At 39.2% G+C, this 72,089-nt stretch overlaps 1 pseudogene; it reads left to right on the top strand.

Annotated features, from left to right (window-relative positions):
* Positions 1-28,860: 28,860 nt before the first annotated feature.
* LOC145793730 (UPF0481 protein At3g47200-like) lies at positions 28,861-44,530 on the top strand (annotated as a pseudogene).
* The last annotated feature ends 27,559 nt before the right edge of the window (positions 44,531-72,089 follow it).

The raw sequence follows: 72,089 nt of genomic DNA, 5'->3' as shown, positions 1-72,089 counted from the left end.
CACCGTGATGTTCCGATTTGGAGGTCCGCCATATGCTGCAGTGGAGGAGCAGGGGGGAGTGAATGTGCTCGGTGGTGTGGGAAACACGGAGGCAACACCGGCAAGGGCCGTCCAGGACGGAGGCAAGAAGAAGAGACCGGCAGCAGAGTAGAGAAGAAAAATCCCACTGTGCCGATTTGTGTTGGTTTGGTTTTGTTTTGTTTTTTTTTTTTTTTTTTTTTTTTTTTGGTGTAAAATGGTGATCGGGGTGAGTCCCGACATGAATAAAATAAGTTGGTGTGCAGTTCATCTTCTTCCTCTGTTTTTTTTTTTTTAATGAAAAAAAAAAAGAAATAAATAAAATAAAAGAAAGAAAATGGAGTGGTGTCTGCCATGCGCATGCGTGTGATGAGTGTTTGGGAATATAGTATAATAAAGAGATAAAGATAGATATAGAGAAAGGATAAAGAGGGTTTGAAAGTGGCAGAGAGAGAGAGAAAAGAGATATACATGGGCACAGCAATGTGTGTGTCGGTGAGTGGTCTGGAAAGTAAAAGAAAAAAAAAAATAAAGAAATGGAGTGGGCTATGCATTCGGCATGGTGGAGTAGTTTTTTTTTTTTTTTTTTTTTTGTAAAAGAAAAGAATCGAGAAAAAAAAATAAATAATAATAATAAAAAATAAATAAAGAAATAAATAAGGGGATGAAAAAGAAAAAAAATATATATATATATATATAGATATAATAAGAATAAAAATAATAAAAATAATGGGTCACGTGGGTTGCTTGGGGGTGGTGTTGTCGGTTTCATTTTAAAAGAGGGAGTAAAATAATAAAAAAAAAAGAAAAAGAAAGTTAAGTGGTTTTCAAAAGAGAGAGTAAAATAATAAAAAAAGGAAAAAGAAAGGTAAGTGGGAGGATGCTTGAATTGGGGTTTGATTTATCCTCAGATTCATGCTCCAAGGTGGTACACGTGGGTTGCTTGGTGTGTTGTAGAAGAATAAAATAAAATAAAAAAAATAGATAAAAGATAAAAGTGGTGGAAGGGTGAGTTCAGAAAAAAAAATAATAGCAGTGTACTCTCTCTCACCCTCCCACAGCAGCCATGAGAATGCCAGAGAACGGTGGTCTGCAACATAAGGGAAGTCGAGGGAGGCGAGGTGGAAGTCGTCGTCTTTTTTTTGTTTTTTTTTTATGATGCGGCCTTGCGCGGTGAGCATGTGGCCGGCGTCGGGTTTCTGAGTGTGGATGTCGCAGTCTTGGAATAACGCCGCCGCGTTGCCGAATATGAAATCTACAGTCCCTGCAATAAAGCAGTTGATGTAGAACTGGCGATTGGAGTGAACATAAAGGGTGTCTTGGTGTGAGTTGCTTGCTGCTATGGCTTCGATGGGTGGTGGGGACCGTCGGATCATGAATCACAGGTGATCTTAAGGTGATGAATGTATAGCAACATAGCGGGCCTTGTTAGTGAAACAATTCAAGGTATGTGTAAGGTATGTGTTGAAAAACTCCCGCGGGCAGCGAAGGCAAGGTTGCCGGCCGGCTGCCCGCCGGAAAGAAAAGAGTATAGGCCTAAATCTTATAGCTCTGATACCATGTAAGAATAGTTTGATAGAGAGAGGGATACAGAGAGAATGAATTATGTATATTGATTTATGTATTGAATGTTATATGAATAAAGAGGTACACTCTCCGTTATATAGGAGAGAAAATTACAAACATCATCATGCCAAAAGTGGATCCACTAACCGAAAGTAAAGGCACTAATCTAAAGCCTAAAGCACTAACATAAAATATATTAACATCCAAAATGTGCCATGCGAGAGCCACTTGGACATTTTGCTTCGGTCGATGTAAAAAAAAAAAAAGAAAAAATTTCGGATGAGCAAAAGACTTTCATTCAAATGGATAGTTAGACGTGCCAAGAAATGATTAAGCCACGTGTGAATTACACAGTTATCAAAACAATGAAATTAAGTACAATACTCTTACAGTACAAAAATGTGATCATATTTGAATATCACATTTGAGTAACTATATGATATGGCATGTTCCATAACAATTGTAATGTAGGATTAGTGTATAATAACTCTAGAATACACCCAAATTCTGAAGATTACTTTGTTTTTTCTTCTGCCTATTTATCAGTTGAACAACTTTGTGCACCCACTAAGCTTATAAAAGGAAGCATTGTTTTGAATCAAAGCAATTAGTTAAATGACTAAAGATGTCTGCTGAAGACATGTTTTATATCATGCAGTGTGATCTTGATTAAACTACATGAGAATTGAAGTGGATTGCAACAAACTAAAAATACTGCTAAAATTTTCTCTTGTTTCAATTCCATCTAGGTCAAGGCTATATAATTAAACATGGATCTGTGCATTCGCAAAGCGTTGTTATTCTGAGAGCACAAGGTAACAAAATATGTATGTAGGTTGTGTTTGAATTTTTGATTGAGTAAGAATTTGTATTCTTTCTTATTCATTTTGCTCCATAAAATTCCATTCCAAACAAAATTCTAATATTTCACTTCCTCTATGATATTTCTATTCCTTAATCATGTTGCTCCTTAAGCTCACTTATTTAAGCTCTCATAACAGCCATTTACATGTCTTAGTGTCTCTATTTATCTTTATGCTATATCATGGAAAGATTCAAGTGATGAGAAGATTGCTGAAGAGGAAGCAGTTTGTAAACTTTTTTTTAATGGATTCAATGATGGAAATGTACGCAAGACAGTCTGTAGATGCACAAAAAATGCCCTCATACATGAAGATTGTGCTGCTAAGTGGTCAACGGAGCATGGTAACAACAGTGATTTTTGTGAGGGAGAGATTCAGAACATACCTATTACTTTGCTATGAGGGCCGAGTTATACAGAAAAGGAAGCCGGACAGGAGTGCAAAAAATGGAGATGGTTTTCATCATTGAGAAGGTAATAATGGACTCCACAGATTATTGTCTTCGATCAAATTGGCAATAAAAATGATTTAAAAAATTGCAACAAAGTCAGTGATAGTTTATGCTGCTACATTTGATTAGGGCATTTGATGTTGTGAACTTTAGAACATCATAATTAGCAATTTCTACTTCATTATCCTTAGTTAGTCCTCATAGTTGAATTTTTTTTTTTATGCGTCGAGCCATGTCAACTGAAACAAATGTTCAAATTTTCATACCTCAACTAAATGACATATCAAGCCACCCAACTCATGCAAGTTAAATAATCAACAAATTTGGGTCCCTGCAACAATTCAACGAGAAGCACATATGAATGATTTTAATTGACAAGCTTACCTTCATCGTTTGTTGCTTTCTTTCTTTTTTCTCACTGGTAATTGCTTGTGGATTTTCTTTCTTTACATGGATCGTTTCACCAATTTTTGCTCTATGTTGTGATACATATTTTTACATGCTTGGCAGGACATTGCAATATCTCAAGTCTTTCAAGTGAGCGCCTGGTGGTGAACCATCCTATTAGAGAAATAGCAACTGGTGAAGGATGTAATCTGCTTTCTGGTTTTTATTGAGTTTTGTTTAGATTTGTCTTCTCTGTACCTTTGTTTAGATGTGTTTTATGTTCTTCTTCACGATTTCGTGATGTAGTATTGCTAGTAATATTACATTTAAATAATAAATAAATAAATAAATAAATAACTGAAAGAAACCAATATACAATTGTGTGTATGTGTGTGTGTAAAGAAAGAATTTAAAGAGGGTCTTGTTATATGCACTTGTGATTGGGTAAAATTAGAGCAACGAGTCAGCCACTTGGTGATTTTCCATTGTTGTTATTTTTTATTGTCTGTGTGCTACCTCTCTTTTTCTTGCCAACATCTTTGATCTGTTTAATTAGTTTACTTATAGTTCTTGTGATTAGAAATCTTAGATTAGACCACTCACTAATGTATACAAAATAAAATAAAAAGAAAAGGAGAAGGATGAGCAACCAATTGAATTGATCAAGAAGACACTGGAGTTGTACAATAAAAGAAACAGGAATATTGCATAAAACAATGAGAAATGAAAGAGGCAATCAAAGCAATGAAGTACTTTAGCCATACAACAAGAAAGAATTTCATAGGCATAAGATTGACGTTGTATTTGGGGGGATCTTGGGTGAGGGATTTTAGGAAGGGATTTTGGAAAGATAAATGAAAAATGTAGATGAAATATGAATAAAATATATTAATATTTTATTTAATTTTACACACTTTTTCTTTTTCTTTTTAAAATCTCTTCTTAAATCTCTTAACCAAACACAGCGTGAAGGAAACCACTACATCAAAGAACAACCAAATACAAATCTATCAAACCTTAACAAACAAGAGGAATGGATTTTTGCCCTTGAGTATGTGAGATAAAATCCACCTCCACCATAAATATGTACATTATATTAGCATTTTTTTTAATCTACATAAATGCGTGATTATATAAATAAATATATTTTATTTTATTTTTATAATGTATCAATAAATACAAACTTAAAATTCTAGCAGCAATTATCAACCGTTTTTATTTTGTGGATTAATTTTCAAGTGGTTTTGAGATAATGGATAGATTTTTAAGAAATGATGTAAGGTATAAGTAGGAATCCAAAATTTCACTTTTTATATAGAAAAACAAGGGTAGTGTTTGGTTAAACTTTAGAATTGTGATTCCAATAAAAACTGTACGATTTCTAAATTGTTTTTCTGTATATTTAATTGTGTATCAATTACATTAAGACTAGTTTATATAACCCTAACAACTAACCAAAAAGGAAGTACAAGAATGGGACCAAAAAAGAAAATACAGTCATCACAATATTGCCTAGTGTATACAAATATATTCTTACACCCCCACTCAAACTCAAGGTGTTTTAGCCGAAAACACAGAGAGATTGTCAAGAAGAAACCGAAAATGAGCAATGGTGTGAGTCTTGGTGAAGAAGTCAACAAGCTGTAGAGCCGAATGAACAAAAGGAAGCGAGATAGAGCCAGACTATAGGTGTTGACGGATGAAGTGACAATCAATCTTAATGTGCTTTGTTCGTTCATGGAAAATAGTGTTGTGGGCAATCTGAATAGCACTTTGGTTGTCACAGTAGAGAGAGGTCGGAGAGGACTGAGGAACGCCCAATTCAAAGAGGAGAAAACGAAGCCAGACAACCTCAGCAGTAGCATAAGTCATAACACGGTACTTAGTTTCGGTAGTAGAACGGGTAACAATGGTTTGTTTCTTGCTTTTCCAAGAAATCAAGGAATCACCAAGAAATATACATAAACCAGAAGTAGACTTATGATCAGTCACATCACCAGCCCAATCAGCATTCGCATAAAGCTACCAAATCCAAGGAAGAAGTAAAAGACAACAACAAGCCCCAAAAGATGGTACCCCGGAGATAGCGAAGAATGCGAACCAAAGTAGCCCAATGGGTAGAGCGAGGAGCAGAAACGAACTGACTAACTACATGAACAGCATAAGCAAGATTAGGACAAATGACAATCAAATAAACTAAACAACCCACTAGCTTGCGATAGACCGTGGGATCAGCCAGAGGGACATCATCAGTAGAGTTGAGCTTTACATTAAGCTCAATAGGTATATCAGAAACCTTAGTATCAGTAAGACCGGCACGGTGAATAACCTCATTAGCATAGTTGGCCTGAGACAGAAAATAGTCCTTTGGAGAAGAGACAATCTCAATACCAAGAAAATAGCGCAATGGACCCAGATCTTTCATTTCGAAGGTACGGAAGAGATGTTGCTTGACCTCAGAGATAGCAGAAGAGTCAGAGCCAGTGATGATTATATCACCCGCATAGAGTAGGAGAGCAACAAAACTAGCTGAGGTATATCTCAAAAACAAAGCAAAGTCGGAAGCAGAAGGATAAAACCCAAGCTCCGTAACGGCAGTCTGAAAGCGATTATACCAAGCATGATGAGACTGCTTCAAACCATACAGAGAATGCTGAAGATCACAAACCTGCCTAGAGAAGTGGATAAGACCAGGGAAAGGACGCATATAGACCTCCTCAGTGATATGACCGTTAAGAAAAGCATTCTTAACGTCCATCTGATAGAGAGGCCAATGTCGAGCAACAACAACAGAAATCAAGGTCCGAACAGTAGTCATCTTGGCAACAGGGGCAAATGTCTCCTCATAATCAATACCATACTCTTGTGAGAAACCCTTGTTAACCAAGCAAGCTTTGTAGCACTCAAGAGAACCATCAAAATGAGTCTTGACTTTATAGACCCATTTGCAACCAACCAAATTCTTACTAGCAAGCAAAGGAACCAACTCCCAAGTGTTAGTCTTCTTTAAGGCAAACAACTTACTCTCCATAGCTTGAACCCAATTAGGATCCTGACAGGCCCCCGTGTAAGATTGTGGTTTTGAAAAAGAATGAATAACAGACAAAAAGGTACGATAGGAAGTAGAAAAACATGTATTAGACCAACCTAACCTGTTTAGAGGACGACGCTCACGAGTAGGATATCGGTGTGGAGTAGGATCAAAGTCGTCAAAAGCAGAAGGAGCAACAACAAGAGTAGAGACAATTGGTGGTGGAGGAGCCGGGCGACGAGAATAGACCAACAACGGAGGGAAAAAAAGAAGCCGAATGAGAAGAAGGAGCCATAGGTGACGTAGACGGAGAAGGAGGAATGGGCTCAAGAGAAACAGTGGAGTTGTACTCATCAGACAGGACCTTAGAAGGAAAGGGGTCAATATGAACCAAATCCTCTTTGGAAACTAAAACAGTGAGAGGGAGAAGCTGAAAGTAAGATAAACATTCGAGAAAGGCAACATGACGGGAGACATAAAGGCGACGAGAGATAGGATCGTAACAGCGGTAGCCTTTCTAAGTAACATTGTAATCCAAAAAGACACAGAGGACAGACCGGACACTAAGTTTGGCCCTATCTTTGCAGGAAAGAAAGACAAAATAGGCAAACCCAAACACATGAAGACGAGAGTAGTTGGGAATTTGGAAGAACAAAGCCGCATAAGGAAATCAACCAGAAAGAAGGGGAGTAGGCATGCGGTTGAGAAGAAAAGCAGCAGTAAGAACTACCCCTCCAAAATGGAACTGGAACTGAAGTAGAAAAAAGAAAAGACCTAGCTATCTCAAGGAGATGACAGTGTTTACGCTGGACTCGACCATTTTGGGCAAGTGTATCTGTACAGGAAGTTTGGTGAATGGTACCCAAATTGGCCAAATACTCACAGAACTCATTTTTAAAATATTCCCCACCCAAGTCAGACCGTAACACTTTAATTATAGACCCAAACTGAGTAGTAATTATAGGCTGAAAGGTACGGTATATCTGATAAAAATCAGACTTATGAGTCATAAGATAAACCCAAGTGTAATGGGTGCAATCATTAACAAATAACACATAGTATACAGAATCTCCCTTGGTGAGAACAGGAAAAGGGCCCTAGACATCAATATGAACTAAAGAAAATGGTGTAGCAGACATAAAAGTACTGTTACGGAAATGTAAAGCTATCATTTTGGCAAGTTTACACCCCCGACACTCGGTAAGTTGACTAGGAGAAACTTTACCCAGTATACCTGACTGAGCTAAAGACCGTAAGCAGTCAACAGACAAATGCCCTAATCTGGAATGCCACAAATAGATAGAGAATCTAACTAAAAAGAAGAAGAGGTAGTCAAAGAGATAGTCATAGGCAGATGCAAGCTCTCCACCCGATAGAAATCTCCAACTCTATAACCAGTCCCAATATGCTGTTTGGACATTCGATCTTGTATCGAACAGATAGAAGAAGAAAAGGTGACATCAAAATCAGAGGCATCAAGTTGACTAATAGATAATAAACTGACAGATAACTGAAGAACATATAAGGCAGATGGAATAGAGACTGTAGACATAGCAAACGGTAGGTCAGACCCAACAGATATAACTGACATACCATACTTATTAGCAACATTAACAGTAATAGGAAAATGAGGGGGAGTACAATTTTGAAGTAAAGAAAGATGAGGAGTCATATGATGAGAGACATCAGAGTTAAAAAGCCAAATAGATGAAAATATACTTGAAAAAGACACAAGCAAACCTGAATCAAGAGAGGAGACAATGGAGGCAGATGGAGATGGCTGGGAGGTAGACAGTATATGCTGAAGCTGGCTAATCAGAGCACTCAAGAAAGCCAAGTCAGGATCAGGAGCTGGAGCAAATACAGTAAAATCGGTGAGAGGCCGAACAGACAGACATCCATTCTCTAGACAATAGTACTTCCAATGACTCTTTTGATGGTAGTAGGTACACTCGTCAAGTGCCAGAGACATCGTAATAATTAGAGAGATGAGGGGTTCAAGTGTAATAAATCCAAAACAGAACAAATGAACCAAACTAGGGTCAAGGGTAAGAACCAAAAAATCGACTTAGGGGTTAAAGAGTAATAAACCCAAAATAATTAAATCAGAGATTCATGACCCACAAACCAGTCAATCAGAGAGAAAGAGCCAGAGAGAGAGTCGACCTTTGCGAGGTGAGAGAGAGACCACTTGCGAGAAAGACATAAGTCGACGTTGATGCAAACCAGATGCGATAGAGGCAATAAGCAGAGGTCACGATATGTATCAAACAAGCCGCGATGTATTGAGCTTCAGAAATTCAAACAAAGGGCTTGGTGACGCATGAAACTAGGGTTTTGACTGAGAATAGACCAGTTAAAGGTTGTCGATGGTCAATAGTGAGTTGTGAACCAGAAGCGTGGTCAATAGTGAGTCGTCGTAACCAGAGACAGATGGAGAAAGAGCCTTGTGAACTTGATTCTGAGCAAGACCTTGAGTTGACGAAAAAAAATCAGAGAGAGGGCAGTGACGAGAGGCAAATTTCAATGCTAGGGTTCAGATAATGATGATAGGCTTTAATACCATGCAAGATTTCTGAATTATTTTCTGTATATTTTATTGTGTATCAATTACATCAAGACTAGTTTATATAACTCTAACGACTAACTAAAAAGGAAATACAAGAATGGGACCAAAAAAAGGAAATACAGTCATTACGATAATGCTTAATATATACAAATATATTCTCACACTCATAGCCAAACTCTTTTCAAAATTCTATTAAAAAAAAATTCAAAAATGTTTGGTTTGAATTTTTTGGATTAAGTTTTTTGAAAACTGAGTTTTTTTATTTTTGTATTTTTTTGTTTTTAGTGAATATTTTTAACATTTTAAACATTTTTTTAAACTTTTTTAGATGCACCTTACTTAGATGTATCTAAAAAGTCAAAAAAATTTGTGAAAAAATATTTTAAAAAATTAATAAATACATAAAAATACCAAAAAAATGTACTGAATTCTTTTCTTTTTCTTTTTGGGTATTTAGTGAATTTTTAAAAGATTTTTTTCACAATTTTTTTACGTTTTAGGTATATTTATGTTGGGTATGTCTAAAAATTAAAAAAAAAAATTGCTTAAAATATTAAAAAAATTCAGTAAAAACAAAAAATAAAAAAAATAAGAAAGTAGAATTTTTTGAAAAATATTTTTGAAAAACTCTAACCAAGCAAATTTCTAACACCAACTCCAATCTTTACTTTATAAAAACTATTGTTTTCTACCCACATAAATGGGTGGATTATATAAATAAATAAAACAAAATTTTATTTTTGTAATCTAACAAAACATAAATTTTAAAATTCAAGCAACATTGTCAACAATTATTTTATGAATTACTTCAAAGTGATTATGAGAGTATGGGTGAATTTTAAAAAATGGTGAAGGGTATTTTAAGAGTACAAAATTCCGCTCCATATATTTAAAAACAAAATTCAAAATATGAGTCTTTATTATATATAATAATATAAATAAATAAATAATTCTACTTCTATTTTATTTTTGAAAAGTCAATTAGATAGTTGTTATTTTGATTATATTAATTTTACATTTCAATTATGGAATTGGTGATTTGGAGTCAAATTCATCAAATGTCACGATTTATAGAACTGGAGGTCATTTTTTTTTGAGGAAATTGCAAATCAATTGTAAGATTAAAATATATATATATATAGTCATGAAAAAATTTATCACTTTAATTATTAAAATTAATAAGTTTTACTAATTTTTTAACAAAAATAAAAAATAAAATTCCGTGGGAGTATCATAGCATCCTTGGGTTCTGACATCAGGTTACCGGTTGCCGGTCAGATTTAATCTAATCTAAAAAAAAAAAAAAAGACTTATCACCAGAAGAATAAGTGGGAATGCACCAACCTTTAGGATAAGAGACAAAATCACAAGCAAAATTCAATATAATCAACTCCACCAAATAAATAGAATGCTAGTTGTGCTCCTAAACAACGAGCCATGCTAACTTGTGTAAAATACTAGCGTCCTTCCACGCCACTACCACCGCGATGATAGTTTTACTACGAATTTAAAATTTGTTTAAAAATATGCTGAATTGCAATTTTCTCATTTTCTGAAGCCATCTCATCTCTCAGCAATTGAGTCCCACCACTTGAAAAGTTTTGCTCCACACGTGAGTAAGTTGCTGCGAACACGACAAGACAGTTAAAAGAAAATTCGCGCCAAATTTTTATCAAGCTAAAAATGCTTCACGGGAAAACAGAGGTGGTCACCGTTGATAGCATTTTTATAACTTCATAAAAATGAGTCCGGATTCTTTACTTATTTGCGGTGGTTTCTATCGTGGTGCCAAAACAATATCGTTTTGAAACTTTTTTTTCTTTTCTTTTTTTTGGAACTTCTCTCTTTTGCACTCTATTTCCAAATTTGAGACCCAAATCCGAGAGAGACCACAAGGGCAATGGAGAGTGGGAGAAAGCAGTCGATGGAAACTAGTGACGGAGAGCGGCAACGGCAACCCCCACAGCATTCTGCGATTTATTATCAGATCTGAGATGACACTGTTGGGTTTTTCCAGATGAAACAATGAAAACAAACTCAAATCAGAGAATTAGAGAATCCAAATGGTGGTTTTGATTAAAAGTCCCCTTCAGTTTTCACTCAAGAAAACAAACCCAAATCTGATTTTGATTGGCAAAATTTGATTTCTTCTTTTGATTTCTTTGCTCCGTGACAGAGTCACTCTGTTCATCCACTTCACTACACTTTATTTCTTTTTCTCAATCAAATCTGGGTTTGGGTTCGGAAACTAACGAAGGAATACGAGGAGAGGATGACAATGTTGAATGTAATCCTACACTTGAAGGTTTTAAAACAGTAATGGGTAAACCAGTTCAAAAAAGAAAAAAGAAAAAAAAATCAACAATGGGCAAATGATGTAATTCCCAATCTTTCTTTATGGCAGAAATCTAAGCTACCACTTCATATATATATATATATATATATCCAGTGCTCCAATCAACCACAATTTCTCATCATGAGTCTCCAACAAATCACTCTGAACACAAATTAAGCTCAACCTATCAATTTCATTTGGCACCACACCAATTTTTTTTTAATGAAAACACAAACTAACGAAGAAATTGATTTTTTCAATTTTTGGGTTTCATAGCTTTAGAAATTGATTTTACTGTTTGTTTCCATTTTGATTATTTATGCATCTAAACCAATTTGCAAGAGGAGATTGAGTTTTTTCTATTGTGAATGAGCCATATCTCTCTACCTTGTGCAAAGAAACCCTAGATTGAAATTATAGTAACAACACTTAATCAAAACGAAAGCGTAAATGCGAGAAGAAGATGAAGCCTCTTTTTTTCAGAGGCTTTGGCGGTTGTGACGACGATGATGGTAGCGTGAGAGTTTTTCGACGAGGTAGGGAGGCGAAGGGTTTCGTCGGTGATGCTGGTGATTCCTCCTCCTTTTCCTTCATTCTTTTCATTCTCTCCGTTTTTTTTTTTTTTTTTTTTTTTGAAAGTTTTCTTCCAAACTGACGTCGTTTTGGGGCACTACAAGAACCACAACAGATAAACATGACAGAGGATCCAGAATTCATAAAAATGGCCTAACCACATAGGGATAACCTTGGGGCTAAACTTTATATGGAACTGAGAGGTCACCCTTAAGTGATTGCTATATAGTAGGATCACTCTATCATATAGCAATAAGTATAGACTAGCACATAAGTGGGGATCACACTCCTAACAATGGGTACAGTTCCCCTAGACCTGGAAGGTTCGTCCTACCAATCATATGTACAGGACCGGTTCTATCTTTTCTGAAACCCAAAGTAAGCTTCTAATATGAGGCCTCTTATATATACAAACATACATACACACACACATATATATATATATATATTGCAAAGCAAAATTTTAATATGAAGCAATTTTTGAATTATTTTTTGACATAATCCAATTAGTTGGTAATTCAAATTTTATTTAAATTTTTTAAGCTTTCACATTTTTATCTATAAATTTCCTAACCAAGTTTGTTTTTGTTAGGTTTTTATTCTTGGCAATTCCGTTTGACAAAACTCCTTTGAGTTGTAATTTTATTCACACTATTGTTTCAGTGAGGCTATGAGTTTTTAAATGTGAATCCAACCCAAATCGTGCCTTGCAGAGAAGTTTGTGGTGCTTAATTCTTTCAAGATTGCCACTTCGCTGACTATGACGAGGATTGAGCTGCTCGGTCAGCTCGCAGGGGTCCAGGGGGCAGCACCCCTTGGCGGGTCCGAGGCAGTGCCACGGCGGGGTTGAGGGGTAGCGCCCCTTGAAGCAAAATACAAAAATGCATTCAAAGTTGTCTGTCCGCTCAAGCGGAGAATGTATGGTTCCAAAAGTTTGATCGCCTGCAAAAATACTAGGTTTTGTTTTTTTCCCGCTCGAGCGGAATTTCCCGCGCTCGAGCGTCGGTTCGCTTGAGTGGCCATTCCGGTGCTCGAGCGGAGATCGCGTGACAGTTTTCTATAAATATGCGATTCAGTCATATTTTAGAATTACGAATTCCAGATCTTCTTTGAGGGTTCTAGGGTTTATATCTGGAGTCTCTTTACCAGTTTGCTTTGATGCTTAATTGAGTATTCAACTCATGATTTAAGAAGAATACATCAAAGGTTTGCTTGTTCATTTTATACAAAAGAGAGAGTTGTTCTTCGGTAGATTCTGAAGAATTCGAGCCTGAAGCTTTGGTGGATTCTGGAGTGGCTCATCGTCAAGACAATCCCGAGTTGAAGACGGGGCTGGAAGAGGCACATAGGAGTTGGTTCAATTTGGGCGTGGATTTGCTAGGTAATTGAGAGTATACTTGTGTAATTCCTTTATGTCTTTTTAGTGGATTGTTTTGTGGCTTTTGCCGATGGTTTTTTTTATCACAATTGGAGGCGCTCCAATTGTGGTTTTTTCATGTAAAATCATTGTGTTGATTTGTCTTTGATTGTTTGATTGAGATTGTCATTTTCTGATTAAAATTGATACATAATCACAAATCAATATCTAGGGGGTTTCTAGGTTTTTTCAGTTTTAACCAACTTATCAACCAACTCATTCAATTATTTCACTGAATGTATAATTTAATTAATTTCAAATTTAAAACATTTTTTTTTTCCATAAACAATCATCAATTAGTTTTAAATAATCATCAATTGGTTTTAAATAAGGAAGATTGACTAATAAGTCACATATTTTGAATTTATAATCCATATAGTCTCATATTTTTTCTTGTGATATATTTAGTCATTTTGGATATGATTCATTTCCTCGTTACAATGGAGTGTCACATTTGAAAAAAGTATACTAAGATTTTTTTAGTGTCACATCATACCTGCCACGTTAGAGTGCCATATTTGAAAAAAATATACTAATGAATTTTTAATTTTTTTCGAGTATTACATCATATATGTCAGGAAAAATACACTAAGGAGGCTTTAGTTTTTTTGGAGTATTACATGTAATTTTTTTAGAGTATTACATCATACCCGCCTCGTTGGAGTGCCACATGTTACATTTGAGAAAAGTATACTAAAGAGTTCGTAGTTTTTATACCATATCCGCCATATCGTCATATTTGAAAAAAGTACACTAAGGAGTTTTTAGTTGTCACATCATACCTGTCACGTCATCACATTTAAGAAAAATACACTAAAGAGTTTTTAGTTTTTTTTGGAGTGTCACATCATACTCGTCATATCGTCACATTTGAAAAAAGTACACTAAGGAGTTTTTAGTTGTTACATTATACCCGTCACGCTATCACATTTAGGAAAAGTACACTAAGAAATTTTTAGTTTTTTTTAGAATGTCACATCCTACTCGCTACGTTGGAGTGTCACATGTTACATTTAAAAAAAGTACACTAAAGAGTTTTTAGTTTTTTTTATAGTGTCACATTACATGTCACATTTAAAAAAAGTGTACTCAAGAGTTTTTTATTTTTTTAAAGTGTCACATCATACCTGTCACATTAATAAAGGGTATAGTCATCCACCAAAACCCTACCAAAATTGAACATAGGACCACACGGAATGCAACTCTCTACTAATAGAACTTAACAGATCAATAGAAAAAACTTGAGACTAATTGGAGTACGTGTTTGTGATATGAGATTTATTGGTAAATATCCTTTTAAATAATTCACCGTAACATTAAGTTTTTGTATTTTAGGGACCCTTTCGAGCAAATATAATAACAAAAAATTAAGAATTATTTGATATTTTTTAAAGTTTTTTTGGGGCATTGTTTTTAACCAATTTTAGGGCCCAAAGCAGCCGCTTGTGCCCAAAATCGACATTGCATATGTGATGTTGCTCGGATGGCTGGCCTCAGAAAGAGTGAAATCTAGGACCTTAGGGTTTACGCCTAGGGGTGGATATCGGCCCGTTAGCCCGTCCAATCCACTCGGTTCGGTCCTATTTTTTAATGATTTGGTAAGGTTGTTATAGCCTATAAAGTCGGGCTGAGCCAATATTTTTAGCCTAAAATATTAATGGATTAGACTTGAGATTTATATTTTCAATTCAGTCCAGTTCACTAGTAAATTAATTAATTATTTATTTATTTATAAGAATACATTAAAATATTTTTTTGGTTAGGATTTAAACTTTATATTTGTTGATTTTACTGAAACTCTCATTTGTGGTGTAATATGTAATTAAATTTATTTAAAAATGTTTTAATTTATACACAAAATCTTTTAATTTATAATCACATCAATATAGTTATTTAAAAAATATAATATGTGATTGAATTTAATTATGTAATGATTTAATTTTTTTAAAATATATAATTCAATAGATGGACTTAAAATTTATAATTATTTTTTAAATTGAACTTAAATAAATATAGGGTCTATTTGGGAAGCTGGTTAAAAGCACACCTCTCACATTTTTGCGAGAAATTTTATTTTCACACAATTGATTAGCTCAGTGCACATCTTTTCTCAATACACACACCTATTAATTTATTTATTGATTAATTTTCTTAATCTACACACTAAAAATTATAATTATGGCCTGGTTTGGCATCTTCAAAAAAAGACAAAAAGTCAAAAAGTTATCATTATTCACCAAAAAAAAATTATTTTTATACAAAAAAGGTACAACTCACTCTGATGTGAGTTGCCTTTACCTGACTTTGGTTAGAACAAATTACACAGGCACCAGAGGCATGCTTAAGGACGGTGTTGTTAGGTCCGTGGGGGCCCATCACGGGTCCCATTTTGATAAACTGAACCGTTTATTGTATAGAACTCATTGAGTACTATATGCCTGTAAAAAATCACATTGATCGGATATCGCTAACTACATGATCAAAACAGTTTTGTATAAAAAAATGGATGGTATCATAGTTAACGGTTGAAAAGAAAAACTAATCCGATCAGATAGCTATCGATATCCGATCAACGTGATTTTTCACAAGCATATAGTACTCGACGAGTTTTACACATTGAACAGTTTCGATTACCAGAACGATACTCGTGGTGGGCCTCCATGGGCCGAACATCACCGTCCAATTCAATACCCGAAAAGGAGGCAAGCATATCCTATACACTAAATTATACAAATTTTTAGTATACATTTTTTCGTAAAAAGTCAAAAAGTTATCCCAAACATTCACATTTTTTTCTCAACTTTTTAGTCCAAAAAGTCAAAAAGTGCACCTTATCCCAGACAATCATATTATTCACTCATAACTATTGTACACACACCACTTAACCCTCATTTCCATACATTACCCAACTTCCGCATTTGCAGATTTATGGTTTTGAAGACCCAATGTTTCTTTTTCTGTTTTCCAGTTTTGGGTTTCTAAATATTCTTATTAATTTGGATTCTTTATTTAGCTTTTGTTATTTTACATAAAAATGAAAGAATCAGAACATAATACAATGGTTCATGGTGAAATGATTTTACATTAAAGATAAATTGAATATTGATGTGCCTCAAGGCACAGCAATTACTGCTGCCCCATTGTGGGAGATTGTCTTGAGTGTTTTTCGATGATTTGAACCGTTATATTGTAGGGCTCGTCGAGTAGATCATCTATGCAAAAAATTAAGTTGATTGGATATATGTAGCCCTATAACCAAAGCACATTTGTTTTTATAAAAATTAACGGTTAACATAACTTTCATAAACTTTTAAAAACAATTAGAACCTGATCATGGGGTTATGAATATCTGATTAACTTAATTTTTTACATGAATAATACTGTTGAGGAAGCCTACAAAATAGTTCAGATCATCAAAAAACACTCGGGACAATCTCCCACAAGGGGGCAGCAGGCACAGCAGTATCCCATTCCCATTTGGAAATGGGGTACTGCTGCCCCCTCATAGGAGATTGTCTTGAGTGTTTTTCGATGATCTGAGCTGCTCATATTGTAGGGTTCGTCGAGTAGATCATTTATGCAAAAAATCACGTTGATTGGATATCTGTAGCCCTATAACCAAAGTACATTTGTTTTTATAAAAATAAACGGTTAACACAACTTTCATAAATTTTTAAAAACAATTAGGACCTGATCATGGGGTTATGAATATCCAATTAACTTAATTTTTTACAAAAATAATATTGTTGACGAACCCTACAATATAACGGTTCAAATTATCAAAAAAACACTCGGAACAACCTCTCACGAGGGGGTAGTAGTAACTGCTCTGCCTGCTAAATGGGTCCCCACCATCTGAAAGTTTTGGTCTGCACGTGATAAACTTGCCGTAGTCTTTCTTATCTTCCTCTATGAAACGAAAAGACGAATTGTTAATGTCGCACTTTGGGAAGATTTTGGGGGTATAGGAATGTTCAAATGTCAATTTGGGTTGGATCGTCAGTAAATAATAAGGAATTTTGTGTATACTTGAGTCTGGTTCAATCTTAACATCAGACTTTTATGGGAATGTTTTGAGAAGTTGGTAAAAAATTGACTTTTTAACTTTTTTATTTTGTTTTTTTTTTGTCTTTTTGTAAATAAAAATTGAAAAATTCTATCTCCACACGTCTAATTAATTCAGAAATGGGGGTACTGCGGCATAGCAGTTACTGTTGCCCTCATTCCCATTTAGCATTATTGCACCAAATAACCTCTTGTCTTCATCTGTTTGGATTCGTTAAAATATGTCGCAATTTCACAGAGCGTTTTCTTCACTTCTTCCCATCTCTTTCCTCATTCAACGACTCCGTATTTCCCTGATCAAAGGTAGGGTTTGGGATTTTTTCTTTATTTACTTTTTGGTTTCTGGAGCGATTGTATTGATACACAATCAAAGACCTTCTACTACCTAGTAACTTATCATCCTCTTATCACTCAGGCTGTTAGTTTTTTTAGAACCATTTGATCCCTCATCATCCATAATCAAGATAAAGTTAGTTAAGCATCAAAAACTTGTAAACTCACTTTATTTTAGTAAATTAACAAATGTTGGATTCTACAGTAGGGAATAAAGAGAAAATTAAATAATTTACTCATAACAAAAAAAAAAAAAATCATAACTACCCACGTGAGGCATAGTGTGTAGTGAGTTTACAATAAAGTGCAAGAGAGGGAATTAAAAGTAGTGGTTGGTTTTGAATCAAATGTCTGTATGTATAAAAAGTAATGAGGATGTGGAACTATGGTAAGATTTATATTTTAAATTCTACGAGTCTTTCACAGTAATTTTTCTAACAACTCAGGGAAAAGTAGTACAGTATATAGTTTTTGGGAAAAATCTTGAATTTACGCAGGCCTTGTAGCTGAACAAGTGTTATCTAGTCGTTCTCTCAACTTTGATAGGAAATAAGTATGGAGGATAAACTTGAACTTCAATTCTTGAATTTGTGAACTATGGCAGATTGCCCTTTAAATCTGATTGTGTAAGAGATTGTAGGTTTGTGGGAATTAATAAGATAAAAAATATCCCTTATTGAATAGTTGAACCATATTTTGCTGCTTGTTTAATTCAACTCAACTTAAACTCGACTTGAGAGGTCGATAATTTTATGAGACTAACCAAGAAACCAAGCTCTAATGGCTTGGTTTTTTATGGGCTTGAGTAGAATCTTGCTTGAGATCATTCATGCTGTTAGTAATATAATAATATGTAGACTTAGATAGTGCAACATTTGCTTTAGGAAATGCATTTGCTTTCGGTTGCTTTCGATGCATTGTCTGTAAACTTCTCCTATATAAGGAGCCTGAACCATTATTGATATACAACAATATATATATATATATATATATAATTTATTCTCTCTTTCTCTATACATTATTCTAATATGGTATCAGAGCTATATGTTAAGCTCTTGGTGTTCTTCACCTTACCGGTGGGCTGCGGCCTTGCCTTGGCCACCCACCAGACCTCAACCTATCTGTAGACACCTCAATTTTGACCACTCGTAAGACGTAGGCGCTTGATTCCGAGCACTCGATGATGACGACTACATTGAGTCAGTGGTTTAAATTCTCAATAAAAGAATCTGAGTTCGAGCTCTTAACAATTCCAACATGCCATACCCCCTGTATTTCTATCCTGGAACTTTAGTATTGCACCTTGTATCAACTCGTATTGAACTTGAAAGTAAGAGGTGGTGGAAATGCATTGAAGTCCGACCGGACCTAAGTGATATCTGGCCGGATATACCAATATCCAGCTGAATATCTTGACTTTTCACCCAGATTCAGTAGTGTTCTGCCAGTTGCCCAATTCTGCAGATATTTTGATCAAACCTGCTCAGGGCCTATATATAGCAGGGTTCAGACTACTGTAAGGAGGTTGAAAAATACATATAGAATTTGGTTAGAGAGATCAAATCAATACCAAGTGAGTTAGAAATTTCAAGAGATAGAAAAGATCAAAGCTATCACCCTTCTTGTTCTTCCACAAGCCTTGAAGCTCTCATATCATCCATACATACCATACAAGAGCTTGAACTTGAACTTGATTTGAGAATTGAAAATCATACTCAAACTTGAGGGTGCTTTGGAATCAAGTTTGATTTACAACAAGAACACCTTCTCTACAAGGGGTAAAGCCTTCTTGCTTTTATTTTAATCTTTGTTCATCTTTTTCTTGTGTTTTCATATTATTTTTGGACTGTTTTGAGGGCTAAAACTTGTGACTCAAAGCTATCCAAAGGAGGAAGGGTTAATCCCCCTTGCTTGAACCTTACTCCTTGCTTAAATCCCTGTGTTTCCCATTTGTTTTCGTCCATTTTTACCATTGTTTTGGGGTTGATTTGGACTATTTTGGAGCTGTTTTTCAACATCTAAACTATGTGATTTGAAGTTGTAAAAGTGGGGAGGGGTTAGCCACCCTTCCTCATAATTATATTAGCTTTAATCTCTCTATAATTGTACACCTTTTATTGTTTAATTCCAGCACTATTGTATGTTATTTAGGGGTTGTTTAATTTACTTCAATAATTTTGTTTTACACATGTTGTTTGTGTTATATTAACCAATTAATCAACCTTGTATAACCACCTCTGCAACCTTCCTCCATTCTTTGATGATTTTGATTAAAAAGTTGTGAAAAATTAAGATTGTGGTTCAAGTATAAGAATGAAGCTTTTCTCATGGTTAATGGTTTAATCTCTTAGGAGGTTCATTACCAAAGGCATAAAACTTTCTCATGCTTAATGGTTTAATCTTTCTGGAGGTTCATTACCAACAACATAAAAACTTTCTTATACTAAAGTACAATTATGTATTTTTCATTTTTTTTTTTTATCGCCAGTGTGTCTACTTTTAAGGGATTAATTGACCCTTGGAAATCACCAAGGAAAGTATCATTATCACTTATTATCAAGTTTGGATTTCAAGTAATTATCGCTCACTATGGGTTTATCTGTAACAACCCCGACCCATAATTAACGTTAATTCATGCTTAAGTGTGCCTAACAAGTAATTAAGAAGAAATCGTGAGTTAATTACATGTGCATTGCATTATTTTGTGTTTATCTCTGTTCAACGTAGAAAGATCTATTCTTGTTTCGTTTCGGTTTGCGAATTGATGGCCTTATCAGCATCCGATTTAGAAATTGACTTGATTTATGTGTTAATTAGAATTTTTAGAATTTTATGGTAGCTTTAATTGAAATTCGATTCAAAACGATTAAATTAAAATAATTAATGTCAATTAATTAACCAACTCTTAATTAAGCCTATATAAGGCTAATTTGACCCCATTAGTCATGTTTTTGCACCCTCATTTTCTCATCTTCAAGCTCCAAAACATGTGAGAGAGAGAGGAGGAGAGAAATTGGGATCAAAAGCTAGAGAAAAAGGGGGATTGCTAGGATTTGTTGGTGAATTAAAGAGGATTTGAGAGCTACAACTTCAACACTTATGAACTCAAGCCTCTAGGTAAGAATTTTATCCTTAAGCCTTGAAATCTAGACTCTAATGCATGAACACAAGAGAATTATGTTGAATAATGCAAGAATTGAGTTAGAAATGTAGAGTTTGGAGCCATACTATGCATGTATGTCCATTCCTTTACAAATTCAGTATAATTTTCAAGAATCCCCTCATGCATGTCTTGAATTCACTTTAATTTTGGGGAGTCATCAAGTTTCAAGTTGTTTTGTAGCATTTGATCATGTTTTGAGAAGATTAAGGCCAAAGAAATTCATGGATGTCATGTTCTTGGATCATTCATAAACTTTTAGTTGAATTTTGCATAATTGGCAAGCCATTGGACCATGATTTCTTGAAATGATCTTTAATTCATATTGTTTTATGGATTTTCATGTATTTTCTCAAGTTTTGGCCTAGAAAAATCGAGTTTGATGCCTTAAAGGTTGAGTTTGAGCTTGAAGATCATATCTGGAAATTCCAGAATTTACATCTACGCTCGAGTGAGCACTCTGAGTGCGTGCACTTCCGCTCGAGCAACCTGATTCCCATTCGAGCGTGAAATGCATGTACCCAGAAGTTTGCATGTTTTGCAGCACGATCGAGCGACAGAAGTCAAGCTCAAGCGAGGGTCTGAGTCTCACGCTCGAGCGGAGATCGAGCATCCGTCGAGCGTGAAATACAAGCAACCAGTACTTTTTCAAAGTTTACAGTCCGGTCGAGCGAGGGAAGTCACGCTCGAGCGAAGCCTCACTTTTTGCATGTCCACTCAAGCAAGGAAAGCCATGCTCAAGGGTGGACCCTATTTTCAGCAAGTTTTAAAAAATGTTTTCAAGTGCATTTTTGCATCCTCATTCCATCCTAGGCATTCATAGACCATGATTAAGACTCCATGATGAGGATAATGAGGTAGAAACACACCAAAACAAGAAAGGACTAAGTTATCATTTACGGGTGTGTAATTTGTAATACGTTCGTTCTATAACTGTGTAAGTCAAGCACCACAAGGAAGTTGAATTGTCTACTTACAACACCTATTATCTGTGAGTAATAACTTAGAAAAGCTATGTTCAACTTTATATATTTTATGTATACGAAATAAGATCTGTTGAAAAATGCCATGTTTTATACTATGAATGATTGTCCAACAATGATAAGCAATTATGATATTATGCTACGACTCAAGAATGTTACAAGTAACATTATGCTATGATTCAAGTATGATACAAGTGACATCATGTTATGATTCAAATATGCTACAAGTTTCCGGTACCGGAAGTTCCTTATGGAACTGACAAGCTATATGTACCCAGCTGGAGGTTCCGAAGTGGAACTGACAAGTTTACAAGTTCCCAATCCGGAGGTTCCTTTATGGAACTGACAAGTCATCCTTACCCGGCTGGAGGTTCTTCTGTAGAACTGACAAGTATGATTTAAGCAACTTTGTATGTGATCTATCAGTGCTAACAGACGTAATATGTAAGATCAAGCACGGACTCTGATATTTGTATGCATGCTCAGAATGAGAATATGAATGTGAATTTCAGTTTCAGCCACAGTTGTAGGACATCATTCAGCTACCCCTTTACTTTGTTATTATTCACTGGGCCTCCGCTCATTAGCTATTTATTATGTATGTAGGTGAGCAGGTTCGTGATCAGGCTTAAGATGATGCCTGGGGTATTTTGTGTTAGTCAGCCACCTTTTGTGCCTCACAAGGAGGTTCCAGATCAAGTCATGTTTTGTGGCTATGCTAATAAATGTACAAGACTGATCCTTTTATTTTATGAACAAGCTCTCCTTTTGTATGTACTTGATAGTGACGTGTAAATACTGTACCTATGGCGTCACTCGTATGTTTACAAAGTTGAAGATTTTCAGTTCCATGTATATCTACACAACTCGATGGACCATGTATGTTCCTTTATGTGATTACTTCCTCAACCCCTAATCTCAAGTCAAGTCTTAAGAGCCCTTTGGTAATCCAAGGATTACTGGCCGGTTACGACGCTAAACTTATAGGGACGGGTTTGGGTCGTGACATTATCTAAGTCATTATTACTCTTTGGAGTTTGACTAGTCCTTGTTGCGTATCTTAAGTTTGACTTGAAATCCTTTATCACTTGTAAATAAGTTTGACTCTTCCTTTGTAATTTCCCCCGAATAATTTATCATCAGTGTGTTTATTGTTAAGGGATTAATTGACCCTTGGAAATTGCCAAGGAAAGTGTTATTATCACTCATTATCAAATTTGAATTTCAAGTCATTATCGCTCACTATGGGTTTTATCTAAGTCATTATCACTCTTCTGAGTTTGACTAGTTCTTGTTGCGCATCCTAAGTTTGACTTGAAATCCCTAACTTGTAAATAAGTTTGACTCTTCCTTTGTAATTTCTTCCGAAGAAAACAAGGTTCATTCGGGTTAAGTCGACACTTATTTTCCTTTATTGCATTTCAGACTTAGTGGATTTAAATATCACTGTGGACTTAATGGATTAAAGAAAAAGGAATGTAATATAAAAGAGGCTAACAAAATTGAGCTTAAAATAAATCAACAACATAAAGAACCAATATGATTGATTGAATTCGGTCGGACGTTATACCGAGTTTATTATGTCAAGGCTTGTCTTACATTAGTCCATAATGTTTTGATGAATCTTGAAGCGTCTCTACTTCCCTTCTTGAATTTGCTTCATGATAGGAGGGAGGGGTGATTATTATGCATTGCATTTATTGATCTTTGTTCTATCGTGTCCAAAATCATCTTGTAACTCAACTTGCAACCATAGATGGTTTGGGAACCGAGTTCGCTCCTCTCTTGAGTATTTTCCATGATAGAGAAGAGTAGAAGAGACAAACATGGCTAGGAATACCCTGTCTGCATGTTTGCACTATTTCACCTCAGGCATAAAAAATAGATTTCTGCAAAGAAAACTAAGTATGCTTGGATTTATTTGGGGCTTGACCAAGTCTTGTTTTGGGTCAGCAAGGCTCCAATAAATTGCAAATAATACACTTTTGGTCGAAAGTAACGATAAGGTGAAACAGAACAAGGCTCAACCAGGCAGACAGAGTAATTCCTGAGGAGCATCACGCGATCATTACATATTATTTGTTGTAATAAATTAGAGAGCCCCTTTTCATTATTATTCATTTGGATTTGTAATATTTATTTATTCGGACACTTGGACATTCGGACCCTCTTTTGCAAGGACAAATATGTAATAAGTTGTATGTCTTCCAACCTCCATTCTTTCTTTCTTTTATTTATCTTCTTGTGATGGTTAGCATAGGGACATCATGTTTAATTTAGCATACTCATGTTTGCATCCACTTGTATTGCATGCATAAAAGTTCGGCTCATCATATTATTCAAATGTCAAATTCAAACTCTGTACTTGAATACGTGCGCTATCACATGCCTTGAATTGACTCGCATGCCATGCTAGTAGCCGAGCTTATTAATTGCATATTGTATGTGTTGCATTAGTCATAATACATAGTTAGGATCATGCATTTTTTTTCTTGTAACTAGTTCTTTTTTTTTTTGCTCGGAGTACAAGGCAAGTTTTTATGCTTTAGCATATTGCATAAGTGTGATTGTTGTTGTATCAAACATACTACCATGAGGCTAATTGCTTAAATGATAAACTGTTTGAATGCCTGTGGATGAAGGATATTCACCGACATTGGGATACTTTGATTAATGTATATATATGAGATCACTTTTTCAAGTGGTACATATTCAAAACACTTTTTCAAAACAAACATGAAATTAAACATGAAATCAAATAAGAACATATATTGTACATAAGAATCACATCATAATTAGTAGAGGTCGATCTTTGATTGGGTAAATGGGGTGCTCATTATTGACCTTCCTCTCTCATACCTAAGTTCCCGAACCAAGACATTTTGGTAATGACGGACTAATGGCCTTTGGCACGAGCCACGAGTTTTCTAAATTTTTCAAAATAAATATTTAGGTGGCGACTCTGAAATCTGGTAAAGCAGTCCATTTTTGGCATTTGATTCAAACATCGATTTTCCAAAAACAATTGTCAGATTTGGACTCTTTTTTGTGTTTCCACTGTTTCACATTGCACTTGTGAAATCAAATTTAGAACCAACACAAGTGGAGTCCGAATTGTACGGGCTATTCACCCTTCCAAAAGGGGGGCGCGAAAAGCCGAGCAACACTATCCCACTGCTACGTCCTTTCTCACCACTCTGTTGCATCTTCTACCGCTCGCTCTCTCTCTCTCTCTCTCCACTGGTTTGGAGTTCAACAGTTACTGGAGAAAGAGAGAGATCGTAATTTGTAACAATACAAAGAATCTTCATCTTCAAAGTGAGGTCATTTTTGACTGTGATGGATAAACAAGTTCTTGATTACTTGTTAGTACCAGCAGGACTCTTCATAATGGTGGCTTACCGTCGGCAACACATCATTCAATCCACAACTCTCCTTAGAAGCAAAGGCTTGCTGGCGGGTCTCCTCCCGAAGGAGGTCAAGTCCTACACTCTCTCCGATGCCGGACTTCTCAAGGTCTACCTTAATGGACCATGTTTAGCCAAGTTCAACACCATGGCTTGCTACGATAGCGTCGTCAGGGCTAAGCCTCACCTACCGGAGTCTCATCGGCTTTGAGAGTCTCTCTCAGGAAGAGCTCTCTCTCTTAAAGACATCATCATCGATGATCCCAGATCTGGGTCGATACTTTTCGACATTGGACTTTCTCATAAACATCTTTCTCTCTTGCTTTTTTGAAGATCCACCTGATTACAAACCTGATCAAGGTGTGAACTGATTGTGGGTCAGCACTTGAATTCAACTCCGCACCACAACCTCCAGACTCCACAAACAACCAAGCCTTGTTGTGTTTCGAATTGCTGCTGCTGCTAACATTCTCTCTCTCCGATTAATCTTTGGCCTTGGCCTTGGCCTTAGGGAGAACACATGCCAACAACCCATTCTTCTTTTCTTTTTTATTTATTTCTTTAATCACCTATGTTTCCCACTACAAACATACCCAAAACATGCCAACAACCCATTCTTCTTTTTCTTTTTTATTTATTTCTTTCATCACACCCATGTTCCCCACTACCAACATACCGACCATTTCTTCCATTCAAAAAAAAAAAAAAACTACATTCATTCCAACTGATTTTTCTACTTAGTATTGTGTCATTCATGCCATATGGATTTGCACAACAAACTCATTTTATTCCTGTCGGGGATCAACCCTAATCACAGTTCTACACCAGAGCGTTACCAAAAAAAAAAAAAAAAAAATCAACACACAAACAACACCATTACAAGCATTTTTCATTTCCTCTGGAACCAACCCGACAGCACAACTTACACCCCAACTTCATTTACAACCAGCTTCATCGCTCACCTTAATCGCTCTTAACGACTCTACCTTGGCCACCAAATGCAATTACTCTCCGCTGGCCGTCAAATGCGGAGTATGAGGGCACTCTGAATTAGGCATTGGAGATGGCCTGCCGTTTCAGCTCTTTATTCTTCTTCTTCAGTGAGCTAATCTCTCCTCGAGCATCTTTATACATATGTTGAAGCAGGGAGAGTTACGTTGACAGTTGATAAACTTTAAACGTTCTATTCTGCAGTCGACAAGACAAGTTAATGACCGCAGTCATGGTCTCCACACATGACTTCAGCGTATACGAGTCAGCCTCGATGTCCGATTGTGTTGCCATTATCTGCTCAACTGACATTTCTGGATAGCTGAGCACAGGGGACGGCGGAAGGGTGCTTGGTTGAGGTTCAAGGACGACAGAATTGGTTATCTCTCTTGTGGACTCATTGAGGTCTGGAAAGAGGGTGAGAGAACCACGGGAAGAGGCCATGTTAGCAGATGCAGAGGATGCAAATGAAAGGGGTTGTAGAGTGTTTCAGAGAATGCAAAGAAAAGGGTTACAGAGTGGTTTGTAGTCTTTATGCTCTACCTCTCTCAATGCCCTCGGTTTAAAAAGAGAGCAAAGAGACGAAGACGACAAAGAGCAAGAGTCGAGGCAGACATGACGCTCTGTTGGTCATGTGAATCGCGCGACGCTCGACGCCACAGTGTCAGGCATGACTTTTGAAGGTGAGACACAACTTTTGAAGGCTCAAGCGCGACTTTCTACAAAGGCAAGACATATATATATATATATATATGTATATCTTTGTATGTATATATACAAGACCATACAGTGTCTTCTACAACGGTCTGACATGACTACACAGTGTCTTCTACAACGGTCCGACACGACCACACAGTGTCTTCTATAACGATCCGACACGACCACACAGTGTCTTCTCTAACGGTCCAACGACCACACAGTGTCTTCTACAACGGTCCGACAAGACCACACAGTGTCTTCTACAACAGTCCGACAGAGCCACACAGTGTCTTTTACAACGGTCCGACACGACCATATAGTGTCTTCTACAACTATCCGACACGACCACATAGTGTCTTCTACAACAATTCGACACGACCACATAGTGTCTTCTACAGCGGTTCGACACAACTACATAGTGTCTTCTACAATGGTCTGACACGACCATACAGTGTCTCATATCCTATTTTATTTTATTTTTAGTTTATTTTCACATTTTGTTACTCTTTCCAAACACAAGTTGGTTTGTACTTATCCTCCTAATATAATAATATGTAGACTTAGATAGTGCAACATTTGCTTTAGGAAATGCATTTGCTTTCGGTTGCTTTCAATGCATTGTCTGTAAACTTCTCCTATATAAAGAGCTTGAACCATTGTTAATATACAACAATATATATATATATATATATATATAAAATTTATTCTCTCTTTCTCTATACATTATTCTAACACATGCAATAAACTAGTACACCTAATCTTCATTTAATATCTCACCAAATTTTCTAATCAAGCTTGAGCAACCCACTACTTGGTTCAGCTAGTATTGTTTTCATTGAACAATTTTGAAGAGTCTAAAAAAGGATAACCCTGTGATTCTATGCCCCACTTCAATGCTAACGGATCAAGACTTGAATCATGGATTGTCTTGTAAACACTCTTGAGAATGCCAACAATTTTACTCACTCCAATATCTCTTGTTCTAATGGGAACATCATGATGATGATGGTGATGATGAATATTGTGAGATTTCACCAATAATTTACAACAAGTAACTTGAATATGGACTCTAATTGTTTTGTACTGAAAGCAATTCAATTAACTTGGTTTTTTTGAATGGAAAGATTTAATTGCTGAATGTTAAATTAACAAGTCTCAAACTTTGATTATTCCATCAAAGTCATTACATTTTAAGAAGAATGATGAAAAGAAATGTTCCTGCTTTTCTATGTTTTGTATGTACCTATTGAGAGTGAAGATATTATACATAATGTGAATATTCCATCGAAAAGTTTCTGTTTCATTAGAACCCATATTGTAACTAGCATTTGTTTAAATATGGGATAACATGCTCGATAAGGCAGGAGTTCAAACATCACAAGTGTTTCTTCATAGGAAAATCCACGAATTTGATCGATCATTACAAGTTTGATACTCAATATAGTTGGAATAATCACATTAATAGCTGCATTGACAGTTATCTTCATTCCCAAATGTTATTATCCAAAGTTGAAAGAGTTCTCCGCATAACTAATGGAAATCATGATAGATCATGGAACCAATTGACTAAAAGTTTCTTTTGTTTTGTTTTACATTCATAATACTATTACCTAATAGGTATAACATTTATAAGAAAGAAGTCTCTCTCTCTCTCTCTCTCTCTCTCTCTCTCTCTCACACACACACACACACGCGCGCGCGCGAGCGCGCACACACACACACACACAGTTTTTCTATTTTTCCAAAGCCTCATTTAGCGTTAATGAAAGTAATGTCCCTAATGAAATGGTCCTTTAGGTGTTTGCCCATTTCAATTTTAGATGAGCTAAAGTTTAGTTATGCATCAAAATATCTAATTCTTGATTCATACGAATCTAAGAGTTGGTGGGGACATTGACCACCTTAAGCAGGCATCATATAATCATATTTGATTTTTGAACATTGGAATTCAATTTGAACAAGTTCTTTGTGATTTGTTTGGAACAAGGTATTGCTATTGTTTTTTAAGTAAACATGCAACCCATTGTTATAGCCGATTATGTTTCTATTATTATCAATATTGATGAAAAGCTCACTCAAATCTCACCTTCACCATCAGAGTGTTGTATATTTAGAGTACATAAAGAACCAGAGACTGTTGAAATAGGTCCTTACCACCACAGTAAACATAGCCTACAGATGATGGAGGAGCACAAGTTGCGCTATTTGCAATTACTTCTTAAAAGAAAAAAATGAGAGTAGTGCAGATAGCTACATCACTGCGATTATATCGCTAGAACAAAAAGCATGTAGATGTTATGTTGAATCGATAAGTGTTAGTGCAAATGAAATGATTGAAATGATGCTATTGGGCGGTTGCTTTATCATTGAATTGATGCAGAAGTTTGAGATGGTATACTTGAGAGACAAGAATGATTCTATTTTTCAAATCACTACAACAAAAAACACATTTCGCAACCATTTTTAGTGACCAAATTGGTTTTAGTCGCCAATGACAGACATTTGGTGACCAAATTACAACTTGGCGCCAAAGGATGAAGAATTGGCGACCAATTGTAATATTCGATCGTGGAATCTTTTTGGCGCGAGGCAAAAGTAAGCGCAGGAAGAGGAAAAATTTATGGCGACTGTAACAAGCCCGCGGGGGACCTCGCTACAGCTCGGACTCGACTTTGTTGTCACGGTTCTAAGTCTGAACCAAAGAGTCCAAATCCGGCAAATCGTTTTGAGAAAAACAGATTTTTGAAAGAAGTGCCAAACATGGACTGCTTTGCCAGATACAGAGTCGCCACCTAAATATTTTTTAATGGGAAATTTAGGAAACCCTGACTCGGTGCCAAAGGCCACGTGTCCGTCATCACCAAAGTTGCCTCGGCTCGGGAATTTGGGTACGATTGGGGAAGGTCACTTCGTGAGCACCCCCGCTCGCCCGGTCAAAGACCGGCCTCTACTAACCATGATATCAATTTTTGAAAACATTGTATGTTCTTATTCCGGTTATTAGCCTAGGTTACTATGTGATGCTCGCAGTATATAAATATAGACTGGGTCGTCCGAATTGGAACAAAACATTTCATGCTTGTTTATTTGAAAATGGTTTGATGGTGCTACCCGCAGGTAGGCTAGGACACGGACTTGCCACCCTCAGGTGGGCTTTTGGAAAAGATGGTTTTGCCACTATCTAGTGGGCTTAAAACAAACATTTGATGAATTGTCCCAATTCAAGTAACCCAACCTTCACCCACAGGCATTCAGGCAGATATTTCATATAAGCACATAGCCTCATGGTAATCATGCTATTCATGGCAACACTCACACGCATGCAAGGATGCTAAAGCATAAAACTCACCGAGTACTCCAAGCCAAAATAGAAACTTCATTAGAAATCATGCATGATCCTAACTATACAGAAATGCCTAATGCAACACATGCAAAATGCAACTATGGCAGGCTCGGCTATTCTAAGATGGCATATGAAATGCTACAACTAACATGTATTCAACTTGGAATTGAAAATACAATGCAGTTAGTATGATGCGCCGAGCCCGGTGCATGCAATACAGATGAATGATGCAAACATGCTATCATATTGTATGCTAATTTAAATATGCCCTAATCTAACCATCAAAAGCGGATAAATAAAAGGGAGAAAGACGTGGGGTTGGAAGACATACATCACACTCACGCACACTTATTACAGTTATGCCCTCACTCGGAGGGTCCGAATAAATAATACAGTCCAAATATTACAGTCCCCAAAATAAAAGAATATTACAGTCCAAAATATTACATAATTCTAATTAATTAATGAATTAACTAGAAAGCAAATAAAACTGGCGTGCAAGCCAGGGACTGTCTTGCTTCTGGTGGATGATGCACGTCCGGGCTGTCTTGCGCGGAAATTCACCGGAATGCCCCAATTAGCCTCTGTTTACACATGTTATTCTTGAAAAGCGTGCCAAGTCCCGAAAAGTTGATGATTCTTCGTTTTGCGGCAACAGAGAGCAGGAAAGGGGCATAGCAATGTATTTGCACAGATATATGCATGTCTCGATCCTCGTGCCACCAATCACGCATACCGAGGCATGATGGCAGAGGAGTCGAAATGCACAACTCAATATAGGATGAATGCACATGAAACTACAACTAAAACCTAACTCCATCATGGATAATCCGGAGTGTCGGCGACTGGGGAATTGAGACACATTCTGTCACTCGGAGTACGAAATGTACCTCGTTTCCCGTGCCCGGGCTAACTCCTATTCCGGACATGGTGCAATGTGCATGATATGCGTGAAATGCAACTAAGATACAATCCTAACATATACAATGCTATGGAAATGAAATGTCTCGAAATGCGTGCACACGGGCACGCAAATCGAGAAAATACATGAATGCAATGAAAATGAGATGCCTCGAAATACGTGCACACGGGCACGCAAACCGAGAAAATGACAGAATGCAATGAAAATGAGATGCCTCAAAGTGCGTGCACACGGGCACGCGGACTGAAGCGATGATATGTGTCTCGAAATATGTGCACGCGGGCACGCAAACCGAGGCGATGATATGTGTCTCGAAATACGTGCACGCGGGCATGTAAACCGAGGCGATGATATGTGTCTCGAAATACGTGCACGCGGGCACGCAAACCGAAGCGATGATACGTATCTCAAAATACGTGCACGCGGGCACGCAAACCGAGGCGATGATATGTGTCTCGAAATACGTGCACGCGGGCACGCAAACTGAGGCGATGATACGTGTCTCGAAATACGTGCACGCGGGCATGCAAACCGAGGCGATAATACGTGTCTCGAAATACGTGCACGCGGGCATGCAAACCGAGGCGATAATATGTGTCTCGAAATACGTGCACGCGGGCACGCAAATCGAGCCGATGATACGTGTCTCAAAATACGTGCACGCGGGCACGCAAACCAAGGCGATGATATGTGTCTCGAAATACGTGCACGCGGGCACGCAAACCGAGGTGATGATACGTGTCTCAAAATACGTGCACGCGGGCATGCAAACCGAGGCGATAATATGTGTCTCGAAATACGTGTACGCGGGCACGCAAACCGAGCCGATGATACGCGTCTCGAAATGCGTGCACACGGGCACGCAAACCGAGGCGATGATATGTGTCTCGAAATACGTGCACGCGGACACGCAAACCGAGGCGATGATATGATGTTATGAAATACGTGCACGCGGGCACGCAAACCGAGTCGATGATACGTGTCTCGAAATGCGTGCACACGGGCATGCAAAATGAGGCGATGATATGTGTCTCGAAATGCGTGCACGTGGGCATGCAAACTGAGGCGATGATATGATGTTATGTAATGAAAATGAGATGCCTCGAAATGCGTGCACACGGGCACGCAAACCGAGGCGATGCAAAAATATGATGAAATGACATGGAAATGACAAATGGGCTTATACCAACATGAGTGAGCCTTAGCCACACTCACATAGGATGCCGTCGGATAAAAAAGAAGTGCCTCGAAATGCGTGCACACGGGCACGCAAACCGAGGCAATGATGAAATGCAATGAAATGGCATGGAAATGACAAATGGGCTTATACCAACATGAGTGAGCCTCAGCCACACTCACATCGGATGCCGTCGGATAAAAAAGAAGTGCCTCGAAATGCGTGCACACGGGCACGCAAATCGAGGCAATGATGAAATGCAATGAAATATGGCAAAAATGATATGCAAGCATGCTAATGAAATTTCAGCAACAAAATACGGGGGAAAACAGTCCCGAAATGAAGCGAAATGACATGAAATGCAAGGAAATGCCCCTAAATGCAACATAAGGCACCCGAAATGGCCTATAGCTATGCCAAACATGCACAATATGGACATGCAATGCAAAGACAGAAGCTAGACAGTCCCAAAAGATGCACTTTCACAGTTATGAACATGGCCAAACAGCAAGTATAGGTATGGCAAAAATAGCATGCAAGAATAGGGGCCAAAAGAGGGGTAATGAAGCAAGTGGTATAAGAAAAACCCAAACTGAAAAATTTCCTTCTACAACACTGAAGATGGACCAAAAATATGAACATTTACAGTATATGGCAGCCTCAAAATCAGTATACAAACATGATAGAAATGTGATGCAAAATAAGGCTCAACAATGGCTATAACATGAAGTATACAAAATATTCACCAAACAGAAAAAACGTGTGAATGAAACATGAAGTATAGGCCAAAATAAGACCACTTTCAGTTCGGACCAAGGTCCAAAAACAGAAGCAAAGAGGGTTTCCAATTTATGCAAAAATGGGGCCAAATAAGGGATATAACTACAAGTGACACATGGAGACACCAAACAATGTTGAGCCCTTCTCCAATGTTGAAGAGGGGCTCAAAATAAGCCTCATATCAGTTTATAACATGCTCAAAAACAGATTTCTCATGGGCCAAAAATAGCATGCAAAATCATGACACATAAGAGGATCAATGAAGCAAGTGTATTATGGAGGACTCAAACAGGGTTGAGCCCTTCATGAAACGTGAAGATGAGCTCAAAAGAGGGCCCTTTTCAGTTAGGTCCGGAGCTTGAAACAAAAAGCAAATGGGGCTTAGAAATAGATCAAGAAAAAGGGTCAAAAGGGTAAAAGTGTTACTTACCCTTGAAGATTCAAACTTTTGTTGCTTCTTGGATGGATTTGCAGCTTCTTAAGCCTTCAAGAATCCTTCCTTGTTGCTGTAAATGAGATGGTGGTGGTAGAGCTTGGTGGTGTAGAAGGAATGATGGTTAGGGGCTTAGGGTTTTTTGAAGAATTGAGAAGGAAGAAGATGGAGTTAGCTATGGAAGCTTGAAGGAGAGTTTTTCTAACCCCTCTAATACATGTTGGCAGCTGGTTATATGGACCAAAAGGAGGGTGTAAAGGTGGGGCATAAAGGAGAGCAAAATTCCCCCAAAAGAGTCCCCCCGGATGTAGATATTTTTGGGATAAAACCAAGGCACAGCTGGAATGCACTCAACCTGAAGAAGCAGGCCGGCCTATCACTTTTGTTGCAGGTGGCCGGCCGGCCACTTAACATAGCCGGCCGGCTATGTCAAAGAAAAAAACGGCCGGCCGGCCAGAAAAAATGGCCGGTCACCTCCTAGGATGAAGCCCCAGAAGTTAGCTTTCCAATGGCGCAAACCTTGCATTAAAATTCCTCCTGTAGAAAAAGTTATGCCCTTTTCCGTGAAGCCGCGCAGATTCAGTCCAAGCGGACTTCAACCAACCACATCTCTCCCCCCCGGACTTGGACTTTTGAGATTCTTGAGTGCAAAATGAAGCCCCGGAAGTAAGCTTTCCAATGGTGGTGGCCTCATATCTTAATTCCTCTTGTGCAAAGAGTTACGCCCGTTTCGGTGAAGCCGCGCAGCTTTTTCTCCTTCCCGGATTCATGCTGAAACACTTTTGACCAAAAAGAAGTTGGCTTTTCGGCAAAATTACTAGCCTCCCACCAACTTTTGGTGTCCTCTCATGTGTGTAGATCACATATATGTGGTTTGGGGTTGGCAACAGTGACTCCAGGGTGTTCAACATTGCATTTGAAGAGGAGGGGCAAAAATGGAAAGAAAAATTAATGGCCGGCCATAAACTTTTAGGGTCCTCCCAAGTGTGTACATCACAGATATGTGGTTCAAAGTTCAAGAAAGTGGGCCCAAGGTGTTCAACATTGGCCTGGAAGAGGAGGGGCAAAAATGGAAATAACAATTAATGGCCGGCCATGACTTTTTTGGGTCCTCCAAGGTGTGTAGATCACAGTTATGTGGTTGAAAGTTGGCAACACTACCCCTAGGGTGTTCAACATTAGCCCGGAAGTTGGAAAAACGGGCGCCGGGAGGCTCCGGAGGAGAGATAACTGGTTGCTGCAACAATTACTAGCCTCCCACCCTCCAGTGACCTTCCTGATGATAAAACAGAGGTACCTGCCAAAAATGAACGAAAACCGATGCAAAACGAATGTTCGGGGGCCAAAACACGCAGTTCGGGATCCCGAAAATGGGCTGTTAAGCACCGAAAATGGCGTTCAGCCACGAAGTGGGTTTCCGGGACCCCAGTGTCCCTCAAAAGGGAGCAAATAGGAAGTATGCCAAAAACCGGAGCAAAAGGAGATGGTTAAGCGGTCCCGAACCGAGGCACACGACCTGACGGCTCCGAAAATCGGGAACCGGGCTCCGAAATGGGCAAAATGGCCTACGGCCACCAAATGTAGCCCACGGCCACTGAGAGATGGTCTACGGGACCTCTCCCTCCCCTCAGGAAAAAAACAGAGAAAACCGAGTCTGGTTCGCAAACCGAGGCAAGGCACCGAAGAAGGTCCAGAAGTCCGGAGGCGGGGCTCGCAGCCGCGACTCTGAAACTTCTGAACGAGCACATTATGCAATATCACCAAGTGCTCAACTGGTGATGTCTGAGTCTCAAGGTCGGTCAAAAATGGGGTGTCTACAGCGACTATTTTTTATCTTTGGCAACAAGACAAAATTGGTTAGCAAATATTTTTCTTACCTAAAAATGCTGTCGCTTTTTAGGCTAAAGAATTTTTTTTTTTTTTTTGAACAAAAGCTAAAGAAATTTGTTCACCAACCCTTTTCATTCGACTGTGAGAAAACCAGACCTAAAGGCCCCCTTTCTCTTCTTCTCTCTCAGCTCTATCGCTCATCATCGTTCATCTCGGTCGCACGCCGTCGCTTTGTAGCACGCCAGTCCAGCCTCCGGCAATCATCCACCCCAATGCCAAGTATATCTTTTCTCTTCTCTCACTCGCTGTCTCACTCTTTTACTATTTTTCGTCTCTCTCTCGTTCTCTCTATCTCTCTATCAGTGATGATCGGTGTCATGACCGCACTGTTGATGGTATGCAATGTATTTGGTAGGGTTATATCTAGCAGGGAGTGGGTCAGGAAGAGGTTGGGGATCAAGGGATTCGAGATACCTTCTTTTCATCAGGACTCTTAGTGCGCTGGTTGGGCTCATATGGAGGGGAGTGAAAGTTCTGCCCTAAGCTCAAGTTGGGATGGTCATTTGTGTATTGGTATTACCAAAGGGATTGGTAGTTTTAGGATCAATGGCAATGGTATTGATTTCAGTGGGTTTGGAAATAGTGATACTGCTAGCATTGCTACTCTTTTTGAACCTTTGTTCCATATTCAAAATTTGTTTGCTATTAGATTAGGGAAAACTTTAGATTGGTTTTTTGGTTGAAGAATAGTGGTTGTTTTGTGGACATCAAACTCTGTATAATTTTTTTTGAATGAATAGCATTTTTTATATGTCTGAACTACTATAATGTTTGTGTCTCAGGGTTTGGGTTTATTTGATGCCCGGGCTCGGGGCATCTTATGGTTGATGAATAACCTTCACTTGCTTGACAAAATGCCAATGAATATATATATATATATATATATATATGTATATATTTAATTTTCTAAAGATGGTGTTGAGCAAAATAATTGGGTCCAAGAGATCTATTTGGTTTGTTTTAAAGTGACTATATTGATACTCTGGACTTGGGTATGTGTTTGTAATAGTTTTTTGGATGGTAGGTTTCATAACCAGTGTTTTGAATCACATACAAATTAGTTTAAATTAAATAATCCTTTTACTAAATTTGTATTTTTTCCCCCTTTTTTGGGTTAGGTGTGGTTTTTCTATCCTTTTCTTATGATTTGGGTGCCAGCTGATTGAACTTCCATGGATACACTACTTGAGTGTACAATTACTTACAGGGATTTGTAGTCAGCATATATAAAAGAATGTGAATATTCATTAGTGATATGATGTGCCATTTTATTTATGGGATTAGAGAATATATAGATATGACTAGTGTTATAAAGATGCACTACACTTACATAGTTAAAAGTAATTTTTGCTATTATTTTGGTATGCTTGGTTACTGTTTGTGTGTGTGCACACGTGTGAAAGTGTTACGACCCGAACCCGCCCCCATGGGTTAAGGACATAACCGGCCAGTAATTCTGAGATTACCTACGGCCTCAAACCAAACCAGGCATAACTCATCAGAGTAAAGGGGCCAAACGGAAGCAGAATTTAAAACTTTGTCCATAGAGCTGCGTTTACATGGCACATCATAACAAGCTATACATATACATGTTAATAATTCACATCAGACTATGTAATAACATAAAGTTCTGTACAGACAGGATCATTCAAGTCTAAGTCAGCCAATGAAAATTATATACAAACATAACCAAAGTCCTCACCAACATGACAAAATAAAACAAGGTAGCAAAAGGGCGAAGACGAGTCTCGTGTGTGAGACGTAAGGGCTGACTCTTCAAAACCTTGGTCGTTTCACACAAACTTCACTGAGGCTGGGTTTGGACCTCTCTTGGCTCACCTACAAACACATGAATGAGCGTGAGCGAAAGCCTAGTGAATAATATCAAATAAAGAAGTTACACAAACGGTATTTAGAACAACGTGTTTCAAACGGCCTTGGGCCCAATTCGTATTTCTATCTAGCATATGTATATAAATATAGGTCAAGTGACTGTGGTTCCAAACTCATTATACGGCCTCGGGCCTAATTCATTCGTGTCATACGGCCTCTGGCCCATTCGTTCTTTCATGTCAAACTGGCCTCTGGCCCATTCATTCATCCATGTCAAACTGGCATTTGGCCCATTCATCCTTTCATGTCAAACTGGCCTTTGGCCCATTCATTCATTCATGTCAAACTGGTATTTGGCCCATTCATTCTTTCATGTCAAACTGGCCTTCGGCCTATTCATTCATTCATGTCAAACTGGCCTTCAGCCCATTCATCCTTTCATGTCAAATTGGTCTTTGGCCCATTCATTCTTTCATGTCAAACTGGCCTTTGGCCCATTCATTCATTCCTGTCAAACTGGCCTTCGGCCCATTCACTTATAGCAAACAATTGTCCAAAACTCAAATTAACAGGCTTATATGAAGATAAGTAATTGGACAAATAGCATATTTCAGACATCTCTATTAAGCTATTACTCACTGTGATAGGCTGGGTGATTTGCCCTAGAGCTTGACCCTACACATTACATAACACACATGGGTCACAAACAATTCAATCCGTTCCTTAATTCATATATTCCTCTTTAGGCTTCTTTCTTATCCTTTTAACTCATTTACATTGCTTAATGCATGCCTACGAGTAGTTAGAAGTGAAAGAGAACGAAAAACGAAGCACATAATGCATTTTCAAAATTTCAGAAACAGGGGTCCCCGCTCAAGCGTGGACTTCCCCGCTCGAGCGGACCCATAAGGTCTGCAAAAGTACTGGTTGCCTTGTTTTTACGCCCGAGCGTGAACTCGGATGCTTGAGCTGAAGGTCATCCTACATAGCTCCCTGCTCGAGCGTGAACTTCCCCGCTCGAGCAGACATCCATGACTGTAAAAATGCTGGGAGCCCGTATTTTACGCTCGAGCGGCGGTTCCCCCGCTCGAGCAGACGTCAAGAATTCTGGGTTTTCCAGAACTTGTTCTTGAGCTAAAATTCGACCTTCAAAGGTTCTAAACTCATAATTTTGGTTCCAAAACATGCAAATACATTATATATCATGAGTATACAAGCAAGATGAGGTCAATTGCTCAAAATCATGGTCACATTCTCAAATTATTCAACACTTCTTTGTATAATTCAAACTCATGCCTTCAAATCTCATGTAGGCTCCATATTTCCAACAACCAAACATGCGTGTAAATCTTTGACCTCACTTCCCTTTCAAATAGCACCAATGATGCCCATAATCATGAAAATCAACAAAATTAGCCAAACACATAATTTTCCCTCTTCCTCTCTCTCTAGAGCCGACCCTCTCTCACTCTAAGGTGTAGAATCCGATTTTTGATCTCCAAACCACCAAATGAGGGTGTAATTGGCCCTTTATATAAGCTCTCATAAGCATAATTAATTAAGATTAAATAATTGAGCACTAAAACACCAATTTAATCTATTTAATTTGATCCAAATCAATTTTCAATTAAATTTCACCGTAGGTTGTAAAAATTACGCTAATCACAATGACATAATCAATTTCGGTTTCTGTGGCCGATAAGGCCTTCAATTTAAAATTCAAAGCAGATAATCAAACAGATATTCTTACGGTGAACAAATAGAAATTCAAAACCACATATTTTCACATAAATGCCACACAAATCATATCAAACACATAATCACATTCATAATAAGGACCAATTAGCATAATACGGAACAGAGTTATCACAGAAAGAGGGATCAAAGAGGACTACTTACCTATTGGATATTAAGAAACACTTTATTATCAAATATATTTTCTGAATGGAACTAAGAAACACTATGAAATTCAGTTCTGACTAAGTACCCTCTTTCCATTGCTTTCACCCTTTATTACCAAATATATTTTCTTTATGAATCTCATGCTCGGAATTAACTGTCTATTACTACTATAATCATCCCATTATGTGATCAAGTTGATAGCCTCAACTACCTGTATTTTCAAAAAAAAAAAAAAAGGTTTACTTGTATTTTCAGGAATCATTTCTAGTTTCACCAAATCAAATTTGCCTATTCTTGTAGCAGTTACATGTTGGCATTGGCCAGAAACATGGACTGCTTGATCAATAGCTTGTGTTAATAGAAACAATTTGATTATTTCCACATGATCAAGTTGATAGCCTCAATTACTTGTATTTTCCAAAAGAATAAATTACAAACACACCCCCTGAGGTTTACTTAAATTACAAATTACCCCCTGTGGTTCGAAAAATTACATTATCTCCCGTAAGGTTTCTAATTTCATAACAAATAGGTCCTTTTATTAATAAATCATCGAGTTAATTAATTGTTTTTAATAATGTTAAAATTTTATTTCAATTAATAATTCAGATAATTTTATTATTGTATAGGTGAACAATTAGAAATTTCACTTTTTTAATTAATTTTGTCAAATAAAAAATTCTGAAAATGAGGTATTTGTAATTTTCCAAACCACAAGGAGCAATTCATATTTTAAATAAACCTCAGGGGGTGTATTTGTAATTTTCCCTTTGCAAAAAAAAAAAAAAAGCCTCACTTGTATTTTTGGGAATCGTTCCTAGTTTCACCAAATCAAATTTGGCCATTCTTGTAGTAGTTAGATGCTGGTGTTGGCCAGAAACATGGACCATTTGATCAATAGCTTGTGTTATCCATTCTTTTCCGTTTGTTCAAATTTTCAATCGATTGGTAAGGTTATAATGTAGAATGTAGTGTTACTCTTTGTTTTTCTATGTTTTTTTATCCTCTAGTGATACAATATGTTTTGTCTTGGTCTTTTGTTGCAATGGAAGGAGTATTAATCTATTGTTTCTAGCAGCCATTGTTGTCTCATCACTGCTCTTTAGTGTTTATTTATTCCCTTTATAAATGTTATAGGTTATTGGCTAATGCAAGAAGATATATATATATATATATAAAAGCTGCAATCATTCGTTGGGGACAATTACTACATCGAGTAAGCTTTGACTATTTGTTAGGGCATTTTTAATTTACGTATAGAATTTTGACACTTTTATTATTAAATTTGTGGTTGTTAGAGAATTCACATTTTTTTCCTAATGTTTTGAGCATTAATGATATGACAAACACTTAGATGACCCAAAGAATTATTTAACATATAAATAAGAGAAGACCAAATGCGCTAATCAGGGGTGAGTATTGTGTTTAGTTTCAAAAATCTTAATTCATGTGTAACTCAACAAATAAATAAGTCAAATAGCTAACATAGATGAATATTTTTTTACAAGAATAACTAAACTAATATGTAACAATTTCAACACAAAATTTATATAGCAATTCTAATTTATATATCCATTTCATCACTTACTATGTGATTCTTTTTCACCATTTACTGTAGAATGCATATTTTACTTGAATATTAATTCTTGTTTATCACTTACTATTTTTATCATCAAATACGGTTTTTTTTTTAATGTCTGTACACTATTGTTAATACAACTTTGTTAATAATGTAAATTATTTTATGGTGTAATGCATACAACAACTTTTATAATCCGAGATTTAGAACAATTAAAGTAGGATACTTGGAAATCACTATTAGATAAAACTTTGGAGCAAAAGATATGGAAGAATAATCTTGTAAAATCTCTAATTAATATTGTCATATCACGTGGGTCATCGTAACAACTAAATAATTAAGTTAGTCTTACAAATAAATTGCATATGCCTAATTAAGTTAAAGGTATATTTTAGTATATTTTGCATTGTGCATTCATAAATGGGATAGGAATACTTTAATGTACATAATAACAAAAGAATTTCACATAAATTTGGCTTTGTAGATGACCCAATATGGACAAGAGTTGGATGTTACTTAAGTATAGGATGAGTTCCCAATATTGAGATGGGGTGAAGGCTTTTATTCAATTTGCAATGACAAATGCAAGGCCAAATGATAAGATTCGTTACCCTGGTATGGACTGTTTGAATTGTGAACGACATACCAGTGAAATTGTGGAGTATCATTTGGTCGTGAAAGGGATGTCCCCTTCTCATAAGACTTGGGTGCATCATGGGAAATTTGTTCCCATTAATCAATCTCATGCAATGAATGATGACAACCATAATGACTTTGGAAGTGTTGGGGATAGAATGGAAGAGGAGACAGGCAAAGATTAAGATGAAATCCTAAATTTGTTAGAAAATGTTTATATAGGGACTATCATGAATGATGATGAAAACGAGAGGGATGAGGAGGATGATGACGATGATGATGTGGCTAATAATGTCGAAAAAGAGGATGTGCCCAACTTTAACAAATTGTTGAATGATGCTCAAAGAGAGTTGTACCTTGGGTGTCGTAAGTTTTCTCTTTTATTATTTGTTGTTAAGATGCTTCATGTGAAGGTATTAAACAAGTGAAGCAATAAGTCATTCAACATGCTGTTGGGGATATTAAAGGACCTTCTACCGGCAAGTGATCAAGTGATTCTGGTTAAACAAATGGGACCTCGATTAGATTTTCGATTAGAAAATTAAAAGGAAAATTGTAAAACACAAGACTTAAAAGGCCCGTTTGGGGGGCGAAATTGCGAAATGACCACCAAAACTGTCGAAACTTGGCACGGGCAGCTTGTTCAAGCCTAAATAGACTTGTAGGAAAAAATGGTACCTCGATTGGATTTTTGATTAGAAAATTAGAAGAAAAATTATAAAACACAAGACTTAAAAGGCCTGTTCGCGGGGTGAAGTTGCGAAATGTCCACCGAAACTGTCGAAACTTGACACGGGCAGCTTACTCAAGCCTAAATAGACTTGTAGGAACAAACGGGACCTTGATTGGATTTCCGGTTAGAAAATTAGAAGGAAAATTATAAAATACAAGACTTAAAACGCTTGTTCGGGGGGAAAAATTGCGAAATGACCACCAAAACTGCCGAAACTTGGCACGAACAGCTTGCTCAAGCCTAAATAGACTTGTAGGAATGAACGGGACCTTGATTGGATTTTCGGTTAAAAAATTAGAAGGAAAATTGTAAAACACAAGACTTAAAAGGCCCATGAAATTGTGAAATGACCGCCGAAACTGTCGAAACTTAGCACGGGCAGCTTACTTAAGCCTAAATAGACTTGTAGGAACAAACGGGACCTCGATTGGATTTCCAATTGGAAAATTAGAAGGACAATTGTAAAACATAAGACTTAAAAGGCCCGTTTGGGGGGCGAAATTGTGAAATGACCACCGAAACCGCCGAAACTTAACACAGGCAGCTTGTTCAAAATTAAATAAACTTGTATGAGCAAACGGCACCTCGATTGGACTTCCTATTGCAAAATTAAAATCAAAATTGTGAAATTCATACCGAGTTTTTTTTTTTTTTCCTTGTCAATCTAATATTGTTTTTTCTTTTTCATGTGACAGATTGGCAATGGTGGAAATAATTTAGGCTACATCAGAAGATTTGATTTTGTATTTTTGAAAATATTTTGACATAGGATTTTGGTAAATGACTTATGGGTTAGATTTTTAGCATTAAAATATTTGGTTTTGTGTTTTTGCAAATATTTTGACATAGGATTTTGGTAAATAACTTGTGGGTTAGATGTTTAACATCAAAATATTTGGTTTTGTGTTTTTGAAAATATTTTGGCATAGGATTTGGTAATGGATTTGTGGGTTTGATGTTAATAATTTGCAAGTACTTTGGTATGAATGTTTCAGATTGATAGAGAATTGTAATTATGTTTATTGGGATGTTTAATAGCTATTAATTTTGAATTATTATGAATGTCTTGCACAGGTATATTACTATTTACATTGCATTTGTGTATATATTGTGTATAAAAAATAGGTGTTTTGGATTATTTTGAAAAGGAAAATTATTAAAATCCAAATTTGTGCATTGAATTTTTAGTGAAAGGTGATATTTTGATCGCTGTTAATATATTTGGCGACAACATATTGTTTGTTGCTAAAAGTTAGTGGCTATTCCAAGGACTTTTAGCAACCAAAACTTAGTCGTTGCTAAAATGTTGATTTTTAGCGACCAAATTAATTGTCGCTAAATAGTACTTTTGGCGATGAATTTATTTGTCGCTAAAACTACATAGCCTATCCAAATCTAAACCTTTTAGCGACAAATTAGAATTTTACAGCGACAAAATATATGATTTTTGGCGACCAATTTTTCTTGTCGCTAAATGTCTACATACGGTGACAATTTATTATTTGGTCACAAATATTTTTAGTGACAGGCCTTTGGCGACCAATTGGGTATTTGTCGCTGATTCTTTTGGCGACCAATTTTTTGGTCGCCAAATGTGCATTTTGTTGTAGTAAATGGATTGGATTGTTAGTAGCTTGCAGCGTGATTTAATGCTATTTGAAAACCAGTTGCCATTTTTTATACTCTGCAAGTTATTTGACATGATCAAGGTTCCAAACCAACATAACAGGCTCATTTATCTTGCCTTGTGTTTTTTTCGTGATCTTTTACCAAGTCCCAATTATAGAGAATGTGTTGATGGAAACTCACACTTCAAGATCAGGCATTTACTTGGGTTGATTCACAATAATTTGCTTCCTTCATTTGCAGGGATTGTTCCTAACGGAGATGGCTCAAATAAAAAGGGAATTGGCGTTTCATTCTTAATACCATAGAGCTTCGAGAAGCTAGAGTCAAACTAGTGAAGATTGAAAGAGCTAGCCTATTTGATATCAAATTCGAAAACGGGGTAATGAAGATTCCACCTTTAACCATTGAAGATAGGACTGAGTCATTCTTTAGAAACCTCATTATGTACGAGCAATATTGTCCAGATAATCAACTCACTTATATCACTGATTATGTGAGATTCATGGATTGCCTCATCGACTCTCCAAAAGATGTTGAAATACTCTCTTGCAGTGGAATCATTGATAATTGGTTAGGCGACAATGAAGTGGTTTCCACGATATTTAACAAGATCAGTGACGCAATAATAGTGCCTAGCAGCCATTTCCAGTATGCTGATATCTTCAATCGGGTGAACATACATTGCGACAAACGTTGGAATCAGTGGATGGCGAAGTTTATCCAGAACTATTTAAATAGCCCATGGGCATTTATGTCGATTCTGGCTGCTTTGGTACTACTACTCACTCTTACACAAACTGCGCTTACTATTTTTCCTCGCAAATAATTATTGTGTATCTTTTTTTCTCAAATCTGCTTTAGCTTTTTTGATGTCTTCTCTCTTTATTTTTTTTTCCCTCTTGTATTACTTTTCTTAGTAAAAACATGTAAAAGGAAAAAAATAAAAATTATGAAGGGTTTGGTGAAGATGGAGATGGTTACAAATGCATTTATGCATTTGCATTGCATGTTTTACTTGTTATAGGTAAGAAAATGACATGGCTTATGGAATGTGGATTGCCCGAAGAAGAAACAAAGTTAATGCTTTGAAAACACCTCCATATTTTTGTAACGGTATATCATTATTATGTTCAACTTTTGTCTATTTTAAAGGCTTATTTTGATGGAGGATGTTCCACCCTCCTTGGTTTCTTTGGTTGTGTGGCGGATTCCAATTTGCTTTTATAATACTATTTTACCCATCTAAAAAGAAGGGGGGCTTATTTTGATAAATAAATGGAAAAAAAAAAAAAAAAGCCATGATAAGCATCTTTACATGTCCAAATTAAATTAAATAGAGAGGCATAGACACTTTATAGCTGACAACCCTTTTTTAAAAGCAAAAAATACTCTCTTTTTACAAACCATAAAATCTAGGTTTAAATTTTAAATTTCGTTGACTAATGAATCGGATATTTTTTTAATTGTTTTTTAAAATATAAAAATTAAGAAATTTTGTTTCAAGTTTTAAAGTCCAAGAATATTTTTTTCTTAAAACTTCACGTTTGCTTAATAAATAAATATATAGATATGTGTGTATATAAATAGTTTTTTCACTGAAAAATATTTAATAAATTATACTTTTCCAATGAAATTTTCATCGAAACCTATTAAAATGTGGTGTTTTGAAAATTTGGTAAAAATTTGTTTGTTTGTTTGTTTTCTTTTTTTTTTTTTTTTTTTTTTTTTGAGCTTTTTGGTGACTTTTTTGTGTAAAAAATCTGGTTTTTTTGTGTAAAAAAACTAAAAAACCAAAAAGCTAACTTTTTTAGGTAGTTCCCAAATTGCCCATTATGTTGTGATGACTAATTCATGCATTAATAAAATTCAAAGAAAATTTTATCAAAAAAGTAAAACTTATTTTGTATTTTTTTTTATCAATGAAATTTTTTTTTTTTTTGATGAAAGGAAATGTGCAGATGAATATATTACTATATTTTTCCTTTTACCAAGCATGCATAGTGCCTTCTCCTGTTAATTTTTTTTTTTTCCTTTTTTGTTTTCTTTATTAAGCTTTCACAATGGAGATTGCCACAAAGTCCAAGTGCGACCTACAAGTGCCTTAGGTTGTCTTTAGTATCAAATCACTACCCAAATTTATAAATCAAATGCAGCGTGAATGATTAAATGAGATTGACTTAAAAAAATGTTAAATATAATTAATCCGTGTGAATAATGTTAAAAAGGAAACGGTAAGTTACAAATACACCTTTTGAGATTTAATTAAAATACGGATTGTCTCGTGTAATTTCAAAAATTACAAATATCTCCTAGTTAAAAATTTTATTTAGTAGAATTAACTAAAAAAATAAAATTCATACTTGCCCTCCTATACAATAATAAAATTACATGAATTAATAATTAAAATATATTTCTGATATCATTAAAAACTATTAATTAAATTGATGATTTATTAATAAAATGGATCATTTATTATAAAATTAGAAATCTCAGGAGGTGGAATGTAATTTTTAAAATCTTAGGGAGTGTTTCGTATTTTAAGCAAATTTTAAGAAGTGTATTTGTAATTTATGTTGTAACTTACATGGAGCTTAATCATTTCTCATCAGATGTCCTCTGTCTTGTTGTTTTGAAAGAGGAAGCGCCTATTGATGCCATCGACCCAGGAGGTACTTGTGATTGAGCTTCTTGTATTTGAAATATTCCTTCACCATCATCATCATCATCAATCTTGCAATCATGGACACCAATCTGCATACAAACAAACATGATAAACTGATACTAGTGCATAAATATGTATGTTTTATTCATTTATCTGTTTTTTTGTTTATTTTGAAAAAAAAAAAATATATTTGTAATCTTAAAACCTGTGAAGAATCTTCACCGACCTTAGTGTTGTTGACATCCATGCTTTCCTTACAGAAATGTGGGGAGGGTGCTTTTTCCCTTGGTAGTGTTGTGGGTGGGAAAGATGATGCATAATTCGTTTCGTTTTGGTATTTCTAGATGGGAAAGAATGTGCTTTTTGTTGACAATCTTCACTGTATTTAAATAAATAAATTTTGTTTGTGTACTAAACTACAAACAGAGTACAAAAGAAAAATAAGAAAGGAGAGAGAATGTTTGATTACAAAAATCAAACTAAAAATAAAATAAAATAAATAAAAACAGATTTTATTTTGTTACAAAAACAAAATCAAAATCTGATATAAATAAATAAAAATAGAAAATAAATTAACAACTTGATTAAATTCTTGAACAATATTATGATCAAGTCCAGTGTTTGACACTATGTCCTTAAGACAGATTCGTCCTCTCCACGGTGCTTTCAGAATGCGGACGTCTATTTTCCAAGATAAAATGATCAATCAATGAAAAATAGCAGCACTACAAATTTTTTGTACAACGAACACACTAAGTGTTTATACTCTTTCTCACAAAAATTTAGATGCGGCAATATGCAGAGAATAGATGCAGAATTATATAGACAAAAATTGTATATGAAAGTATCAAATGAGGGCTGTCTGTTTATAGATGGATTGGTGGCTTTTCATTTTGAACTCAACAGGTGCAATACCTGTTCGGACAGATCAACAGATCTGGTTTGAATTTCAAACAAATAAAACTGCTTTGGGTTTGAATCTGGACAGATTCGGATCTGTTGGCCAGAGAACCTGTACAAAACAAATTCTGAAGAAGTGCAACAATTTTTTGAATTCAAAAATTTAAATTTAAATTGGACAGATTTTATTTTACCAAAAAATAAAATTGAATTCAAATATTTTGGCCTAAAAAGATTAGTATTGGGCCAGACAAGCTCAACCCAACCTCACACCACACACCTGCACCCAAGCCCAGGCCGAGCCTAGCCCGCTCGACCGACCGGACGGACAGACGGCGGCGATGGCGCGTGCGTATGTGGTGAATTTTGGGTCCAATGGATCTAATCCATTTTGCTCATAACCTCCCTCTCTACAAAACTTGGGTGCCCCTTGGGGCTTACCCTAAGTTCCAATCCCATACCTTATAAACCCACTCAAAACTTTCCACCAAATCAATGTAGAACAAGTCATTATACAAACCTTAAGGAATTTCTACCAAAACTCCATTTTCATGTAGCTCACTTTGGCTTCAATTGCTCATTCATCCGATAATGGTTTTGAGCAACCAAATATACCATGTGAATCACAATGCGGCATAGAACGCGTTACCACTTTGACCCGCCAACTTTGGAGCACAGGTCCCACCTAAAAAATAGACCAAAGTTTGGAAAAAATTCTGTTTTCCAGAATTTCCAACACCAATTTCTAACAATCCCCCACATGAATGGAATTTGATGACAACGGAAATGCAACAATATGCAAAATTTGTCGAAGGAGTATAAATCGAAAATATCTTGCATCAGGATAGGTAGCTTTCGGCCTTGAACCTTGCCTAGTAATAACCTATCGAACTTACTAGCTAACCAATGGATGTGATGCCTTGGATCATTCAGTCGTTTGTGTAAGCCAAGACAATAGATTTCACACAAAATATCTTCTAACACATCGTGGTTCTCACTGTTGTGTTCATTTTGACCTTGAATGCTCCTAGTTTTCATGAGTGCTTCTAGAGAATATAGCCTTTTTATTCTCATAAAATCGGCCCCAGTTCGAAACTCATATAGGTGATTCTTATTGTGAGTATCTCCTTATACTCGTCTTGATTTTTATGCCTAAACCAAGATATAAGTAATTATTAAAAGCAAAGCTTATTCTTATACCCATACAGGCAACACATGTTATAGATACCACTCTCACCATAGGAATGGGTAAGGAATTTTAATCCCTTGGTGATTTCTGGCGAGCCACACATAACTTAGTTGTCCCTTTGAACTTAGTTCTTGGGATCTCCATTTATAGAAGTAGGGTTACCATTATGATGACTCTTATGTAATAGGCATTAATCCCATCCCCTTCGATGAACTATACACTTGCTCTTTTGTCAAATCTTTTGTTAACGGATCTGCAATATTCTCTTTAGATTTTATATAATCTATTGAGCTTATTCCATTTGAGAGCAATTGCCTTACGGTATTATGTCGACGATGAATATGTCGTGACTTACCGTTATACATATGATTCTGTGCCCTACCTACTGCAGATTGACTATCACAATGAATGCAAATAGCTGGCACAGGTTTTGGCCACCTTGGAATGTCTTCTAAGAAGTGACTAAGCCATTCTGCTTCTTCTCCTGCTTTGTCTAAAACAATGAACTCAGATTCCATTGTGGATCATGCGATGCACGTTTGTTTCATGGATTTCCAAGAAACAGCAGCGCCTCCTAGAGTAAAAACATATCCACTAGTGGATTTTGAATCTTTAGTATCTGATATCCAATTGGCATCACAATAACCTTCGAGTACTGCTGGATATCGAGTAAAGTTCAAACCATGATCACGGGTAAGTCTTAGATATCTAAGAACCCGAATGATCGCTTTCCAATGATCTTCTCCGGGGTTACTAGTGTACCTACTCAATTTACTAACAGCATAAGCTATATTAGGATGAGTTCAATTCATTAAGTACATTAAGCTTCTAATGATTTGAGAGTATTTTAACTGAGACACCGCATCACCTTTATTTTTCGATAAATAAAGACTAATGTCTACAGGTATTCTAGCTAAATTCATATCATCCTTGATACATTTACCAAGAATTTTCTCAATATAATGTGATTGAGATAACGCATATTCATCACATGTTTTAGTAATTTTCATTCCTAATATAACATCTGTGACCCTCATATCTTTCATATCAAATCTTTTGTTAAGCATTCGCTTAGTTGATTTGATTATGTTTTGACTGCTTCCAATGATAGGCATGTCATCCACATAAAGACAAACTATGACATATCCTTGGTCAGTGTTTTTAACATAGACGCACTTGTCATATTCGTTTATCTTAAATCCATTAGTAAGCATTGCATGATCAAATTTTTCATGCCATTGCTTAGATACTTGTTTTAATCCATAAAGAGATTTTACAAGCCTAAAACTATTTTTACTTAACAAAGAGCCAGAAACCAAATTCTTTCAGATGTCAGGTACATGCAGTACGTTGTTGAGAGTAAGTTCTTTCCCTGATGTCATCTTCAAGATTACCTTTCCTTGTCCAGCCACAGTAGAAGTAGAAGAATTTCCCACGAAAAGTTATTCACCATTTGCAGCCTCATTGTAAGTTGTGAACATCTTCTTGTCCGCACAAATATGACGAGTTTCCCTAGTGTCAACCCACCATTCCTTGGGATTTCCAACCAAATTAGCCTCAGACACCATAGTAGAGAGGTTGATGTCATTCACCCCGTCAGAAATGTAATGTAATTCTGTCACATTGGCCTGATTGGTGGTCTTCTTGCTTGTACTTCCGTGATCCTTCTTAGGGTGGAGCCAGTCAGAAGTTCGATATCTAGTCTTGGCATAGTTATAGCATTTTCCTTTAAACTTCTTGTTGCCATTGTTGTCACCTTGTTTAGGACCATCTCCAGTAAACTTCATCTTTTTATTATGTGGTTTATGAACTTGTTCAACCACATTAGCCTTGGACTTTATGGGATTTTTCCCATTCCACTTTTCAGCCTTTCGGTTATCTTCCTCAATTCTCAATCTTACAATCAACTCATCCATGGTCATATATTTGCGTTTATGTTTTAAATAATTTTTGAAATATTTCCAAGCCGATGGTAACTTTTCCACTAAAGCAACGACTTGGAAAGACTCGCTAAGAGACATACCTTCAGAATGAATATCATGCAAAATTATTTGAAAATTTTGAACTTGAGAAATTACCGTTTGGAAGTCTACCATAACAAACTCCAGTACTGACAACAAATTTCTTCGTGTCGGCATCCTCTATCTTGTATTTCTTCTCTAGAGAATCCCATAATTCTTTTGCTGACTTCAGAGGGTTGTAAACATTATACAACATGTTGTCAAGGCCATTAAGGATGTAGTTTCTGCACAGGAAATCAGAATGCTTCCAAGCATCTACAGTGGCAACAACTTGCTGATCACTTTCATCCTCTCTCAGTACTAGAGCCTCTTTACAGAGAAACCGAGCCAAATTTAGAGTTGTAAGATAGAACATCATTTTTTGCTGCCATCTCTTAATCTCTGTGCCATTAATTTTTCCCGTTTTTCCCCATGATTTATAGGCACTTGGACATGATTCTGGATAGGAACCGGAGTCAGTGTTACAATTGGAGTACCACTTCTAGTTACAGTTTCAGTTGCAATAGCCATAATATCTGATTACAAAAATCAGTAAAAACCAAAACACAAATTAATTTTCTAATTACTAAAACCAGAAAATAAATTATAACACAAAATAATTTTATTTTCCTTCTTACCAAAACTAGAAAAATAAAATACCACGATAATTTTCTGTAACACAAATTAATATTATACAATTGTTAATGACACCAGTATATTACTACTAGTTGTCAAATAAAATAGACAGTATATTACTACCATCTGTCAAACAATATATTACTACTATTTGTTTTCCAACCAGAATATCACTTTGTGAAAACACAAAAAATTAAATACAATGAAGGCACCAAAAAATGATCTGTCTTAAGATTATTGGACAATCTTCACTGTATTTAAATAAATAAATTTTGTTTGTGTACTAAACTACAAACAGAGTACAAAAGAAAAATAGAAAATGAGAGATAATGTTTGATCACAAAAATCAAACTAAAAATAAAATTAAATAAATAAAAACATATTTTATTTTGTTACAAAATAAAATCAAAATCTGATATAAATAAATAAAAATAGAAAATAAATAAACAACTTATTTGATTAAATTCTTGAACAATATTCTGATCAAGTCCAGTGTTTGACACTGTGTTCTTAAGACCGATTCGTCCTCTCTACGGTACTTTCAGAATATGAACATTTATCTCCCAAGATAAAATGATCAATCAACGAAAAATAGCAGCACTACAAATTCTTCCTACAATAACCACACTAAGTGTTTATACTCTTTCTTACATAAATTTAGATGCAGCAATATGTAAAGAATAGTTGCAGAATTATATGGACAAAAATTGCATATGAAAGCATCAAATGAGGGCTGCCTATTTATAGATGGATTGGTTGTTTTTCATTTTGAACTCAATAGGTGCAATACCTGTTCGGACAGATCAACAGATCTGGTTTGAATTTCAAACAGATAAAACTATTTTGGGTTTGAATCTAGACAGATTCAGATCTGTTGGCCAGTGAACCTATACAAAACAAATTCTGAAGAGGTGCAACAATTTTTTGAATTCAAAAATTTAAATTTAAATTAGACAGATTTTATTTTACCAAAAAATAAAATTAAATTCAAATGTTTTTTGTCCAAAAAGATTAGTATTGGGCCGGACAAGTCCAACCCAGACAGACGACAGCAGCAGCAGACGTGTGGTGATTTTTGGGTCCAATGGGTCTAGTCCATTTTGCCCATAACCTCCCTCTCTACAAAACTTAGGTGCCCTTTAGAGCCTACCCCAAGTTCCAATCCTATGCCTTATAAACTCACTCAAAACTTCCCATCAAATCAATGTGGGACAAGCCATTATACAAACCTTAAGGAATTTCCACCAAAACTCCATTTTCATGGTGCTCACTTTGGCTTCAATTTGCTATTCACCCGATAATGGTTTTGAATAACCAAATATACCACGTGAATCACAACACGGCATAGAACGCGTTACCACTTTAACCTGCCAACTTTGGCGCACAAGTCCCACCTAAAAAATAATTCAAAGTTTGGAAAAAATTATGTTTTCCAGAATTTCCAAAACCATTTTCTAACACTTTTTTCCTGGGAAAGAAAATAGTGGGAAACTTCACCAAGTTTCTAAGAAGTGGAGAGAAAAACACACTTGGCCCATTGAAAATAATTGTTGGGGTTGGAAAAGTGTGTGTGTAGGCGTTTTTTTTTTCTTTTGAAAGAAAAATAGCGCGAAACTTCACCCAAGTTTTTAAGAATTAGATGTAAAATAACACTGGACCCATTAAAATGCATAAATGTGGGTGAAAATAGTGCTTTTCCCGTGGTGTTAACAACACAGTTGCATTCCAATTTATGAATTTGAAATGAAAGAATTCAACATTATTATTTTTGGAATTTATGAGTTTTATCATAATGGATGATTATGACGGATTTAATAATAATACAAAGGTAGTTATTTGAAATCATTAGTACTATGAATATCATAATTGTACAAAAATTAACTAATAAGGTTAACTCAGTTTGCCAATAACGACCCTGTTTGGCAAGTGAATTTTTGGCTTTTTTTAAGCTAAAATTTACACACATAAAAAAAAAAGAAGCTAAAATAGTCAATAATACAAAATATCACATTAAATTCATAATCATGTCACTTTTTTTCTCACAAATATTACATCCAACTACAAAAAAAAAAAAAAAAATCCAACCATCTTTCCAAACATACTAAAATAGCTAAAATCTAAAATAACATACTAAAATAGTCATCTTTCCAAACGAGACCAATGTTTGTACACTTCTAGCTAGAAGGTTAGGAGCTAATCTTTGCTAAAGCCAAAAATTGATAATTTCTTTCTTATTATGGGAACTAGTATAATACCCGTGCTATGCACGGGTTAAAATAAATATTTTAAAATTATTTTTAAAATTAAATTATAACAAAAACTTTATTTATAATATAAAATAAAATTTATTTAACATTAATTAGTTCCATATAATAATTATATTTACGATAAAACATAAATATATTTCGTTGTGATGAATTTCATAATTTTAGTTTTTCAATTTACCAATTATCTCATATCTGTTATGTAAAATCAATTACCTTATCAATAAATCAAAATTGAAGAATAAAAACAATAGAAAAAAAAAATAGAGTATCAGTGACCCTAATCTTCAACCCACTCCTCAAATAAGATTTCGATGATTTCGATCCTGCTAGGCAGCTAGGTATAACCGCTAAAACAGTTTCATTAAATATTAGTTAATTATGCTTACTAATATTTTAGATGTTAGACCATTTGAACATTTTGCAAACCCTAGAGCCATTTTCTTAATTTGAACTTGTGCGGGGAGCAAATATTCAGGCAAGCCCACACTCCTTTCTTCCAAGCTCCGTTTCTGTCCGATCACCTGCATGCACAACAGCAGTGAGCTACCCGGCGGTGTGTGGCCAGAAAACCCCTCCGACGATCAAGTCAGACACACACACAGGGACAGAGAGAGAGAGAGAGAGAGGACTGAGTTGAGTGTAAGTATTTTTTTTTACCAAATGTTTGTCTTTTCAGCATGGGGGGCACAGACTTGCTTATATACCTTATGTGCCCCAAATCTACTCCCAGTGATATCTCGACACATGGTTCTGCTATCCCATCTATCAGCACAAGTCTTGCTGAACATCACCTAACCCGACTGCCAGCCCACTCTACTGGGAGCTCGGCAGCCGGGCTGAATCTTCTCGGCTGTCGATCGAGCTAACGGTGCGCGTCTTCTCGACCGGGCTAACGGTGCGCGCCTTTGACCGAGCAACGCAAGTTGCACGGTTATCACCTGCGCAGATCCAAGTGGCTCGATCCATCTCTGAGCAGCCCCAACTCCGGGAAAATCCAAAGTTATCGCGTCCCAACGCACCATTGGGCCTCCAATTTGCTCGGCCTCTAACTCGGCCCATACCCGGCTCATAATTCTCCCTCTCAATTGCCCCTTAATTCCGTCCGCACAAGCGTGACCGGGATTACCAATTCTAACCGGGGTAACACTTCCTTGGTCCTCAGTTTGCAATACGGTGACCGGGCTACTTGACATGCCTGTCTTCAAAACTTGCCCAGTCGATGCCTCGATTCACTATCCTGTCTCTTCAGTACTGACGCCGCCGTCAATAGGGACACCTGTCGTGGGTTGATTGGCCTCGAGCAGCCAAACATCACGTCCGTTCAGATACAAATTTTTGGCGGTCTTATTCATCTCTATAAACATATTGAACCTTCTTTCATTTCAACCTTACCGACTCTCTCTCCTCCTTGTCGACCCAGAGCTTCTGCCTTCGCTTGCTTGCCATTGACGAAGAAGAAGACTTTGCCCTCTCCTGGTAAGTTCTTCGAGCCCTTGTTATTACTGTTTTCGTTTCATATTTTTCTTCTTTATAGCACCAAATCCGTAGGTTTAGGGCCTCCCCCACCCAAAACCTTCAATGCCCCTTAGTTTCTTCACTGTTCTTCAATTTCCCTGATGAACAATGAAGATCTGGGGCAAACCGGGCTCCAGATCTTCATTCGATCCAAAAAATCACTCAAACCGAGCAAATCTTTAGTTTGTCCCCACCTTAGGAGAAACCGGGGTAGCAAAAAGGACTTGGCCACTCGATCGGGCTAATCTCTAGTTCGCTCGGGCGACCAAGCTCCTTGGCTAACATTTACGACCGAGGTGGTTTGGCACAATCCACGACCGAGCTCAACTCTAGCTCGTTTTGCGCGACCGCGCTCCCACTTACAATTACCCTCCGTTTTCCTACAGAGTCCAAGGGGACCAAAGACCAATCCTGAGGCTCTCAAGGACCGAGCAGCCATTAATTCCCAGCCTGTGCCAAACCACCTCAGCCAAGCTAGATTAGTCAGTCAAACATGGGAAAATTCCACTTCCTTGTGGACACACCTGCTACCTTGGCTGCCTTCAGGGAAGAATACGGTATCCCGGCAGACGTCCACATAGAGCTCGCCGAGATGGAAACAACCCCTTGGGGCAGGCTTGACCAATGCCCCTTCACCATGCTGTTAGTAATTGAAGGAGGCCTCCGCTTCCCGGTCAACCCTCTGATGACCGAATTTCTACGCCGCACCGGGCTAGCACCCACCCAGGTTTCGACCAACACCTACCGAATAATCAATGGCGTGCACAAGCTAAACAACCGGCTAGGAACAAACTTAGGTTTAGCCGAGATACTACGACAATACACCCTTGGGCACACCGGTGACGGCCTGGCCTATTATTTAAAAATAAGACCAGGCAAAGAGAAGATAGTAACCGGCACCCCGAACAAGGACTTACATGATGACGACTTCTTCTGGGTGTCTGGCAATTATGAAACAGCCGACGTACCGGGCTGGTTGATTAGCAAGAACTTTGGTTCCATATGTAAGCCATGCTAATTTGCTCGGTTAAGTCCCTGCCTTCAACATTCTGTACTTATTATTTTCCTGTTTCTTTTGCAGCAATTCAAGCCTTGCAATCCAACTACCAATATCCCAACGTTGAATCCATCCGAACCGTGCTTCGTTACAGCCACCGGGATTGTAACGAGTTGCTCAGCTGCACTCCAACCTACAGATACTCAGCTCCATGCCGGAGCAAAGTTACAGACTTTCTCCGTGCTCCAACACCTCCTCCGGACCCAACTCTACCGGACGTGCCACTAATCCAGCTGATCGAAGAACAAGAGATGGCAAAACGAAGCCGCATCAAGAACCTCCTAACAGCCACCTCAGCCGAGATACCGAGCATCATCACCCACTCTCCTGCAGCCGGTCAATCTAGTGGCCCCGTGGTTGCCTTGGCGTCTCCAGCCGCCGGGCAGGACAGACAAGAGACTCGCCGGGCTGGAAAAAGACCTCGCGCAGATCCAATTGCCGAGCTAACTACCGAGCAACCCACCGATACCGTCGACCCAACACCTCCGTGGCGACCACAGCTGAAGCACCGGGGTAAAGACATCCCGGCTAATGCTTCAGTCAAGGGCAACAAGGAGCACTTGCTCGCCTTCGACCTTTCAAAAGCCCTTCTGCTGCCGAGCAACGTGGTGGGCAGCGACCACGTCCCTGACACCCAGTTGCTGAAATCAGTCGTGAAGTCCACGACCAGGGTAAGAATCTCAATCTTCTACTGAAATGTTACAAGTGTTTGCGCGATTTCTTCTCTGATCGAACTTTCTTCTTGCAGGCCATCCAGAAGCAACACTTGGTCACGGAGCAAATCCATCGACTTCGGCAGAAGGCGAATGATACTGCCGACCAAGTGCAGAGCCTTCAAACCGAGCTGGGCCGAGCAAAATCTTCTCTGTAAATTGCCAACGCAGACAACAATAGGTTGCTCGGCCAGCTTGATGAAGCCGAGAAGAAGAGGGATGAGCTCCAGGCCGAGCTGGATGCGCTCAAGAAGTTAAGGGAGAAGGAATGCGAGGATGCCAACACTGCCGGCTTCAAGGAAGCCGAGGACAACTATAAGAAGCAGGTCTTCGCTACTCAAGACATTTACTTCAAAGCGGGCTGGAAGTCAGCTTGCGAACATCTCGGTTAAGGTCCTGACACCGATGTGTTTGCCACTCCCCCGACTGCCTTCCTACCGGTCTACCTCGTGCCCTATGCCAACGACGTCTTTAGCGCATTGCAAGCTGAGGCCGAGGAAGAGCTTGCCAAAGAAACCGAGGTCAATGCCGAGAAGGGAAGCGGCCAGGAGCAGCCTGGAGAAACTGAAACCGGTTTCCAAGAGCGAACAACGGTCGACCTGGAAGCAGCTGATGACGAATTCTCCAATCTTTCCCCCCTTGTGTAGTTTTTTCCCTTTTTTTTTTTTGTTTTTTGCTTTGCACATGTAATCGGGCTCTCTGCCCCTCCTTTTGTACTTCTTTTTAATTAATGAAAAAGATCTAGTTTTACCAAGTGTTTGCATGGTCCTAGAGCTGAGTAACTTCAACCAGACAAAATATGTTGGCAAGACAAATTTCATTAATTAACTCATATAACCGGAATAAATCATCTCGGTAGTACACCCAGAGTTGAGAAAAACTTCAAGTCTTTCAACCGGAGTGAACATCTCGGTTGAGAATACCTAAGTTGAACAAAACATCAACTTTTCGACCGGACTAATCATCTCGGTTGAGAGTACCTAAGTTGAACAAAACATCAACTTTGCAACCGTACTAATCATCTCGGTTGAGAGTACCTAAGTTGAACAAACCTCAACTCTTTCAATCGGAGTGAACATCTCGGTTGAGAATACCTAAGTTGAACAAAACATCAACTTTTCAACCGGACTAATCATCTCGGTTAAGAGTACCTAAGTTGAACAAAACATCAACCCCTTCAACCGGAGTAAACATCTCGGTCGAGAATACCTAAGTTGAACAAAACATCAACTCTTTCAACCAGAGTAACATCTCGGTCGAGAATACCTAAGTTGAACAAAACATCAACTTCTTCAACCGGAATGAACATCTCGGTTGAGAATACCTAAGTTGAACAAAACATCAACTCCTTCAACCGGAATAAACATCTCGGTTGAGAATACGCAAAACTCAAAGCAACAAAAAATGCCAAGGCAAAGATGAGTCACTTCTATACATTGACAAAAATGAATATTACATGAAGTGTAAGGCAAAAAAAAATTTCTTTGCACAAAAAAGAGGGCAAAAGCTAGAAATAATACAACTTGAGGTTGGCTGCATTACATGGCTGGGGTATTCCTCTACCATCCAAGTCTTCCAAGTGATATGCCCCCTTGCCCGCCAGACCGGTTATCTTGTAGGGTCCTTCCCAATTTGCCCCTAGTTTGCCTTCGCTTGGCACCAGGGTATTGCCCATGACCTTCTGCAAGACCCAATCACCCACTTTGAACGGTCTGGGGTGCACGGATTTGTTGTATTTCCTTGAAAGTTCTTGTTGGTAGGCGGCCACATGGATAAGAGACTTTTCCCGGCGTTCTTCCACTAGGTCCAATTCCAAGGCCATGGCTTCAGCGTTCAGCTTGGGCTCAAAACTTTCACTTCTGAGGGTGGGCATACCAACTTCCAAAGGGATGACCGCCTCCATGCCATATGCCAAAGCAAAAGGAGTTTTCCTGGTAGATCGCCGCGAGGTTGTTCGGTATGCCCAAAGGACACTGGGGAGTTCCTCAGCCCACTTTCCTTTGGCTTTCTCAAACCTCTTCTTCAGTCCATCAAGAATGGTCTTGTTCGAAGCCTCGGCTTGACCGTTGGACTGCGGGAAAGCTGGAGTAGAGTTGTAGAATTCGATCTTCAAATCTTCACAAAACCCTTTGAATAGGCGACCGTCGAACTGGGTGCCGTTATCAGAGATCAGAATTTTGGGGATGGCAAACCACGTGACCACGTTCTGCCAGACAAACCGCTTCACGTCTTTCTCCTTGATTGTTGCCAAAGGCTCCGCTTCAACCCATTTGGTGAAGTAGTCTGTGGCCGCGATGAAGAACTTTCGGTTGCCTGGTGCTGTTGGGAGCGGCCCCACTATATCTAGCCCCCACATCGCGAAGGGCCAAGGGCTAGTGAGGGGAAGGAGTGCCCTGGCCGGCTGGTGGATCTGGTGGGCAAATTTCTGGCATTTCTCACACTTGTGAACATATTTCTAGGCGTCGGCTTGCATGCACGGTCACCAGTAGCCTTGCGAAATAGCTTGGTAGGCCAAGGACCTGCCCTCTATATGACTGCCACAAATGCCTTCGTGTATCTTGCAAAGGAAGGCTTTTACGCTGCTAGGGTGCACACACTTCAGGTAGGGGCCGGTGAAAGACTTCTTGTATAAAACGCCTGATGGAGAGAGCCAAAACCGCTCAGACTTCACCCGCACTTTATGCGCTTCTTTCTTGTTGGCTGGAAGGGTCCGTTCTTTGAGAAAGAGGATTATGGGGTCCATCCAAGAAGGACCTAGCTCGGGACAGAGTACTTCTGTCTGCCTGGCTTCCTCAATGTTGGGCCTCGGAAGGAATTCAATCAAAAGAGGGTTGGAAGATGTGCTGTCCACCATAGAAGCAAGGCCGGCCAACTTAGCTGCTCGGCCGTTTTCTTCTCGGCCAATCTGTTGGACCCTGATCGCCTAAAATTGCTTGATGTGGTCTCTGACCAGAGCTTGGTACTTCATCATTCTGTCATCCTTTGCCTCGTAAACCCCAGAAACTTGGTTAACCACAAGCTGGGAATCACTGTAAACCATTAGTTCGGATGCTTGCATCTGAAGCGCGCTCTTGAGACTGGCCAATAGCGCCTCGTACTCAGCCTCATTGTTGCATGCTGGGAAGCCAAGGGTGATAGAATGTTCAATAGTCAGTCCGTCTGGTGAAATCAGGACTATACCCAGCCCGGCACCGTAACGGTTCGAGGCTACATCAACAAAACGTTTCCACATTCTGAGGGGTCCTGAGAAGCTTGAAGGTTGATGGGATCACGGTTGCTCGGCTGTTCGGCTTTCGGTCCCGGGCTGAGTGTTTCCACTTCAGCCCCCCTTGGTGATTCGGCGCCGGACTCAGCAAGTTGATCCACAATGCTTAAGTCCGTAGGCGAATCGCCAGGTTGTGGTATTATGCCGACCGCAGGCTCTGGGCTAAGTGGTTCCATTTCTTCCCATCGTGGTGATGTGGTGTCGGACAAAGCGGGTTGGTCAGTGGCAGCCAACTTCGCCATCGCATCACCAGGTTGTAGTACTGTATTAACTGAAGGGGCTTCGGCGGGGCGCGCAAGCTCCGCATCGCCAATGCCGCCAAGCTGTGGTATTTCGGACGAGCTTGCATTCATTTCTTCATCTGCCACAGCAATATCAACCGGGCATGCCGGATGAGTTCGAGGTGAGAATTCAACAACGAAATCAGCCAGAGTCTAGGCTTTTATGGCTATGCGCGGCTGGAATTTCACATCAAACTGTCCCAATTCGACCGCCCACTTAAGAATTCGACCGGAGAAGTCTGTCCGTTCGAACAAAGCTTTGAGAGGGAACTCGGTCAAAACGATGATGGTATGGGTATGGAAATAGTGTGCCAACTTCCTTGAAGCCATCATCAATGCTAACGCAAGTTTTTCCAGCGGCAAGTACCTCGACTCTGCCGGTAGCAAGGTTTTGCTGACGTAGAAGATGGGTAGATGTTTGATTCCTTCCGACCAAACAAGCACTGCACTGACTGCATGCTGCAATACGGCCAGATAAAGGTAAAGTTCTTCTCCAAGTTTTAGTGTGACCAACAACGGCGCGGAAGACAAATACTCCTTGAGCTCGGCCAAAGCCCGGTCACACTCTTCATCCCATGAGAACTTTGATTTCAAGGCTTGAAAAAAAGGGCGGCAGCGATTTGATGACCGAGTTATAAATCGGTTAAGCGCGGCGGCCATTTCAGCCAGATGCTGCACATCCTTAGCTGAGCTAGGCTGTTTTAGCTCTTGCACAGCTCGGATTTGTGTAGGGTCTGCTTCGATACCTTGGTTCGTGACTAGGAAACCCAAAAAATTTTCGGATCCCATGCCAAAGGCACACTTAGACGCATTCAGGCGTAGCTTGTGCTTTTTGAGAATGGCGAACATTTTGGCCAAATCGGACAAATGGTCTGCTTGATACCTGCTCCTAACCACCATATCGTCAATATAAGCCTCCATTGTCCGGCCTAGCAGAGGAGCGAACATCTTGGTCACCATCCTTTGAAAAGTTGCCCCGGCGTTCTTCAAACCAAAAGGCATGACTCGGTAGCAGAATAGTCCCCTTGGTGTAGTAAACGAGGTGGTCTCTCGGTCGGGCCCATGCATGGCAATCTGATGGTAGCCGCGGTAGGCATCCAAGAAACTAAGCCTGTTATGTCCAGCCGTTAAGTCCACAAGCTGGTCTATTCTAGGCAAAGGGAAGCTGTCTTTTGGACAAGCTCGGTTGACGATCTTGTAGTCAACGCAAACTCGCCACTTCCCATTCTTCTTGGGCACCATGACCGTATTTGAAATCCACCGAGGGTAGTGCACTTCCTGAATTGCTCGCGCCTCAAGCAAGTTCTTCACTTCCTCCGCAACTACCTCGGTGTGATGCAGCGCCGATCTCCTTGTGCGCTGAATGACCGGCTTTGCTCCGGGGAAGACATTGAGATGATCGCATATAAAACTTGGATCGAAACTGGGCATGTCGTAAGGTGACCATGCGAAGACTTCGATATTGGCCATCAAAAATTCAACCATATCGGTCCTTTCTTGGGCTGTAAGGCTTGAGCCGAGCAAGAAGAACTTGTCCGGATGCTCTGTATTGATGTGCACTTCCACCAATTCCTCTACAGCTTTGTCCTCGGCCTTGGTGCCCACATCGTCAAGGACTCCCCGGTCTTCCGGTCCCTCAATCATTTGAACGAAGCCTTTGGCAGCTTGGCTCCCGTTGACCGCCATGAAGCATTGCTTCGACATGACTTGATCGCCCCAAATCTCCTCGATTGCCCCCATAACCGAGGGAAATCTCATCACGTGGTGATAGGTTGACGCTACGGCTTGCATAGCGTGAAGCCATCCCCTTCCAAGGATCAAATTATAAGTGGATGGCACTTGCAACACCCAGAACTCCACTTGTTTGACAACGGACCCCGCTTTGACCGGCAGGATAATCTTTCCCGAAGGCCACTCCGGTTGTGAGTTGAAACCAACCAGTGGCGAAGTTGCCAGGGCCAAATCTGTATCCCGGAGCTTGAGCTGTTTGAAAGCGTCGTAGTACATGATCTCGACCGAGCTTACCTGATCGATCAAGATCCGTTTGACATCAAATTCTTTGATGCAGAGTGTTACCACTAGGGCATCGTTGTGCGGCGTCTAAATGCGCTCTAGGTCTCTTGAGAAGAAACTGATCACGTCTTTCTCTTCGGTCTTCCCCCTTTTGATTACAGGTTGAACCGACAGAACTTCCCTCATGTGTTCTACCTTCTTGATCATTCCTCGGAGCTCGCATGCATGCGCTGGTTCCACTATGCCGTGGATGGCATTAATAACCCCTTGGGGAGGCGCATCTCGGTCATCCGGTCCCTGCGGATCAACCGGAGCTTGATTGGCCTTCACGCCGCCATCAATGTAAAGGTCCAAGTGTCCGGCTGCGACTAGCTCTTCCAAGTGTTGCCTCAAAGGCAAACAATCCTCTATCCGATGGCCTCGCTCCCAGTGAAACGTGCAACGGTACTGCGGATTGAAGCCCTTCTGTCCGTCGCCTAACTTAGCAGGAAACCGGACATACTCCTCGTCACGGATTTCACTAAGTATGCGATAGATTGGAATCTTAAAGACCGTAGTGATGCCTGTCCTAGCTTTCAACCTTCTATTAGCATCGGCTACGTCATCCCGGGGGTAGTCATCCCGGTCATTCCGACGTCCCCTACCGCGGTTCTTGCGAATAGTGCCACGGTCCGATTCCTCAGCGCGGTCGTTGGATCGGCCGAACTCCTGCCCGACAGCGTGCACTTTGCCAACTGACCGCTTGTCAATTGCAACCAGAGTTGCCTTTCCGGTAGTGTAGACACCCCATTTTTGACCGTCCTCAAGACTTGGACGTCACCGTTTGAACACTCGGTGATTATCCATGTCGTGTTCGTTTAGAGTTTCCGGAGGTTTTGGCTCGCGCGCCCTGCCTCAGGATCTCCGAACTTGACCGTTTAGTGTCTGGTTTCACACTGAACACTTGTGTTTTGCCTTGGAAGGGCAGGGAATTCCTTATGAGGCATCCCCACACACCACTGGCAGTGGCTGGAGGCCACCGGATGGCCTTTTTCTTCCATCGGCACTTTTGTTTGCCGGTCGGCACACTTTATTGCTGGTCGGCATAATTTGTTGCCGGTCGGCACTGTTTTTTGTCGAAATGGCATTTTTGGGCAGCCGACCACTGTTCATCCACTTTATGGAGATATTTTGTGCCAGCTGTGATAGCTGGCACCAACTTTTCCCCCCTCCATACACGTGTATGGAGGGATCTCCCTCTAAGCAAGCTTGTTGAATAAGCTTTGCAAGAGGGAGTCTTATAAGAGGAGAGTCTTCCTCTTTGATCTAGGTTAGCTTCTTGCAACCAAAAACCAGACCTTTGAGATATAGATACATATTATCTCTATACCTCCCCCTCTCTCCTCCTTTGTGTGTGTTTCTTAGCTCAAAAGGTGGTTTTTACCTTACTTTTGCACCATTACACACACCATTACACCTTACTCTGAGATTGAGGGACTTGGGGGGTTGTTTCTTGAGTTTTTGGACTGGTTTTGATCCAAAGAAGGAGGCTAGACCATTTGTTCTTCAAAGGTTCTTCAAGGGTGAGCATTTTGATTTATATTCCCCAAACTTGCAATAGTTTTTTTACCTATCTAGCTTGCTGTTTTAGCTCTTGTGTATAACATAAAAAGGGCTTGTATTTTCCTGCTCTAGTACTTTCATTAAGGTCATTTTGTGGTTTGGGTGCAAACTCCCCCTTCTAAGCCTTGTTTGATCCATTTTGGTGCCTCTTTCATAAGGTTTTGTCCACTTCAGTGTTTTGATCCTTTGACCACTGAAAATCAGTGTATTTTAGTGTCAAAAAAAATGGTTTGAAGTCTTGCATAGGGGAGGGACACCCCTCTCCCTTCATGGTTTGTTTCCATACTTTTTTTGGGCTCAAAAGGGTAGCATGTGTGCTTGATGATCCTTGGCCTCATTTCAGATTTTTTTTAGGTATTTTAGGTCATATGTAACCTCTGTTTTTGGCCGGATTTGTGCCTCCTTGTATGCTTATAATACTTGCTTTGTATTGCTCCATTTTGCTTAGAAATACACCTCATGATTAGGCCATGATTCTTGTGTATGTTGGCTTAGTTCCATGAAGCTTTTAGTATTGTTTTTCCATGCTTAAAGTTTGTTGGTTATCCTTTTGATCATGCTTGACATGTTTGTTAGGGTTGCTTTGTATTTTGGCTTGAAAGCTTTGAGCATGTTGGCTTCTAGCATGCATGTTTGTGATTACCCTCATGATTTTAACATCATCAAGGGCCACATTTTAGCCCAAGAATCATGTTTGTATGTGTGCATGCATGACCTCTTTCATGCCTTGAGGGTGTGTCCTCTTATGCCTAGGAGTGGCCCTTAGTGCATTTGTTTCATGGGAGGTACTTTAGCTGTCATATTAGGAGGTTTTGGGGTCCCATTTTGCATGTAAAAATTCTGTTTTTACTTGTTTTAATCATGCCATGTGTGGTCATGTTGATGAGTGTGAAATGTTTCCCTTTTTGTGCCTTAACCATAGGACTTTTGGCTTGCATGTTGGCATGAATATTGGTCTATCTATCGGACACTTTTGGCCACTGTTTTGAGGAGGGTGAGGGTCTGCCCCCTTGCCATTTTAAGCCATCTTTGCATGATTGCTTCATGATTGATGCATGGTTGCTTCATATGTTGTTGTAGCATGATAATTCTATTGCTCAAAGTGTCCGTGTTTACATCACATTTGTGTCTTGTATGTCTAACATTGCACGCTTGCCATACTAGTTGCATGATTCTTGGCATACCTTGCACGTTGATATCATGTTGCATTTTGAGCCATGTTTTGCATAATATGCATTGCATTACTTGGTTTGGGGTGTCAAACCAAGTGTGAGAGTTGACGGGCGTTCATACCACAAGTGATGTAACGCGTCTTAACTTTCGGTCCCCGAGGCCTTTGACTTCGCCATGATAAGGTTTCGGAGTTCATTGTGTTTGTTGCACACATCTTTACATTAAATGGCAAATTTGATCCCTTGAGTCATCATGGACCATTGATGGCTCAAAGATTGAAGGTCATGCTTCTTTGAGTTCAAAACATGATAGAAAGTATGACCATGCTTACATGTGCCCGAAAACTCCATGTCATGCACTGCCTGTTCTCTGTTTGCTGTCAAATTGTCTTCTGCAGGAAGTTTCTGCCGACCGGCAGAATTTAGTGCCGACCGGCAATATATGGAGTGCCGATGAATCCAAAAAGTGCCGATGGGAATTGTGAAGTGCCGGTGGTAATTCTGTCCGGCCGGTGGTGCTCTGCAGGATGCAAGGAACTTGCTCCAGTACTTTGGCAATTTTCAGAAAGACAAGGCAGTACAAACAGAGGCGGCAGGAGTACAGTACGGGTTTTTCGGGCGAGACGGATTCGAGCATGCACCATTCGCGCATCCCGAGGCAGAGGCTGTGGCTGCCCTCTTCTTTCCTTTGCCATCTTTTCTTTTAAATTAAATTAAAAATCTTGTAATAATTTTATTCGTTTATTATTTTGGGACTGTAATATTTATTTGATCCCTCCGAGTGAGGGTAAAGATGTAATAAGTGTGGGTGTGTGTGTGCATGTCTTCCAACCCCCACTTCTTTCTCCCTTTTATTTACCTGCTTATGATGGTAGATTAGGGCACGTCTAAATTAGCATACCTTATGCTATGCATGTGTGCATCCGTTTGTATTGCATGCATTAGGCTCGGTACATCACGCTAACTGCATTTGTACTTCAATTCAAAAAATTGAATACGTGATAGTTGATCGCATTTCATATGCCATGTTTAGGGTTAGCCGAGCCTGCCTAGATTGCTTTTTTGCATGTGATGCATTAGCCATTTTTAACATGAACTAGGACATGCATGTTTGCTAACTAGCTTATTATTTTGGCACGGAGTACGATGTAAGTGTTTATGCTTTAGCATCCTGCATGCGTGTGAGTGTTGCCATGACAGTATGCTTAACATGTGGCTAGATGCTTATGTGTTATAAATTGTTTGAATGCCTGTGGATGGAGGTTGAATTACTTAAATTAGAATAATGCATTAAAGCTGTGAGTTTTAAGCCCACTAGATAGTGGCAAAAATCATCTTCTCTAAAAGCCCACTTGAGGGTGGCAAAATCTGCATTTTAGCCTACTTGCGAGTAGCAAACCATTTTCAAAACAAACATGAAATGTTTTGTTCCAATTTGGGTGATTTGGTCTATACTTGTTTACTGCGCGCACAACATAGTAATTCTAGGCTAATAACCGGATTAAGAACACATAACGTTTTCAAAATTGGATATCACGGTTAGTAGAGGCCGATCTTCGGATCGGGCGAGAGGGGGTGCTCATTGCTGACCTTCCCCGATCGTACCCAAGCTCCCGAGCCGAGACAACTCCGGTGATGACGGACATGTGGCCTTCGGCACCGAGTCAGGGTTTCCTAAATTTCCCCATTTTAAAAATATTTAGGTGGCGACTCTGTATCTGGAAAAGCAGTCCATGTTTGGCACTACTTTTTCAAAAAAATCTGTTTTCTCAAACGATTTGCCAGATTCGGACTCTTTGGTTCAGATTAAGAACCGTGACACAAATCGAGAGTCCGAACTGTAGCGAGGTTCCCTCCGCGGGCGCGTCTACGGTTTCTGGCGACTCCACTGGGGAAAATTAGAGAGCTTGACTCGAACTCATGATATCCTGTTTTGATTTCATTTGTGTGTTTTTTTGCATTGCATGTGCATTGGTGCGCCTAGGAACACAGTGTTTGCCATCTACCATTCCTGAACGGTTTGCCGGAGGCTTGTCTTGTCAAGGCATGTCCATAAGGCTGACCGGCTATGGGCTCTGACAGCATGGGAATACAAACCCCGGTTTACCGGGGCACCCTTTTTGACCATTCGACCTAGTGCATATTCGGATCCATAGTGACCATTCCAAATTAGGACAGGCTGCTTACCCGATATTAGGTTGTTTGAGAACTGCTGCGTGCATAGTGAAACCCTAGCTCCTGACAAAATAGGACAGGGAAACCCTACCCCAATGTAGGGGTGTTTTGGCTCCTTTTGCTTGCTATGTGCTTTTAGAATGTATTTCTACAGGGAAATGTACATACCAGTTTGCAAGTCTGGGCATCAGGCCTGAGGGCATCAGTATCAGTTTTAAGAGAATCAGTTATCTGCGGGTATCAGGGTTCAGTGTTGGGAACAGAGTTTGTTTTTGGGGAAACAGTGATCAATATCGAGGAATAGTGTGTTCGGCTCACCGACTTTGTATTTTGAATATCCAACTGTGTATTATATGTTTATTTTATACTGTTGTGCTGTCCGGTTGTCGGTTTATTTATTGCTTTATTTATCTTTTTGCTAGGTAGTTTAGCATCATTGCGTCTAACCCAGTAGACATTCCCCAAGCACTCTGGATTAGAGGTCGCCGCCTCCATCGATCTGAGGATCTGATAGAAGGACAACCAGTGTATCGTTCTCTACCCCCGGTTACTAAACGGAAGGCAACTAGGCAGAGGACATTGGTTCAACAGTCAGTGCAAAGGGCTTCGTCTACCCCACCTGTGTACAGTAGGGATCAGGATCCCGTTTTACCCACAGAGAGGGAACGCATACCAGTAATTCAACCAGAGCAGAACAGTATGGCTAGCTTAGAGGAGATGGTGCGCCAACTTCAGGAAAGCATGAAAATGATGCAGCAAGACGCTGTCCGACAGGCAGAATTCGCCAGACAACAAGCTACAGTCATGAGTGAGCAAGCGGATTTAATTGGGAGATTGCAACAGCAAACTGGGGCATCACCTTCGCAGCAAATCCCTCCTCCATTAAGGGTTCCAATATCCGAGGAGACACCAATCGCCCGGAACACCCAAGAGGATACAGACATCCTAACAGGGCCAGCTCCCCTCCCGATTCCACCTCAACAATCCAAGGCACCCACCCCCATCAATCTGTCGGATTCTCCCTTCGAGTCCGAGGTGGACCCTGTGACATTGAAAATGCACAAGCTTGAAAAGCTGTTCAAGAAATCTCAAGGTGCGAAGTCAATTCCGGACATTGGAGACGGATACATCGACACGGCCGTGACGCTGCCGGATCGGTTTAAGATGCCACAAATTGATCGTTTTGACGGATCTGAGGATCCCATGGTACACCTACGACTATTTTCAGACGTCTTACGGCCAATGGGCCTCACCAGATTACAAAAGCTATCTTTGTTTGGCCGGACCTTGTCAGGTGTGGCGGCCGCATGGTATGCCAAGTTAGAGGATGACGTCAAGAGAAATTGGGACGAGATGGCCGAGGCCTTCATCCTGCAGTACTCGTATAACACACAAATCGAGATCACGACCCGGGATCTCGAGACAACAAGGCAAGAACCCAAGGAAAGCTTCTCAGAATTTGTAACCAGATGGCGGGCTAAGGCTTCGATGATGACCTTAAGACCCACGGACAAAGACCAGATTCGGATGATTGTGCGCAATCTTCAGCCGAAGCTAATGCAAAAGATGATTGTAGTCCCCTTTCCCACCTTTGCTGATCTGCATGAAATGGGGGTGCAGATTGAGGACGCCTTGAGACAAGGATGGATTGATAATGACCAGGAGCAACCCCGCAGAAATTTCAATCGTAATACTAATGCAGGCCCGAGCGGTGCTACGACCGCCAGGACCTCCGAAGTGAGTATGGTCACCACTAACCCTTCCCCAAGAAATACGGCCGCCACACCATTCTCCGGTGCGTCCGGAAGCAACTCACAAACAGCCAAATACCCTTCCAGAAACACCAGAATCTTCGCTCCACTTTATATGCCCCAGTCCAAAGCTTTGGGGGTTTTGATCAGAAAAGGGCATCTGAAGCCCCTAGAGCCGCGGCCCTTACCTGAAAGACTACCCGCCACCCACAATCCAGCCAAGTATTGTGCGTTCCACCAGCAGCACGGTCACGACACCGACCTGTGCTTTCGGTTACGTCATGAGATTCAAGATCTCATTGATAATGGGGTGATTTTACCCCCTGAGAAACCCAATGTTACTACGAATCCTCTCCCCACACATAACCAAGTTCCACCACCCAAAAGAATCAACTTCATCTACACTGGGGTCGCATCCTACGATCCTAGTATCTATATCACACCCTCCTACTTGCCTAAACTGAAAGTTTTCCTCCTTGATTGCACCGATTTGTGCATGATGGACGTCTCTATAACCCAACCCAAGCCAGTGGTGGTGACCACCGAGAACAAGAAGGAGGTTGTCAAACCAGAGTCTGTGAAGCCTGAGAATGATGTTGGGAACGCTTACAGTCCGAGTGACTACATTTCAGCAGTGGGCTAGAATAGACCAAATGTCGAATTTCCAGTCGGGGGAGAGCTGTGTGTAATCCGAGGAAACAGTCCAAGACAGGAAACGGATGATTTGGCAGCCATGGAAGAGGATTTTGCCAAGTTCCAATTTTGCGATAACCAAGATCTAGAACATTCAGCCACCAACTGGTACGATAATGAAGAATCAGCGGAGGCCACGGGATGGTTAGACGATCAACCAGATGTAATAGGGGAGTTCCAGCCAGAACAAGGCCCGGCAGGGGCGGGAATGTCCACAACGGCCGGGAGTGTCGAAAAGCAGAATACATCACCGGAGAGCGCCGGTGTCGAGAATTTCGCTCGGGAATGGAGCTTTTTGAGTACAGGGATCAGTGAGCAATCTACTGCATTGACACAGTCAGAACAGGAAGGACTCGAAGATTCTGAGAGGGTCAGGAAGGCAAAAGGTCATGTGGGGGTTGAGACTGCCAAAAATACAGAAATGGATAATGCTGCGGGCATAGGGATAAGAGGTACTGCAAGTATCGGGACAGTTGTGCCAGAACCAGACAGATGCTTGTCAGCTGCAGATGGTATGTGGTGGGAAGACGACGATCTATGTCTGGCCCACACGGACGAGGATTGGAAAGATAACCGACCAGATGATACCTGGTATATCGGCGAAGTCGATCACATGACTAGGAGTGGACGGTATTTCAAGCCTCCACACCTAGATCAACCAGAGGCGTCTGGGAAAGATAATGAAGTAGAGAAACAAAAGGAGAAGCAACTCGAAGACGAGGCCGTATTGAGACAATTGAAAAAGATACAAGCAGACATCTCCATCTGGGGACTGCTTATGGCTTCTCGAGTACATAGGCAGGCTGTCCTTTCGGCCATGGATAAGGCCAAACTTTCCATAGATACCACGCCCGAACAGCTGGTGGGCTTAGTCTTTTCGGGAGGAAGTTCCCCAGCATTGAGTTTTTCTGACAAAGAGCTGCCACCCGAGGGTGCGAACCATAACAAGCCGCTCTACATCTCTGTCGAGTGCAGAGATAAATGGATACCTGTGGTACTTGTCGACACGGGGTCCGCCATCAACGTCTGCCCGGCAAGGACAGCTTATGCGATTGGTTTGAAAGTCGCGGATTTTGTGCCAACGGCCCAGGTGATTCGGGCGTATGACAACACGAGCCGGGAAGTGATGGGGACAGTCAAGATTCAAACAAAGGTTGGGCCAGGACAACACGAGATAGATTTCCACGTCTTGGAGGTTCCTGCAACGTTCAACTTGCTTTTGGGGCGGCCGTGGCTGCATCAGGTAAAGGCGGTCTCCTCTACCCTACATCAAGTGGTGAAATACCCCTATGGGAAGGGAGTAGCCATTGTTTTTGGAAACTCATCAATTCATCCACCACCGGAGGTATCTACGCCTGTTCTAGAAATCGAGCATGGTATGGAAGATGTGTTCATATCAGGTTTTACCTTGGCCGAGGCTCGGGTCGTACAGAACATCATGGCAGCTAATGAAGGGGTGTATGTCAGTGCCCAAGCAGTCTATCTTATGAACAAACTCCAGCACATCCCTGGGATGGGATTAGGCAAGAGCGGCAGGAAAGGTGCCACAGCATCGGCCGAAGTGCCACATAACCCACATACCTTTGGTTTGGGCTACCTACCCACCAAAGAGGATTGGATGAGGAAAGGAAAGGAAATGGCCGGAAGGGCCAGAGCAAAACAGATGGGGAAACCCTTTGACTTAATGCACCAGCCCATTCGGGGGACCCTAAACGGACGCTTCGTCCGGGAAGGGGAGGACTTTCCGTTCTGTGGTTTCCCAGAGCCGTGGCTCAACGCAGAGAAGAAGCGCGTATCGGGATTTGAGATTTTCTTTGATTTACAGTTACCTGAGGATGACATCGCCGAAGGGCAGGCAGATCTATCGGCTGAGGCTGAGCAAAGTAAGCAAGTGCAGTCTGAGGACGATGAAAACGAAATGGGGGCAGCGCTGGCATGTCTGCTTTCAGATCCTCCGATCGAACAGAGGTGCTTGGGGGATAGCTCCTCGGTATGTGTGATTGGAAATGAAGCGGCTGCGAGCCTACCATCAGCTATTTTGGATGCGTCCATTGCACCTTCTCTCGTCTGGCAATATGAAGAAGGCTTTTTATCAAGCAGCACCGGGTCAGGTAGTGAGCCAGAATCTGATTCTACCGAATCTTGTGCGTCGGAATCAGATTCCAGCTCAACTGAGTCTGAGTCCGGTATTCCCAGGGGTGATAACCCGGATACCACAGTCCTGTCTAGGTCGTCTTTTTCATTTTCTTTTGAGTCTGTTGTAACAGAGGAATCCGACGGCTCGGAAGTATTTAATGAGAACGACGTGGATGTGGTTTCGGAGTATTTTTCTGTGCCTTTGATTTATTGCTTAAATCAGGATTTTCAAAATTTTGATGAAAACGACGAGGAAGAAATTCCTCCGGTTTTACAACGATTAATTGATCAAGAGCAGGAGAGATTTGTTAAACCTTTAATGGATGAAATCCCTACTGTGAATGTTGGTACTGAGAAG

The sequence above is a fragment of the Camellia sinensis genome, chromosome 6 (assembly GCF_055761805.1).
Source record: "Camellia sinensis isolate YWXY chromosome 6, ASM5576180v1, whole genome shotgun sequence".
Taxonomy (NCBI): Eukaryota; Viridiplantae; Streptophyta; class Magnoliopsida; order Ericales; family Theaceae; genus Camellia; species Camellia sinensis.
This window is presented reverse-complemented; position numbering and strand designations above follow the sequence as displayed.